Genomic DNA, 72,089 nt, shown 5'->3' with positions numbered 1-72,089 from the left:
GTTTTGGAGCGGAGCTGTCTGAGCCTCCTAGAGAAGGAGCTCTGCTGTTTGTCCAGAAGAGGGTGAAGAGGACGGTCTGGGTTGTCCATGATGGATAAGAGCTTGTTCAGTGACCTCCTCTCCATCACTGCTTCAAATGATTCCTGTTTGCAGCCAATGACAGAACCCGCCTTCCTGATCAGCTTGTTCAGTCTGTTGGTGTCACTGACTGCAATACTGCTTCCCCAGCAGACCACAGAGGAGAACAAGGTGCTGGCCCCCACAGACTGGTAGAAGATCCCCAGCATCTTGCTGCACACATTGAAGGACCTCAGCTTCCTTAGGAACACCGTAAACCCGAATAAGTTCAGTGAACCCAAAATTTTAGAGGAAACAGATTACATAATAATTTTTAAATTGACTTACTTAAAAAGTATAAGTTAAACAATTTAACCAAAATTAAACTATAACTTTTTATTTAACTAACTTAAAGATTCTTACTTTACTGAACTAGAATATTTTGTTTTTATTGAACCTTAGTACATTAGTTAATTAGCTAAAAAACTTTAATATAGCTCAACTCAAAATTAATCATTTGAAGTCTAAACTAGTCTTTTTTATCCTTCTTAGTCAGGGCCATTCTTACAAAAGAAAAACTGAGGCAGAATTGTAAATGCAAGTTTATTTTTAAACCACCTTACACAAGTACATTTGAACAACTTGTGGTACTAGAAAATGTAAAACACTGCACAATTTGTGTTAAGAAAAAGTGCACAAGCCATAAAAAACAAAAAACAAAATCAGTCTTCAAGAAAAGCAAAAAATGAGCACCAATCTTTTTTACACCATTTCCTTATACAACTTTATAAAAAAGAACATTCTTACATTTCAAGAAAAGCAAAAATTGTTTATCAGCCTTTTTTTTTTTTTTTTACACTTTTCCCACATAAAACTGTATTTTCTTAGGCTGCCCTTTCCCTACAAACATTAGCGCTCAAAAAAATACCCATTTGGGAATGTCACCTACCACAAGCTCATCTTCCACTACAACTGCAGTACTGAGCGGACAGAAATGCACTGAACTGTATTGTTGTTGCTGACGGTCAGAGTCCCAACAGAGGTGCTGCTGATGTCTGGCTCTGGTGACTCTTTAATCTGCAAAGGAAAAAAAACAGTGTAGTATTAAAGAAAGAATTGATCATTTGAGGGAAGAAAACTTTACGCAAGAAATACAACCTGAAAATTACATTTTAAGAGAAGGTCAGAAATGACACATCAAGAAAATTATTAAAGTTGATTTAAATGAATGATTTCAAAGCAATAAATAATTTACACATATTTATGAAACTCCTTACAGAAATGATGAAATGTATAGATTAAAAAGACAGAAAATAAAACAAAAACGTCACTTAAATCACATTTGCTTAATTCAATACAGTGATCTTTAACTAAAGTCATGTAGAGCTTGATTTATTGCTTGAAAAGGATCTGGAAGAACAGGGCTTATATAATACGAAATCAAATGAAATCAAAATAATACAAAATCAAATGAAATCAAAATAAGACTACTGTAAGAGTCCTCATGATTCCATAAGCCACTGTACACAAAAAAATAAACAAAAGCTTTTGTCACATGACAATCTGAAAACAGGATCACATTTATTCACCCAAACCCCACCCCTCCCTCCACCTAACCAGTTTCACCAACATAACTCTCAGCTTGTGCGGGATGGTCAGTACCTTTCAGGACACGTCCAGGAATTCCATCCGACCCAGCTGCTTACCTAGCATTCACCCTCTGGAACTCTTTCCTGATGTCATGCTCTCAGTTAGCACTCGTTACTCTCCACCAGGTTGTGTCTTTGTTATGGGGCAGTTTTTCAACTACAGCACAGAACATCTCCATAAAAATGACACAAACTGCTGGAAAGAATGTCACCTTCTTGCCAATGCAACTTAAGAGCAAAGATTCAGTTCAATTTAGTTTATATAGTCCTATGTCACAACAAAAGTCGTCTCCATGGGCTTCATACCGGCAATTGTACAAGAACATGAAATCATACTACATTAGGTATTGGCTAAACTAAACTAAACTAAACAGACTAAACTAAACTGGGCATCCCTGCCATTAGACCCTCTTACACAGTAAGGAAAACTCCTTTATAAAAAATAAAACAAAGACTCCTCCCCCAGGACGGACAGGCGATGTACCAGAACTCTTAGAGAAGAATTACATTTTCTAGTTCAACAACTGCATTTTTAAAGTCCAGCAGATTGGCGTCATCCAGATGAAATAGAGGACGCCTGTGGGCCAGAGACGAGCCAGAGGCGAGGTCCACGGTCAGGTACAGGAGCACAGATGAGCTGAAGTACAATATTTTAGGAGACCATGTGCTTTGCCACATAACATTGCTTTGGCATGACTTTCTGATTAAGTTGTATTACCCACACAGCTGGAGTATTAACCAGCACACTGTCACTGGTACTATTTAGTGAATAAAACATTATCCGTCATAAAGTACATTCACTTTATTAGAAAAGCTCAGTGATTAATATGAACCGATCCAAGTCAGCCCCTTCTTTTAGCTATACTAATGCATAATGTTGATCATGCCATGCAGTTACACCTCACCTGTTTATCATAGAGGTGCAGAATGTCGCACAGAGCCTTCCGGTTCGTGCTGCCTTCTGTCTCAAAAAGATCAGCATCCGTGGCGTCTGTCTGTCCAGGTCAAAATAAAACTGTTTTCGCAGGTTGACATTTTTGATGCAATGAAACTCAGCTCACATCTACAAAAAAAAAAAAATTAAAATGTTAAACACAATTTAAAGCTTTTTCAAGCTACTGGTAGCTTGGAAAAACTGCTGCATTTTACAATAGCCTCAATACTCTGTCCACAATATGTAATCTAGGATGCATATTAATATTTTTTTAATATTTGTGCATTAGCTAGAATGACATATTTCAGAGGATGTTTTAGGAAGAGACAAAACAGTTATATTAAAATATTTGACATTGTGAAACACAAATCACAACCCAACCATGGGCCAAAAAACCGTTTTTTGAGTCTTAAGCAAACTATATGATACATTTAGTATTTTAACTCGAGCCCAATTCAGGACAAAGTTATAACTGCTACATAACATTAAGGTAGCTTGGACATTTTTACTTATGTATAATTAATTTAATTTGTCAATAAGGTCAAATGTTCTCCATAGCCGGAGGATTCGTGGGACTGGGAGCTGCTCGTGTCTTAAATATTGCAGCCATGTTATTTACAATCAAAACTTACCTCCACTCTTATTTCAATCGCACCGCCGGTTCACTAAAGAAGATACGAGAACATGTTAGCGTAAGGCAGCTAGCTTAGCCCACATTTGCATTTATTAGGTTACTACGTGAAATACAAGTTACACAAAAACATAACGATTACCAAATCACAGAGCCTGTGGTAAAAAGTAGTAGAAAAAAAAGGCAATTCCCACTGACTCGTATATCATATGTGGCTGTGGCAGCCGCTCTGCCAGAGCTAGCGGTTAGCTAGTACTAACGGTTAGCTAGTAACGGTTAGATCATTTAAAATGTGCGCCAACCAACTCGGTAAACGTAAAACTTGTAACTTTGCCCCAACAACTTCTTTTAACCACAAGCAATAATTCTCTGATGACATGATACTGCAAAACATACATAATTGTTTAATTCAGAACAAATATTATTCGAAGATACATACAAACTCGTGGAGCACGTCATGAATACAAAGGATATATAAGAAGGAACATCAAAAGAAACAACAAATATATAATACAGAGGCGAAAGTCATAAAATATGATAAAAAATAAAATAATACGACTTACCTAGACGTATGTGCGTTATCAACTTGGGCCAGCTGACACTCGCATCAGACCTCTGCCATCTTGAAGATTCTGTGGCTGAGTTCACGTTCATGGGCGTACGTTATGACGTCATCACGTCTCATTACTCATAAGTTTTGACTCCAAGGTTTCATTTACTCAAAATGTTTTAGTCCAATAAAGATATAACTGTGGCAAAAGTTTAATCGGCTTATAGGTTTTAAGCTGACTCAACTTGTTTGTTACTTTTGAGTTCAGTGATTATAAAACTTTTGAGCTCATTGGACTATCCGGGTTTACAGTGCAGGTATTTATACTCCTCCACCACTTCCACATCCTTGCCCAGGATGCAGAGGGGTTGTAAGACTGTTCCTTTCCCCTGGAAGTCGATCACCATTTCTAAAGCCGGAAAATTGACCAAAGGTTTTGATCAGGTCAAGAAGAGGAGGAATATATTCTTTCATATCAGACAGTGTAAGGACAACATCATCTGCGTAGAGGCCAATTGTGCTCTCAGACGTTCCATGCTTTATCCCAACAATGTCCTGATTTGCTCTAATAGCGATAGCGAGAGACAGCAACCCTGCCTGGTGCCGCGGTGTAATTGGAAGGGGGTAGACCTATTGGTATTAGTTATCACACAGGATTTGGGGCGAGCATAAAGCATTTTTATCATGGTCATAAATCTGTCCCCAAAACCGAACTTCTGAAGTGCACAAAATATATAATTCCATTCTATTTTATCAAAGGCCTGCTGGGCATCCAGTGAGAGAACAGAGGCACGTGGGAGTTTCGTGGTGTACAGAACATTTAGAAGCCGTCGAGTGTTTGAAAATGCATACCGTTCTGATCACTATTTAACAGACTTAACGGACGAAATGATGCTGCATTACCAGCATCTCTCCCCTTTTTCAACAAAAGACAGTTATCAGCATCATATAATGTGTCTGGGAAGCAGCCTCGAGTTATGGAATCATTAATCATTCGAAGCAACAGAGGTGCCACAATATTGGTATGTGCCTTGTAAAACTCTATCCCGAATCCGTCAGGTCCGCAAGCCTTGCCGTTTGGAAATGAGCGGATGGCAGACTTACCTTCATCTAACGTGAAGTTGGCTTCCAACTGTTGTCTTGCTGTATCACTCAGAGTAGGAATGTCCAGGCTGTTAAGAAAACCGAATAGCTCCTCCTTGGAGGACCAAGCTTTGGAAGTGTACAAGTTTTTGTAGAAATCATGAAATATTTTATTGATTCTAAGTGGATCTAACAATTCGCCATTAGAGGGTTTAAGTTTAAGAATTGCTCTTTCAGCCTGAACACCCTTGAGTTGTCTGGCAAGGACACAATCAGCTTTATCACCGAGCTCAAACTGCTTTTGTTTAAGTTTGCGTATATAATCACAAACCCGTTCACCGAGAATATGGCCATATTCAAGTTTAGCCTTCAACATATTGTTTAAGACTGTCGCAGATTTAGAGTTACGGTATGATTCTTCCAGCAAGGGAAGTTGCGACTCAATTTCCCACAATCCCTTTTGTCTAGCTTTTTTATTAAATGATTGATATTAAATAATGTTACCTCTAATTACAACTTTAAATGATTCCCACAACGTAGAATCCGACACCATGCCATTGTCGTTAAATTTTAGGAAATCTGAAAACTTGGTGGAAATGTATTCCAAGAAGGATTGGTCCAGGTTTCACGCAGGGTTAAACTTCCAGTTATACGATTGTTTGTCTAACTTGAAATCAATTTTTATACTAAGAGGGGAATGATCAGAAATTAATATAGGATTGTACACTGAAAAGACAATGTTAGAAATTAACCTAGCGTCAACCAAAAAGTAATCAATCCTAGAGAAACTGCCATGTACCTGGGAGAAGAATGAGTACTGCTTGTCTACTGGATGTTGGTGCCTCCAGATGTCAACTAAGTTAAAGGATTTGATTAGATTATTCAAAATTGGGATGGATTTGAGAGTAGGGGCAGTGGCTGAAGAGGATCTATCCAATCGCCTGTCAAGAAAACAGTTAAAGTCACCTCCAATTATAATGTGATGATTAGGCTGGTCCGCTGCAAGACGAAAAACCTTGCAAAAAAAATCAGGACAATCGAAATTTGGAGCATATATGTTTAAAAGTGCCAGCGGAACAGAGTTAATGGTTCCTGTAACCAAAACATACCTCCCACCTGGATCAGCAACCATAGATTTGTAAACAAAAGGAATGGTCCTACGGATTAGTATGGCAACTCCTCTTGCCCTTGAGGAAAAAGGGGATTGGTAAACTTGTGATACCCATTGAGCCTTCAGGCGCGTTTGTACAGTAGGATGAATATGGGTTTCCTGAAGGAAAATTATATATGACGACAAAGATTTTAGATGCATAAAGACTTTACCCCTCTTGAGAGCTTTTACCAGACCCCTACAATTCCATGATGTAAATGTGACCAGAAGGTATATGGGGCGAGAATGCAAAAAAAGAATACATACTGGCAGGCAAACAGCATAAAAATAAAAAAGAGAGAAACAACAACAACAAAACAGGAAAAAAAAAAAAATCCCCGTAAGCCGCGAAAAAACCCAAACAAAGCGGCAAGTCCCACTCACGGAAAGGGGGCTGCTGGATGACAGAGCACGTTGGCGTCCAAGCATGAAGAAAAAGAGAGAGAAAAAAAAGAAAAAAAACACCCTGTGTGGACTTCTGTCAATGAAACTAGATGTACAATAACAATATGTAAACCTACATTTTAAACATATACATCTAGAAAAAACGCGTATAAAACCTATACAAAGAAGAATCAAGCTATGCAAAGTAATATTCCAAATCTTCTATAAGAAGAAATAAAACGTCTCATCAGTCTTTAGGGATTGTTCTTTAGGGAGGTAACAAACCGTACAGCATCTGCTGGAGAGGTGAACACTTTCACCTTGTTGTTGTAGACCGTATGAAGTTTGGCTGGAAATCTTAAGGAGCATTTTGCACCAGCTTCAATCAGCTTCTTCTTCACGGTGTTGAAAGTTTGACGTTGAGATGCAACCAGACTTAACTTCCCTGGTAATGGAGAGGAGCCTGTTGTCTGCTGAGTCGAAGGATTTTAGCCATGTCGCGGTCGTGATGAATTTTGATGATGAAGGCCCGGGGAGGCTTGCTGTCCTGCGGCTTCGGCTTCAGGTTACGGTGAGCACGGTCGACTTTAACGGGCTTGGCAAAGTTATTCTGGCCGAGTAGCTCGGGTACCAGCCATGTCACAAACTCAGTAGGATTAGCCTTCTCCTCGCCCTCTCTTATGCCAACAATCCGGATATTATGCCTTCGAGAGCTGCTCTCCAGGTCATTTATTTTAGTCTTCAGGTGACTTTTAGCCGTCTGTAGCTCAGCACATGTAGCTTCCAGTGCGGTGATGCGAACATCCGTCTGGGACATAGTTTCCTCCAGGTCGTCCAGCCGTCGCTGTACTTGGTCGTTCTGTAAAGTTGAAAGATGGGCTTCGATAGTGTCCAAACGGCCCTCCATAGACTTCTTCATCTCATCCATTTGCAGCGAAACTTTAGCTATGTCAGCGCCATATTTGTTGATAGCAGCCAATATAGCATCGTTGCTAACGCTAGCGGCCGAGGACGACATTGTTTGGCCGCGCGCATCATCTTTCTTGGGTCCCATAATCTTCAAAAACGATGCTGAAGAATCTTACAACAGCTTAGGCTTTAGTTTGGCAAGAAACTTAATTGTAGATGTAGGAAAAAAAAGCGTAAATAGAAGACCAATGCAGAGCCTCGGGAAAACACGTCTACTCCATCACTGCACACGAGCGCCCCCCATTATGCACTTTTAATAGTTACTTTCATTCTATTTTAGATTAAGTCTGTCCCATTAAAACGAGACTGGCCCGTGTCACTAAGGTTTCCCCTTGGATAAATGACAGCATTTGCTGTCTGAAACAATCTTGCAGAAAAACCGAACGTTTATGGAAAAGAACTCATTTACATGTCCATTTACTTCATCTTAAGGATCTTTTAGTTTCTTTTAACAGTGCTGTCAGAGATGCGAGGGCTGCTTATTTCACCAATCTCATTTCTAGAAGCAGAGGTAATGCTAAGGTGCTATTCAACACCATTAGTGATATTGTGATGCCCAGTCTACCTGCCGTTCCCATCTATTCAAATGATGATTGTGATATGTTTTCATTATCTTTTATTGACAAAGTCAGATCTGTGAGAAGCTCTCTGTGTCACACAGCTGGTCCTGGTTCGGGTTCTGTTCCTAGTCCTACACGCCCTGTATATTTTAGACACATTTTCACCTGTTTCTCTCCCTGAGCTAGTCAGAGTAGTTGGCACAATGAAGTCGTCCTCTTGCTCTCTCGACGTGCTCCCAACATCTCTGCTCAAAGATGTCTTCCTGTCCATCGGTCCCTGTGTCCTGTTAATAATTAACTCGTCCTTGCTGTCTGGTCAAGTCCCTCAGCATTTTAAGAATGCCGTTGTTCTTCCTCTCCTTAAAAAACCCGGGCTTGACTCCTCCCTCTTGAGCAGTTTTAGACCTATTTCTAATCTCCCATTCATGTCCAAAATTTTAGAAAAGGTTGTTGCTAAACAACTTACAACTGCTTTCTACAGTCATGGCATTTTAGATCCGTTTCAGTCAGGTTTTCGCAGCGCTCACTCCACTGAAACAGCCCTACTCAAACTCACTAATGACATCCTGATGCAGAGTGATGCAGGAAAATGCTCTATGCTACTGCTACTGGACGTGACAGCAGCCTTTGACACCATCGACCTCTTTATCCTCCTGGACAGGCTAAAATATTGGGTTGGGGTATCTGGTTCCGCGTTAAATTGGTTTTGCTCTTATCTGACGGGTAGATCTTTCTCTGTTGTTTTTTCAAAGTTCAAATCCTCTTCTGCATGCCTCACTTCTGGTGTGCCACAAGGCTCAGTTTTGGGACCTTTACTGTTCATTTTATATCTATTGCCTTTGCAGCACATTTTAATTTCTTTTAACGATATTTCTTATCATTTTTATGCTGATGATATTCAGCTTTATGTGTCTTTCAAACCGCAGGATGTTTTTAAAATACAGACTTTACATAGGTGTCTGGACTTAGTCAAGTGTTGGATGAATGATAATTTTCTCCAACTAAATGAAGCTAAAACTGAGGTTCTGGTCTGTGCTCCTGACAGCTGCCTCCCCCAGATAGTCCAGTGGTTCGGTCCACTTGCTTCCTCTATCAAGCCATCTGTCAGGAACCTCGGGTCACTCTGGACCCGGTTTTATCCCTTGACTCTCATGTCGGGTCACTTGTACGTTCTTGTTTTTATCATTTAAAAAACATTGCAAAGCTGAGTCCAATTGTGTCACGTTCTGAGATGGAGATGCTGATCCACGCTTTTATTTCATCTCGTCTTGATTATTGCAACTCCTTCTTCATATGCTTGAGCAAAAAATATTTAGCAAGGCTTCAGGTTGTCCAGAATGCTGCTGCAAGGCTTTTAACTAATTCATCCAAGCTTTCACACGTCACCCCGCTGTTAATCCGGCTGCACTGGCTCCCCATCCGCTACCGAGTGCAATTTAAAATCCTGGTTAAACATACACAGCACTCAATAGCCAAGCACCGGTCTACTTAAAAGACCTTTTGCAGTCGTACAGTCCCAGCAGGTCCCTGAGGTCATGTGACCAGGGTCTGCTGTTGTTAAGAGAACTCGGTTAAAAACTAAAGGTGACAGAGCCTTTCTAGCAGTGGCCCCATCCCTCTGGAACTCCTTTCCTCTCAGCCTCAGATCTGTGGACTCAGTGTTTTCTTTTAAAAAGCAGCTAAAAACCTATCTTTTTAAAATAGCATTTTCTTAATTTTCTCTCTATTCTGTGTTTTATTGTGTTTTACTGTGTTTTATTGTGTTTTACCATGTTTTACTGTGAAGCACTTTGTGATTTTTATCTCGAAAGGTGCTATACAAATAAAGATTATTATTATTATTATTATTATTATTAAACTTTTTTGTATGTATCTATTTTTGAAGGAGTGATTTTTATTTCCTTCATTAAATACTTTTATAATGTTTGTTTATCCATCTCTGTTTGTTATCTTTTAATATCTTATTTATTTATGACATACTTTTATTTTAGTTTAGTTTTTTTGTCTTTTTCGTTTATTGTTATGTATTTTTGCTACTTTTTTTAAGTGTTTGGCAGCGGAGCCGACCAAATGTGTGAATGTGTGAATGGGACTGTGACTGTAAAGCACTTTGTGAGTTGAGTATATCAGGACGTCGTCCAAATAAATGAAGATGAAATGGTTTAGGAAGTCTCTGAGAACGTCGTTGACCAGTCTTTGAAATACGGCTGGAGCATTGGTTAATCCAAATGGCATGACCAGGTATTCATAGTGTCCTAGAGGAGTATTGAAGACCGTTTTTCACTCGTCCCCTTCTTCAACACGAACGAGGTGGTAGGCATTACGTAAATCTAATTTAGAGAAGATATGGGCTTCTTGAAGAGAGTCAAAAACAGAGGTTATGAGCGGGAGTGAGTACTTATCTTTGATCGTGATTTGATTAAAATCGCGGTAATTGATGCATGGGCGTAGCGATTTATCTTTTTTCTTTTTTTTTTTTTTTTTCTAACTTGTCCTGTCCAACAGCTGGGCAGACAGATGAGAGCTGAGGGCCTCTTGTGTTGGACAGATTTTACTTTAACAAGAGGGGTTATTAATCTTCAGACAAGCCAAAGGTATGTCTAAAATATGATAACATCCATCAAAAGTCAAGATATTGGTATTTCTGCTTTATGTATCCACTTTATTCTACTTGATAATTTTGACAATTAGTAGTATTGTATCGAGAAAGAAGAGAACTACCGTGCAGCGCATGTCATCCTCTATTGGGACTCGGAGCAAGATGTCCAGTAATACTAAGTTAGCTGCTGAAATTGCAGAAATGAAGGAATCTCTGAACTTCTTGTCAAGGGACATCAGTGAAGTGGTAAAAAATCAGAAAACACTGACAGGTCTCATGGAAAAAGAGATCCAGGAGCTAAAGGCTATCATCAAACAAAAGGATCTAAGGATTGAAATCCTGGAGCAAAAGGTGGATGACTTGGAGCAGAATTCCAGAGCAGATGACCTTCTGCTCACAGGGCTAGAGACTAGACATCAAAGTTATGCCCGGGCTGCTGGCCCAAAAAGTGATCAAGAAGGTGAAGATGCACCATCTGAGGAGCAGCACACCCTGGAGCAACAAGTGATCCACTATATGAGAAGTAAAGACATTCATCTGGATAGTCGACACATCTCAGCATGCCACACTCTGCCAAGTAAGGATAAAAAAAAGAAGCCTGCGATCATTATAAGATTTGTAAGCAGAAAGCACAAAGTGGAAATCCTAAAGGAGGCAAAGAAACTGAAGGGCACTGGAGTTTATTTAAATGAGCACCTGACCAAGAAAAACTCAGAAATTGCTTGGACATGCCGTTTACTGAAAAAGCAACACAAAATACAAGCCACCTGGACCAGGAATGGAAAAGTGTTCATAAAACTGAATGGATCACCAGAGCAAGCTAAAGTGGTAGCAGTGAGACAAGTGAAAGACCTGGATCAGAACAAATGACAAACTCTAAAGTTCTATTTTGTTTAGAGTCTACTGACAGAATCAGACTGTGGACTATTCTGTAGAGAGCAGGACTTCATTTTCAGCACAAATGACTGACTCAGTGGTGAGTGAAAACACTTCTAAGTTTGATTATACAGAGCATGGACTTTATGATTTTGATAATGATGTGGATCCAGAGACTCATGTGTTTAATAAGTTCAAGGATACCTGCAGATATTACTGCGAGGAACAACTCAGTGAAGTTAAAACTGAGGGAACATTTTCTGTTATTCATTTCAATTGTAGAAGTCTACCAATAAATTTTGATAAAATTAAATTTTTTTTGGACACATTTAAAGGAAAATTTAAAGTAATTGCTCTGTCAGAGACATGGATAATTAAAGGGAAGGAAAATAATTTGAAAGTTGAAGGTTATGATTTGTATTTCAATAGCAGAACAAATAGGATTGGAGGGGGAGTTGCCCTTTATATTGATAACGGTTTAAAATGGAAACCGGTAAAATGCATGACATCTACTATTGATGATTTAATGGAAAGTGTTGCTGTGGAAATAGATACAAAAAAACAAAAATATGACTGTTGGATGTGTATATAGGAAACCAGGATCAAAAATTGAAACTTTTAAGGAAAATTTAGAAAATATGTTAAGTAATCTAAACCATCATAAACAATTAATAATTTGTGGAGACTTCAATATAGATCTCATAAAGCTAGATTCACATTTACAGACATCTGATTTTTTTGATTCATTATATAGTAAAGGACTGTATCCTTTGATTACAAAGCCTAGCAGAATAACAACAACTAGTGCAACTTTAATAGACAACATTTTTACTAATAATTTGGAAACTCAAAGAAATTGTGGGTTAGTAATTAATGACATAAGCGATCACTTGCCTGTATTTGCTATATTTGACTTCAGGTTGCAAAAAAAGTCAGCAGAAATTCACCAAATATACAAAAGAATAAGGAATGATGAAACTGTGAACGCGTTCAGAAATGATCTCATAAATCAAGACTGGAATGAAATTTATACAGATGATGTAAATGGTGCATATGAGGCTTTTCTGAAATGTTATTTAGATCTTTACAATAGACACTGTCCAGAAGTTCTAAGTAGACCTAAATCTAAAAATAAAAGAAAACCCTGGATAACAAAGAAAAACAAACTCTATAAGGACTTCTTAAACTTAAGAACAGCAGCAGCTGAAAAACGTTATAAGGTTTACAAAAACAAGTTAACAAATGTATTGAGACAAGCTGAAAATAAATATTATCATAGGATTCTGCATGAAAATAAACATAACTTAAAGGCTACGTGGAATATTCTGAATAAGGTCATAGGAAATAAGTCAGGATCAATGGAACGACCTCACTTCTTCCTTAAAGACAATGTGGTCATTAAAAAGCAAGAGGACATGGCAAATGAATTCAATTCATTTTTTGTAAATATAGGACCCAATTTAGCAGAAAATATTACATGTAATTTACAATCAAAAGATATTATTAAAAATAAAAATTGGATTTCTCAATCTATGTATTTATCTGATGAGACTGATAATGATATTTTGACTACAGTATACAAACTAAAAAACAAGACCTCAAAGGACAGTGACGGGATTGACATGAAATTAATCAAAATGACCATAGATTGTGTTGTTAAACCACTACATCATATCTTTAATCTTTCACTTAGATTAGGAATTTTACCTGAGAAGATGAAAATACCTAAAGTTATTCCTTTTTTTAAAAATGGAGACAGACATACTTTTAATAATTACAGACCAGTATCATTACTTTCTCAATTTTCTAAAGTTTTAGAAAAGTTGTTTGTTAACAAACTAGACAGCTTTATTGAAAAAAATAAATTGTTAAGTGAGAATCAGTTTGGGTTTCGTTCTAATAGGTCTACAGATTTGGCTATAATGAAAATAGTTGAAGAAATTTCAACAGCAATTGACAAAAAGAAATACACAATAGGAGTTTTCATGGATTTAAAGAAGGCTTTTGACACCATAGATCATTCTATCCTGATGTCTAAATGATATGCATCTGGGGTTAGAGGAATCGCCCTGAACTGATCACCAGTTATTTAAAAAACCGACAACAATATGTACAGTTTGGAGGTAAGAAGTCTGATCTCATGAATATTATTTGTGGACTCCCACAAGGCTCAATTGTAGGACCTAAACTTTTTATTTTATATATAAATGATATTTGTGATATTTCTAAGTTGTTACAATTTGTTTTATTTGCTGATGATACTAATTTTTTTTGTTCTGGGGATAATCTGAAAACCTTAGCTAAAAGTATTGAAATGGAAATGATAAAACTCAAAATGTGGTTTGACTACAATAAACTATCTTTGAATCTAACTAAAACAAAGTTTATGGTATTTGGTAATAAAAACAGAACAGAAGTGACTTTGTCCATTGACAACATAAATATAGAACAGGTGTCTGAATTTAAATTTTTAGGGGTTATGTTGGACGACAAATTAACATGGAAATCTCATATATTTTATGTAAAAAATAAAGTAGCCAAGAGCCTTTTTGTTCTGAACAAATCTAAATATATTTTACCATGTCATATTATGCACATGTTATATTGCTCTTTGGTTTTACCTTATTTTACGTATTGTATTGAAGTGTGGGGAAATACATATGAAACAAATATAAGGCCCTTAATTCTATTACAGAAGAGAGCTATTCGAATTATTCACAAAGCTAATTTTAGAGATCACACAAATGAACTTTTTATTAAGTCAGGTTTATTAAAACTCAAAAATTTAATTGAATTGCAGACCTTATTAGTTATGTTTAAAGCCAGAAACAGAGATTTACCAGAAGACCTACAAAAGCTTTTTATTTTTACCACAGGAGATGAAAATCATAGGAGAAAATTTAATTTCAAACAACAGATTGCTCGAACAACATTAAAGCTAAAGTGTTTGTCTATAGCAGGGGTAAAAATGTGGAATTCCCAGGAGAATCAGTTAAAAAGTTGTCAAAGTATTATTCAATTTAAACGGATGTATAAAGCTAAACAAATTAGTTTGTACAAACTTGACTGTTGAATGGAATTTTTGGAATGTATGTAATAAATGAATGGAATGTATTTACTGTGTAGTGGAACTGTACATTGTGAAATCTGAGCACAGGTGATGGTGTGAGAAATGTAAATGTAATGTTTAAAAGGGAGCAGATAATTATAAGAATTGTGTTCTTCAATTCTGCTCCTTTCCAATCATGAAAATGTTCAATATGTAAGAGAAACATGTAAATATTTGAACATCAATTTTCATGAAAGGAACAAATAAATAAATGAATGAATGAATGAATGAATGAATGAATGAATGAATGAATGGATAAGCGCCTTTTGTAATTGAGGCCAAACTTTATTAATTTCAATCATGTCTGAAAATCTTTGGTGTTGGACCGGACGGAAAAGGAAAGAGGGGAAGAAGAGAGAGGGACGCTAGAGAGAGGGGGGGTAGGGGGTGATAATAGGAGGGGAAGGGGGATAAGACCATGAAGCAGCATAGAGCAGACAGGCTTACTGGTTGTTTATCGTTACGGTACGGTTCAAATGTAGTACAATAAGGGCGGAGCCTGTCCACACACACACTCAAATGTTATAAACACACCTGCTAGCTGCAAAAAATGTCCACCTGTCGACATGTACACGAAACAGATAGTGTTCACGAACGCATACCTATGCCTTAAAACCAACTAGTGTGAAATATTTCAGTCATTCAGTCATGCAAGCTATTAGTGCAAAGGTGAGCTAACACCTGTGCTCAGGTGAGTGTTTATGTTCTTCTAAAATGGATGGTGGAACGTGGAAAGAAGGAGGGAGAGTGCCCAGCCATCCCCACCCCAAGACCCCCACCGCAGCAGCAGCGGCAGCCGGAATCCCCCCAACGCCACACGGGAACCGGGCGACAAAGCCCGCCACCCAGGCCAGGGCCAGCAGGACCGCCGCAAGGCCCCCAGAGCCAGAGAGCAGGGAGGCACGGAGGGAGAGAGAGCGCCGCCCCAGCCCAACCAGGAGAGCAGCCCCCCCGCCGCGCCGGGAGAACCCAACGCAGGGCCCCACCGGAGAAGGACGCCCACAGCCCCAGACGAGCACCCCACCACCACCCAGGAGTTCCGGGCATCCCCCCGCCCCAACCCCAGGTACGAGCCAGGACCCCCCAAGGGAGACCCGCTCCGCACTCCAGGCAGCCATCCGCCCGGCCCACGGTTGGTCCAGGGAGGAGCGAGGCAGGGGCCCGCCGCCCCCGCCCAAGAGGGGGGAACCCCGGGGAAAAAAGAGGGCCCACAAGGGGTGTTGTAAATATGGCCCGACCAGGCTCGGCCACAGTTGGAAATTTGGTGGGGCCCAGCGCTCAGGAGCAAGGACCAGAACCCACCCCCAGGGACACGAACACTCCCGGCTCAGATGTAATGTGAACCCCGAAGCGATTTATCTTTTTTCTCTACAAAGAAAAACCCTGCATCCACAGGAGATGAGGACGGCCTGATGTGCCCAAGAGACAGAGCTTCTTGAATGTAGCTTTCCATAGCCAATTTTTCTGGGCCCGATAGATTGAATAACCGACCCCAGGGAAGGGTGGCGCCAGGTAACAGATTGATAGAGCAGTCATACTGGCACTGAGGTGGTAGGGCGCTAGCCTTGGTTTTACAAAAAATGGCTTTTAAGTCATGATAGCAGGAAGGGATTTTTGAGAGATCCACCTCACTGGATGCATCATGGTTGGAAAATGATACAATTGGGATGGCAGACTGGAGGCAGTTGCCCATGCAGTAAGCACTCCAATTAACAATAGTACGTAGAGACCAATTAAACTGAGGGTTGTGTAGCTTTAACCAGGAGAACCCCATCATGATGGAGGTATGAGTGGATGGAGTAAGGAGGAACTGAATAGATTCTCTGTGGTTACCGGATGAGATTAGAAGGAGGGGTTTGGTGCGATGGGTGATTCGAGAGAGGTGTTGACCCCCTAATCCAGAGGCTTCGATGGGCACTTCCAGGGGTTCTGTGGGCAGAGACTATTTAGAAACAAGTTGCTGATCGATAAGACTTTGCTTGGCACCGGAGTCAATGAGGGCTCGTAAATCATGAACTTTCAACTGAAAGGAAATTTTGACAGGAATAAATAAGAAATTATTCTCTGTATTATTTACAGAGTGTCCCGCCCGCGGCCTGTCTTTAAGCGGGGGAGCGCTGGTGTTTAAATGAAGGGGACATTGTATTACAAGGTGTTCTTTGTTTCCACAGTGAAAGCAGGAACCTTATTCACGGCGTCTGCGACATTCTTCTTCAGTTAACTTTGAATGTCCAATTTGCATAGGTTCTTCAGGAGTTTTGTGAGTAGAAACAGATGAATTAGCAATAGGTATAGAGAAGGTATTGTTAGTGGATGTCTTGAGAATTGATTCTTTTCGTTTTGGCGTTCTCAAAGGCAGATATCTGAACGGAGAGCCACAGAGACAAGTTCTTCGAAAGTTTGAGTTTCTGGCTGTGAGCAGAGATGGTCTTTGATGTTTTCATTAAGGGATTCATAGAAAATGCCTTTTAAGGCAAGATCGGGCCATCCTGCTTCCACCGCTAAAATTCAAAAATCGATCACATGACCACTGACCGATCGATTACGTTGTTTTAAGTTCAGCAATCGTCGCCTGGCTTCTTCCTGTTTATGAGGTTGGTCAAAAATGAGTCGGAATTCTTTGATGAAACGATCATATGATAAATGGGACATGGGATTGGATGCTATGAATGCTTGGGCCCATCGCAGAGCTTTGTTTCTAAGGGAGTTTATTATTAAAGTGATTTTGCAGTGATCGGACTGGTAGTACCTGGGTGATTGCTGGTAGATCAGTTGACATTGTAAAATAAAACCTCCACAGGCTTCGACTTCTCCAAGGAATGGTTCAGGTTGTAGACAGAAGTTTTCCGGAGGGTCGTCGGAACCGGAAGTGGAGATGTTGCCGGAATATGGGAGATGAACAGGAACTGTGGAGTTAGATGATGGACTCATATTATTATTTAGAGTTCGTGAGATAACGTGAATACATGAAAGTAGATCCTCCTGAATAGTAGTAATCCGAGAGATGGGGTCGGAGTGAAGTTCCAGAAAAGCTCCTTGTTGTAAAATAATATGGCGGAGTCCTTCCAGGTCAGCTGTATCTGGAGTTTGGCCAGTTCGTTCTGTCATGGCAAGCTTGACGAGTCAGACCCAGACGCTGGAACCCGGAAGGAAAACACAGGTGAGTTAGTGGGTGAGTAATAATGTTTTATTTTCTTGGTCTGGTGATAGTTGCCGTTGCGGGAGGTCAGATGATGGCTCATGGCGTAACTGGAGGTTTGTGGATGGAGATTCAGCAGAGGCTTGTGGCGAGACTGGAGGATTCGCTGAGGCTCGGATCCATGAGATATGAGGACACAGGTGACTACTCGTGGGAATGACGTCCTGGGCATGAGACAGAGAGCGAGACTTAGGCAACAGCAAGAGTACATGAACTACGGAAATAGTGACCAAACTATGCACCATCAGGGGCAAAAACTGGCGATGAATGCTGGTCAAGGATCTTCTTATGTAGGCAGGCAGGTAATGAGGTGAGTGGAAGCAAATGTGTCGCATCAGGAGACAAGCAGAGAGGGGAGGGGGAGGAGAGCTAACAGAGGCACCATGACACTTTGGGCCTTGAAGAAGGTACAAAAGTGCTATAGAAGTATACGCCATTCACCATTCACACAAGAAGATCTTTGTCCTCCAGAGAAAATTTATGACAGGATAAGAACAACTGTAGGCTTTTTCTTTGGAATGCTTAACGTTGTCCATCGCACCCTCCCCCCCCCCCCCCCCCCACACACACACTCATACACTCTTGGTACAAAAAAGAAGGATCCACAACAGGACTTGGCCAACTATAGACCGATATCAAACCTGCCCTTTATTTCTAAAGTCCTAGAAAGAGTTGTAGTTAAGCAGCTTTACTGCCACCTACATGACAACAGCCACTTTGAAGACTTTCAGTCGGGGTTTAGACCCCACCACAGTACAGAAACTGCACTAGTTAGAGTCTCTAATGACTTGTTATTGGCCTCAGAAAAGGGACTACTTTCTATTCTGGTCCTGTTGGACCTCAGCGCAGCCTTTGACACTATCGACCACAGTATTTTACTCCATAGACTAGAGCAGGACATAGGGATCAGAGGATCTGCTCTCCAGTGGTTTAAATCCTATTTATGCGACAGGTACCAGTTCGTTAATGTAAATGGACATTCCTCTCATTGCACTCGAGTTCACTACGGAGTCCCACAGGGCTCAGTCTTGGGACCCATCCTGTTTACGCTTTATATGTTACCCCTAGGAAACATAATAAGGAAACACAGCATTAATTTTCATTGTTATGCCTACGATACGCAGTTGTATTTATCCATGAAGCCTGACCAGAATGACGATATAGAGAAACTGAACGCCTGCATCAGAGACATCAAGACCTGGATGACAATTAATTACCTCCTCTTGAACCCAGAAAAAACTGAGGTCATTATACTTGGTCCTAAAAACCTCAGAGATACTCTGTCTGCTCAGATAGTCTCCCTGGATGGCATAAGTATAGCCCCCAATTCCACAGTTAGAAACCTTGGGGTTTTACTTGACCAGGATTTATCATTTAAGGCTCACATATCTCAGGCGTGTAGAACTGCCTTTTTTCACCTGCGGAATATTGCTAAGATCAGAAATCTACTTTCTAAGAGTGATGCTAAAAACTCATCCATGCATTTGTTACGTCGAGGCTGGATTACTGTAAGTCCTTGTTAGCAGCGTGTCCTAAGAGTTCCTTAAGAAGTCTCCAGCTTGTTCAGAACGCAGCTGCTAGATTGTTAGCAGGAACTAGCAGAAGAGATCACATCACTCCTGTGTTAGTTTCACTTCACTGGATCCCAGTTGATTCCAGAATCAAGTTCAAGATCCTCCTGTTAACCTATAAGGCCTTACATGGACTGGCCCCGTCCTATATTAAGGACCTCATAGTCCCTTACCATCCAATGAGAACACTTCAGTCACTAAATGCAGGACTGCTTGTGGTTCCTAGAATTAGTAAAAGTACGGTTGGAGGTAGAGCGTTTAGCCACCAAGCCCCTGTCTTATGGAATAAACTACCAGCTCATGGAAGAGAGGCCGACTCAGTTTCTACATTCAAAGTTAGACTGAAAACATTCCTCTTTGGACAGGATTATTGTCAAACTAGTTAGTATTCAGAGATTATTTAACTTAATGTTAATTTGTTTAAATTAAACTTAATAACAATAACTATTAGTTGTTAGTAGCTGCTAGAAGTTGAAGCTGGGGTAACTATGGTGCACTGGGGTTCTGTCCTCTACTCTCATCTACTTCTCTTCTGCTCACCTCTATTCTTGATCATCATTCATCATTTAGTTCTCCATGCCTCTGTTTGGTGCAGTGATTCATGTATTGTCCCTCTTTCACTCCTCCCTCCTCGGGAGTGGGACTGCTTCCAGATTCCAGTTGTTTCATCTGTGCTCCTGTTCCTGACCGTTTACCTCGTCTCTGCTGCTGCTCCTACACCTGGCTGTGGACCCCCCCCTCTCTGCCTCAACTCGTGCCCTTGACTGTCCCAGCAACTCCATCTGGATGAAGCTCGTCTGCTGGACTTTATATATGGAGTTGTAGAGTTAGATAAGTTAATTCTTCTCTAAGAGTTCTGGTAAATCGCCTGTCCGTCCTGGGGGAGGATCCCTCCTTCATGTGGACACCCCTGAGGTTTCTTTGTTTTTTCCAGAATCCATTCATTTTAGGAGTTTTTCCTTATAGAAGGGGGGTCTAAGGGCAGGGAAGTGCAGTTTAGTTTAGTCAGTTTGTTAGTTCAATTCAATATTTTCCTATTGAATTCTATGTGTTCATGATCCTTTGATTTTGTTTAACTTTTTCAATTGCCTATACGAAAGCCCATTGAGACGACTGTTGTTGTGAATTTGGGCTACAAATAAATAAAATTGAATTGAATTGATGAAATGATGAAGGGTGAAACAACATAAAACAGCCAGATGAAAGGACACATAAGCATGAGAAAAACCCCTGTTCAACCTCAACTCAAACAAGAGAACAAGATGGCCGCAGGTGTTGCAGGTGTGCTTACAGCTCTCCTTCTTTACACCTTGCTTATTGAGTTTATACCATCTACCGCCGATCTAGACCTTAAAAATGCTTACAACAAGATTCAGCAACAACTTTCCATTCATGGAAAGATGCATTTCAGCAGAATGGACAAAGGAGACACAAACAACTATGTCAAGCCAAGCATTGGCTATGGGAAGCATCTGCTAGCTATGACTCTTGTTTATCCACCCATCTACCATAAAAAACGAAGAAACATCAAGACAACTTCAAGTCTACAATGGACTAATGCTCTTATCATCACGATCTGTTTGACATTATCTGGAGACATACATCCATGCCCGGGACCGCACCAGGTCACACCCAGGGAAGGCCCCGCGGAGAAGCGCGCAACTACGGCCCTACTACCTGGTGTTGCTGCGGATGGGGCGCTGGGGAGCCTTGCTGGTACCGTGTTGGATCAGCACACACTGGGTGCACATGACGGCGCGGGTGTGCGGTGCGCCCTAGCTGGATGCCCTCGATTGAGCCGGCGGAGAGGCGTCTTCGTGGGACCATCGACTGGAACCGGAGTTTCGGCGGGGACTGGGGTGTATGCAAGATCAACGGAGCCCCAGACTTAGACCACGTTAAAGGAGCACGCTTCCAGCACCTCAACAGCGATGCAGAATGTAGACAGAAAACAGCTGAACCCAGGGATTACAAAGAACAAGAAGTGGGCGGTGTTTCAAACTGTCAATCATTCGCAGACAGTGTGGGACCCTAAAGCCAAACCAAAGGGGATTCTAGGTAGACACCTGAAACTAACCACTACTAGAACTAACAAACAATGCTCAAGTCATAGCAGAGGCATTTAACCATTATTTCATTGATTCTGTGGTCAACATAGCGAGCTGTTTCACACCTGTGGAAACCTACAAACTTTCAATAGACGCAAGCCAACCAACATTTAGTTTCACAAACATCACAGAATCCGATGTATCACAGACCATCAATTTACTCAAACCATCCAGATGTAAAGACATTTTTGGCTTGGACACAGTGATGCTCAAGGACCTCTGTTCATCACTGACATGTCCCATCACCAAGATCATCAATCTATCCCTCTCACAAAAAACATTCCAGAGCACTTGGAAACCAGCCATTGTCTCTCCCATTTTTTTTTTAACTTTCTTTTTATTGCTTTTTAAACACAGTTGAACATACAAAAAAAAGCAGATAAGTTTACAAAGCAAAACAACAACAAAAACAAGTAATGCCTTGGGTTGCCTTGACTCTATAGGTTTCTAACAGCACTGTCCATGTATAAGTCCTTATAATGTCGCTTTGTAGTTAGTCCATTTCTCCCATCTTTTTTGACAAAGATCTTCTTGAGTCCTTATCGTATGGTTCAACAATTCCATCACATATATTTCTTCCACAATGTTTTCCCATTTCTGCTGTGTTGGTGAATCTGTTGTGTACCATTGTCTCTTGATTGTTTTCTTGCCTGCAGCTAGAAAAATTTTGACTAAATATCTGTCATTTTTTAGAACATTTTCTGATATATTGCCCGGATACAAAAATAAACATGTTTTTGGTATATTGTAGCCCAGGACCTTGGTTATAATCTGGTGAATATTCTTCCAAAAGGGACTATCTTTGGGACTAGACCAAAAAATGTGGGAATGATCTACATTTATGTCTCCACATTGTCTCCAACATGGCTGTGTGCTTGTTTGTGATTTTTGGTGTTATAAAATATCTAATTGTTTTTTCCAACAATGCAGTCTCCATGTCCGTGATGAAGTGGATGTATTCTGTGTTTGCCAAATTTGGAGCCAATCATCATCTGATATTTTTATTCCCAGTTCCCTTTCCCATTTATTTTTAATATACGTGGTGTTTGTCCTTTTTTTCCCCATTAGATTTTTATAGAGCGTTGACATAATTCTGTGTTTTTTGGAATTGTAGGTTTCAACAATAGTTCTAATTATTCCATCTTCATCTAAATTTATATTATTTCTAATTTCTTTGTCAAAGTAATCTTTTATCAGTAAAAATCTGAAATGTTCATGATTAGTCAAGTTAAATTTTTGATTCAAAGTTTCAAAATTTTGGAAATTTTTATTTTTTAGCAATGTGCACATCACTGTTATGCCCTTTCGGTTCCATTCTAAAAAAATGTTGTCGTGAGAGCCTGGAATGAAGTCCTTATCGTAGGTTATCCACCGGAGAATCCTAAACTCTTTCTCTAGTTTGTATTTTCTCACAACCTTGTACCATAATTTTATAGTAAATTCTGTAACCGTTCCCATTTGGCTAATTATATTCAGGGCTTCTTGTCTATCTCCAATAAAACTATGAATGTTCCTGTCCTGTATGAATTGCTCCACATTTTTCCATTTCATTTTATGGAGCAGCTGGGGATCTTGTGTGGCTTTATGTTGTTGTTCAATTTCTAATAATTTATTTTTCTCCTCTTTATATTTTTCTTCTTTAGCTTTTTTAATTGGCCGACATTTTTGTTATAAGTTTTCCTCTCATTACTGCTTTGAGTGCATCCCACAGAATGACAGGTGTGACTTCTCCATTGTCATTATCTTCTAAATGGAGGGTTATGTCTTTCTTCAACTCCTCAACTGTGTTTTTGTTATTCAATATTCCCGTGTTCAGTCTCCATTGTGTTTTCTTTGTTTGTCTTTTCATCTGTACTTCCAGATATATTGCAGCATGGTCTGAAAATTCTGCTCCTTGAATTTCACATTTCTTTACCCGATATGCTTCTTCACTGTTAATAAAGAAATAATCGATCCTTGAATAAGTGTTATGAGGAGCAGAGAAGTATGTGTAGTCTCTTTTGAGTGGATGTAGTGACCTCCATATATCAACAAACCCCAATTCTCTAAGTGTTTTTTTAACAGTTTTAATGCGATGGTCAGTGTGTTTCTTTCTATTTGTTGTGTCTAATTAACTATCCAAGACAATATTAAAATCACCACCACATATTAGTACACCTTCTATTTCCTGGGTTATAGTGTCAAACAGAGATTTAAAGAATTGTTTTCCACTATTGGGAGGAACATAGACATTAACCATCGTAACCATTTCGTTTTCCAGCCTTCCTTTTACAAGAATAAATCTCCCTTCTTTATCCGAGATGTGGTTGAAATATTCAAACTTTATCATATTGGGGATAAGTATAGCCACCCCTCTTCTGCACCCATGTTGAAATGAACTATAAAAAGATTCAGTATATCCAAATTTCTTTAGTTCCTTATTTTTTGTCTTGATAGGTGGGTTTCCTGAAGGTATAACATTTGTGTTTTATCCTTCCTCAAAGCAGTCATCATTTTTTTCTGTTTTATTGGGTTATTCAGACCATTAACATTTAACGACAGTATCTTAATTCCTTCCATTACCATGGATATTGAGATGTTTGAAAGGCAATCCAATACAGAACATAAACCTGAACTATTTTACAACAAACAAACACTGAACTATCTGGCTTCCACACAAAGGATATACATATCCATCTTTTTGGGTTCCTGTGGGTGGGTAGAGGGTAAAGTGCCAATTTCTGTTTGGGCCCCTCCCTAGTGAAACCTACACTAGAATTGTCCAACATTTCGTGTCTTAATGTGGATCACTCCGTATACCCGGCCTGAACAAAAAACGAGAGGTGTTGAGCCAGAAAAATAATAACAATGAAATACTAAAGAAAATAAATAAATGAAATAAAAAAAGGGAAAGCAGATCCCTATTTTTTCTCCTACCCTCTCTTTTCTTCAGTTAAAGAACGTTATCTATTCATAAGAAATTAAAAGACCACTCATCTCTGTGCCTTTACTCTGAAGCTCTTCTGAACTTTGTTAGCTTCTCCTTAGCGCGGTGTATTGTGTTGACCCGTCTCCATGGTGACGCAGCTTCCAGCCGCTCCGCCGCTGTCACGCTGGTGTTAGCGCTTGCCGCCACTGCTGCTTGAATTCCCCGCCGTTTCAGATCCTCCATTGCCTCCTCCACTGTTTCGTAGATCCACAGACCCGTTTCCCAGTGCACTCGCATCTTCGTGTACGGCGTTTGGAACCGAATTCCTTTTCCTTTCAGCGCCGCTTTGACAGGACCATACGCCTTACGTTTCTCCATGATTTCAGTCGCATAGTCATTGTCAAAATAGAGTCGTCTGCCGTTTATTTGGATCTTCTGCTGCCAGGCTTTGCGAAGAACCAGCTCTTTGACGTGGAACTGTAGAAAGTTCACTATTATTGATCTTGGAGTGGCCGTAGCGGTGGGTTTGGGGAGCAGCGCCCTGTGCCCGTTGAATTTGCAGTTCCGTTTCCTCCGGCAGGGACAAGTGTTTCTTAAAAAGTTCTTTCACAAAGTCGATGACAGACCCCCCTTCTTTGTCTTCAGGAACACCGTAAATCCGAATGTTATTTCTTCTGGAGCGACTCTCCAAATCAACGATTTTGTCGCGCATTTTGGCATTTTCTTTCACCACCGTCAAAAGTGTCTCTTTCATCTCCGAGCAGACTGACTCCAGATCAGTTATCCGCGTTTGTGCCTCTGCTATCTCCGTGTTTTGATTTTGCAGTTTTTGAAGAATATCTTCTTTAAAATCCGCAAGGTCGTCTTTCAAATTCTTCATGACTTCGTTCTTGAATTCGGCAAGCTCTTGTTTGATGTCATGTTTGAAGTCCTTCAGGTCTTTCTAGAGTGAGGTTAGCGCTTGGAACAGGACCTGTTGATCAGGGCTAGCTGCTGCATTTTCTGCTAACATGGCTTCTTCTCCGTGGTCTTCCTCGTTTTCGCAGTTTTGGTGTGTTTTGCCTGTATTTTTCCGACTCCTTGAGGTTTTGCCTCCTGACATATTCGGTTTAAAGGAGTTTTGTATTATAATTACTGAGTAGGAAGCCCTTTCTCTCCTCCGAGTAATCGGAGCTCACCACTATGCGTCCATCTTATTTCGTTGCCCCCGTAAGTCCCCCGTCTCTCCCATTTTTAAGAGTGGAGACCTTCATTCCATGTCCAACTACAGACCCATTAGTATTCTTCCAACAGTGTCAAAGATTGCAAAAGAAACTGGTAGGTAAACAAATTATAAACCACCTCGACACCACACTCTATTCTCTTCATCCTATGCAGTTTGGATTTTGAGCCAATTACTCCACGGAGACCGCTACCTGTTTTCTCACTGAAAATATCAGGAATTTGCTGGACCAAGGGGGGGTTGTAGGTGCTGTTTTCCTGGATCTGAAAAAGGCTTATGACACTGTTAATCACAAAATCTTACTGTCAAAATTATGCAATTTTAACTTTTCTTCTGATGCACTGCAATGGATTGACTCTTACCTCACTGACCACTCCCAACTTGTCAAAGTCCAGTCATTGAAATCTGCAGCTCTCAGTCTGCCAACTGGTATTCCACAAGGATCAATTTTGGGTCCTTTGCTATTTTCACTGTACATTAATGACCTTCCATCCAGTTGTCCTGATGTTTCTGTGCAGATGTATGCTGATGACACTGTAGTATATGCTCAAGGCAGTAATTCCTTTTAGGTGGCTGAGAAGCTCACCAATGCCATGGTTAACATCACAGCTTGGTTGAAATATTCTTGTTTGCAGCTAAACACATCTAAAACTGTTGCAATGTTTTTCACCAAGTCCAATAATAATCTCACTCCTGAACCAGATGTTTTTGTGTCAGGAGAAAGGCTACAGATTGTATCAGAATATAAATATCTGGGTGTCATTCTGGATTCAAAGCTGTCTTTCAAATCACACATCAAAAGAGTCTACAACAGAATCAAATTCAACCTCAGTAATTTTAGACACATTCGCCACCAGATGTCCACACAGTCAGCAAAAATGTACATGCACTCTATGATCTTCTCTCATATCACTTACTGTTTGCCTGTCTGGTCACAGGCTTGCAATACATCTTTAAAACCTGTCCAAACATTATACAAACAAACTGTTAAAACTTTGGATAAAAACCCAACATATTTCACCATTGTCCAATATTACAAAAACATGGTTTACTGAGTTGGGACAACATGGTCAAATATTCAAATCTCTGTCTCATGTACAAACTCCTTCATGGCTCTTCATCCCCTCCTCTTCACCAGTTTATTAACATCCGGACAGCAGATCACAGCAGAACTCGGAGTGCAGTCAGAGGAGACTGGATCATTCCCTTCAGAAAAAGCGTTTTTGGTCAGATTGCTTTTTCTGTTAGAGCTGCTACTGAGTGGAACTTCACACCTGTTAGTATCAGAAATCAAAACACATATCATTTATTCAAGACACAATTAAAGAAACGGCTCATTGACAATCAGAGCTGTCAACACTGAGTACATTTCCTCTCGCTGATCCTCGCTACTGTCATGTCTTTTATGTGCGCGTATGTTCTCTCTTTTGTCTGATTTTGGATTGTTTTATCACTAATTTGTTTTTAAGTTAACTGCTAATTTTATTGAATGCATTGTTTAATATATATATGTAATATTATGTAAATATGTAATTTTACTTTGATCTTTTAGGGTGATTTTAACATCTACCCAGGGACTGCAGATGAAAAATAGCCCTTTGGCTAACTTTGGCATATTGACAGGAATGTTTATTAATATGCGCTGTCCCCTATATTAAATAAATAAAATAGAAGAAAAAAAAAGAAAAATTTCACCAAAAGGGATTATATCCCACAATTCCTGCGCTGCCATTTCCAACAGCAGACCCAACGTGCACGTCAGCAGACCCAACGTGCACGTGACCGCCACTACAGTATGTTTTTTGTTTTTTTCATGCACAGAATGACCTCTCCACTGATGCTGTTGTAGCTGGTAGAGTGAGAGGCAGCTGGAGTAACTGTGTTGCCTCTGGAACCATCTGGATTAGCTTCCAGCAGCAGGAACTGCATCTGGTAGCGCCCCAGTGTAGCTACAAAGCAGCTGTCAGCTCACGTCTGCCCCCTGCTGGCTAGGCTCGTCTCACCAGCAGCCTTTTCTCCGCCCTTACAGCGGCGCTCTGTCAGCACGTCACTGATCCACCTGCAGCCCGTCTGCTCTGCTAAGCCTGCCCCTTTATGTAGTCTGTCCCCCCAGGTCAGACTACATGAAATATGTAAATGTGGGGGGGAAATATGGAAATATGGTAAAAAGTGTATTTTTCCAGTTCTGTAAATATTGAAAAAAAACTGATGGAGGTGTAACAGAATAAAGGGGAATCCACTTGCCACATGAGTTGTCATTATTTATTCATTATTTTTCATAGGCTGCCCTATCAGTTTGTGTCTGTATTCTATGTGTAGAGACCAAAACTTTATTAGTTGTGACACAGACGTGTCCGAGGTAGGTCGCATTGGCCAGCACTCCACATTATTATTTATTTCAATTTGTAATTAATGTCTCCTTGTGATATTCTTCAGTAATGTGTTTCTTTGTTTGGTTAATTTATTTTACGTTAGCTAATGTGTGAATGCTAAATGGACTTTATACTTTTAGTAGCGTGCTGCATGTGCGGGAACCTTCCATGTCTGACCATCACCTTTCATGTTGTCCCGAGAATAAAACACAGAATTAAAGACAAGCTGGTCGTCCGGTTGTTCCAAAAACCAAAAGAAGCCAACATTAATATGAAAGACCACGGGATTGAGGATAAATGTTATGATGGCTGATCACTGAAGTCTAAACTTTATCTCACTTTGCTTGGTTATTATTCAACAAACTGAACTTACAACTTCATGAATGTGAGCTGCTGCAACGCCAAAAACATGACAAAAAAGCAGCTGTGCAGTCAGAGCTTGGTGCTGTTCCACCTCACGTTCACTTTCCATCCACAGACATGCGTACAAGTTACCCCCCTGAGCCTGCATCTCACCCTAACCCAAACCACAGGGTCAGGCTGACATGGAAAAGCAGCAGTATTTATACAGATGGGCGGAGTCACCGTAACAAGGCTGCACGATTGGACTCTTAACTTATGAACCTATAGGAAAGATTTTAAACCTGCGTGTCCTAGCTAGCCGACCTCATTACCATGAAACTGTAATGAACACGTTCCAGTGTTTGAACAGGTTTAGCCAAAGAGAAGCTTTGTTCAAAGTTTCAGCGTCTTCAGTGACGATCTGTAGATTCATTTGTCCTTCACGCATCTTCATTATATGCTCATCCATCCATCGTTATCCAACCATCTACATCCATCCATCTTTATCCAACCATCTACATCCATCCATCTTTATCCAGCCATGTTCATCCATCCATCAACCATGTTCATCCATCCATCGTTATCCAACCACGTTCATCTTTCCATCTTTATCCAACCATCTACATCCATCCATCTTTATCCAACCACGTTCATCCATCCATCGTTATCCAACCATCTACATCCATCCATCTTTATCCAACCATCTACATCCATCCATCTTTATCCAACCATCTTCATCCATCCATCAACCACGTTCATCCATCCATCTTTATCCAACCACGTTAATCCATCCATCTTGATCCAACCACGTTCATCCATCCATCTTTATCCAACCATCTACATCCATCCATCGTTATCCAACCATCTTCATCCATCCATCTTTATCCAACCACGTTCATCCATCCATCTTCATCCATCCATCTTCATCTACCCATCTTCATCCAACCACGTTCATCCATCCATCTTTATCCAACCACGTTCATCCATCCATCTTTATCCAACCACATTCATCCATCCATCTTTATCCAACCACGTTCATCCATCCATCTTTATCCAACCATCTACATCCATCCATCTTTATCCAACCACGTTCCTCCATCCATCGTTATCCAACCACGTTCATCCATCCATCTTTATCCATCCATCTTCATCCATCCATCTTTATCCAACCACGTTCATCCATCCATCTTTATCCAACCATCTACATCCATCCATCTTTATCCAACCACGTTCATCCATCCATCTTTATCCAACCATGTTCATCCATCCATCTTTATCCAACCACGTTCATCCATCCATCTTTATCCAACCACATTCATCCATCCATCTTTATCCAACCACGTTCATCCATCCATCTTTATCCAATCATCTTCATCCATCCATCAACCATGTTCATCCATCCATCTTTATCCAACCACGTTCATCCATCCATCTTCATCCATCCATCTTCATCCATCCATCTTTATCCAACCACGTTCATCCATCCATCTTCATCCAACCACGTTCATCCATCCATCTTTATCCAACCACGTTCATCCATCCATCTTCATCCAACCACGTTCATCCATCCATCTTTATCCAGCCATTTTCATCCATCCATCAACCATGTTCATCCATCCATCTTTATCCAACCACGTTCATCCATCCATCTTTATCCAACCACGTTCATCCATCCATCTTCATCCAACCACGTTCATCCATCCATCTTCATCCAACCACGTTCATCCATCCATCTTTATCCAACCACATTCATCCATCCATCTTCATCCAACCAAGTTCATCCATCCATCTTTATCCAGCCATTTTCATCCATCCATCAACCATGTTCATCCATCCATCTTTATCCAACCACGTTCATCCATCCATCTTTATCCATCAACCACATTCATCCATCCATCTTTATCCAACCAAGTTCATCCATCCATTTTCATCCAACCACGTTCATCCATCCATCTTTATCCAGCCATTTTCATCCATCCATCAACCATGTTCATCCATCCATCTTTATCCAACCACGTTCATCCATCCATTTTTATCCAACCACGTTCATCCATCCATCTTTATCCAACCACGTTCATCCATCCATCTTCATCCAACCACGTTCATCCATCCATCAACCATGTTCATCCATCCATCTTTATCCAACCACATTCATCCATCCATTTTTATCCAACCACGTTCATCCATCCATCTTTATCCAACCACGTTCATGCATCCATCTTCATCCAACCACGTTCATCCATCCATTTTTATCCAACCACGTTCATCCATCCATCTTTATCCAACCACGTTCATCCATCCATCTTTATCCAACCACGTTCATCCATCCATCTTCATCCAACCACGTTCATCCATCCATCTTTATCCAACCACGTTCATCCATCCATCTTCATCCAACCACGTTCATCCATCCATCTTTATCCAACCACGTTCATCCATCCATCTTTATCCAACCACGTTCATCCATCCATCTTTATCCAACCATCTTCATCTATCCATCAACCATGTTCATCCATCCATCTTTATCCAACCACGTTCATCCATCCATCTTCATCCAACCACGTTCATCCATCCATCTTCATCCAACCACGTTCATCCATCCATTTTTATCCAACCACGTTCATCCATCCATCTTTATCCAACCACGTTCATCCATCCATTTTTATCCAACCACGTTCATCCATCCATCTTTATCCAACCACGTTCATCCATCCATCTTCATCCAACCACGTTCATCCATCCATCTTTATCCAGCCATTTTCATCCATCCATCAACCATGTTCATCCATCCATCTTTATCCAACCACGTTCATCCATCCATCTTTATCCAACCACGTTCATCCATCCATCTTTATCCAACCACGTTCATCCATCCATCTTTATCCAACCATCTTCATCTATCCATCAACCATGTTCATCCATCCATCTTTATCCAACCACGTTCATCCATCCATCTTCATCCAACCACGTTCATCCATCCATCTTTATCCAGCCATTTTCATCCATCCATCAACCATGTTCATCCATCCATCTTTATCCAACCACATTCATCCATCCATTTTTATCCAACCACGTTCATTCATCCATCTTTATCCAACCACGTTCATCCATCCATCTTCATCCAACCACGTTCATCCATCCATTTTTATCCAACCACGTTCATCCATCCATCTTTATCCAACCACGTTCATCCATCCATCTTTATCCAACCACGTTCATCCATCCATCTTCATCCAACCACATTCATCCATCCATTTTTATCCAACCATGATCATCCATCCATCTTTATCCAACCACGTTCATCCATCCATCTTCATCCAACCACGTTCATCCATCCATCTTTATCCAGCCATTTTCATCCATCCATCAACCATGTTCATCCATCCATCTTTATCCAACCACGTTCATCCATCCATCTTTATCCAACCACGTTCATCCATCCATCTTTATCCAACCATCTTCATCTATCCATCAACCATGTTCATCCATCCATCTTTATCCATCAACCACATTCATCCATCAATCTTTATCCAACCACGTTCATCCATCCATCTTCATCCAACCACGTTCATCCATCCATCTTTATCCAGCCATTTTCATCCATCCATCAACCATGTTCATCCATCCATCTTTATCCAACCACGTTCATCCATCCATCTTTATCCAACCATCTTCATCTATCCATCAACCACGTTCATCCATCCATCTTTATCCATCAACCACATTCATCCATCCATCTTTATCCAACCACGTTCATCCATCCATCAACCATGTTCATCCATCCATCTTTATCCAACCACGTTCATCCATCCATCTTTTTCCAACCACGTTCATCCATCCATCTTTATCCAACCATCTTCATCTATCCATCAACCACGTTCATCCATCCATCTTTATCCATCAACCACATTCATCCATCCATCTTTATCCAACCACGTTCATCCATCCATCAACCATGTTCATCCATCCATCTTTATCCAACCACGTTCATCCATCCATCTTTTTCCAACCACGTTCATCCATCCATCTTTATCCAACCATCTTCATCTATCCATCGTTTCTTGACTGCGGGAGTAACATGGAGAAAACCCCCACACCGCTATGCAGCCCACCTCCAACCATGGGAAGAAATCTAATGAGTACTTCTGGGAGGGTGTAATGGCCACATGCAGCCAGTAGATGGTACTGTTGCACCTCTTCAATTCTCTCTGCAGCTCATCACCAGACCTGCAGCCGACTTGCCAGCTCCTCCATTCTTCCAGACTTCAGGCTGCAGGACCTTTCCCAGGTGAGTGTTTGGGTGTTTCCCCTTGCCAGAGGCGGACTCTGACCCCCAACCAACCTCCTAGTCTCTGTTCACACCCCAGCAGAAAACCACCAGAATCCAAAGAACATACCAGACCAATATGGGTCACCAAGACCAGGGGCCTCATTTATAAACATTGCGTACGCACAAAAGAAGGCGTACGCCACTCTCTACGCAATAGTTGAGATTTATAAAAAGCAAACTTGACGGGAAAATGTGCGGTCCTTCACGCAAGCTCTGACCCAGGCGTACGCACAAAAATGTGTGAAATGAGAAACGGCGACACCGTCGGCAGATGGAAGAAACATGCGGGGTTTGGGGGGGATGGGGTGGGGGGTCTTGTCGGCCCTGACCTGTGGGGGGGCATTCTGGGGGAGGGGGGGGGTCCGCTATTGGTACGGGGCAGGGGGGGTTGACGGGTCGGGGTCTCCGCTGAGGCCATCGGCGGTTTCCCCGGCCGGTTGGCTGCCTCGGTCCCGTCGAGGCCTGACCAGAGCTCTTCTAGGGCCGGCGTTTGGGGGTGGGGGCCTGGGCTTGCTCCGGGGGGGGCCGGCGCTTTCTGGCTCCTCTCTCTCTGTGTGTGGGGGGGGGGTGCTGGGCCTGGGGTGTCGGCGCCTTCGGGGGTGGGGCCCCTGGGCTGGGTGGGCCTGGCCCCCTTGCTGGGGGGGGGGGGCGGGGGACAGCTGTTTGACCACCGGGGGACAGTCTATCAGCTGTCCCCAACTTACCCCCTTCCTCATATAACCTCATAATAGGGTGAGGGGGTGGGGGGCTTAGCCTGCGATGAGCCTTGGGGGGGGGTTTACTAGGCAGTGTCCCCCCCTCCTGCACCCCCCTTAGTACACACACCCCTCCCCCCTCAATATATACATTCCAACATAAACACACACACATGCAGACACACACCATCTCAAACACACATTTTGCAAGGAAGGTGGGACCTGGGTCCATCTGTCCCCTGCCTCTTCCCTGGTGGGGGGTGCAGGCCCCCCTTTGCAACGGCGGCCGTGTCCCCGGGGTGCCGGCTTCCTGGGCCCGGCGGTGCTCTCTCCGCGCGGTGGGGGAGTTTACATTACATCTGAGCCGGGGGTTTCTGGTCCTTGCTCCTGAGTGCTGGGCCCCGCCAAATTTCCAACTGTGGCCGAGCCTGGTCGGGCCATATTTATAACACCCCTTGTGGGCCCTCTTTTTTTCCCCGGGGATCCCCCCTCCTGGGCGGGGGCGGCGGGCCCCCTGCCTCGCTCCTCCCTGGACCAACCGTGGGCCGGGCGGATGGCTGCCTGGAGTGCGGAGCGGGTCTCCCTTGGGGGGTCCTGGCTCGTACCTGGGGTTTGGGCGGGGGGATGCCCGGAACTCCTGGGCGGTGGTGGGGTGCTCGTTTGGGGCTGTGGGCGTCCTTCTCCGGTGGGGCTCTGCGTTGGGTTCTCCCGGCGCGGCGGGGGGGCTGCTCTCCTGGTTGGGCTGGGGCGGCGCTCTCTTTCCCTCCGTGCCTCCCTGGCCTCTGGCTCTGGGGGCCTTGCGGCGGCCCTGCTGGCCCTGGCCTGGGTGGCGGGCTTGGTCGCCCGGGCGGCGGTTGTTCCCTGCCGGTTGTGGCGTTGGGGGGATTCCGGCTGCCGCTGCTGCTGCGGTGGGGGTCTTGGGGTGGGGATGGCTGGGCACTCTCCTTCCTTCTTTTCACGTTCCACCATCCATTTTAGAAGAACATAAAACCTCACCTGAGCACTGGTGTTAGCTCACCTTTGCACTAATAGCTTGCATGACTGAATGACTGAAATATTTCACACTAGTTGGTTTTAAGGCATAAGTATGCGTGTGTGAACACTATCTGTTTTGTGTACATGTCGACAGGTGGACATTTTTGCAGCTAGCAGGTGTGTTTATAACATTTGAGTGTGTGTGTGGACGGGCCCCGCCCTTTTTGTACTGCATTTGAACCTTACCATAATGATTAACAACCAGTAAACTTGTTGCTGTATGCTGCTTCATGGTCTTATCCCCCTTCCCCTCCTATTATCACCCCCTACCCCCCCCTCTCTCTAGCGTCCCTCTCTCTTCTTCCCCTCTTTCCTTTTCCGTCCGGTCCAACACCAAAGATTTTCAGACATGATTGAAATGAATAAAGTTTGGCCTCAATTACAAAAGGGGTTTATTCAGACATACCTCTGGTTTGTCTGAAGATTAATAACCCCTCTTGTTAAAGCAAAATATGTCCAACACAAGAGGCCCTCAGCTCTCGTCTGTCTGCCCAGCTGTTGGACAGGACAAGTTAAAAAAAAAAAAAAAAAAAAAAAAAAAAAAAGATGGAAGAAACACGTGAAAGTGACAGTGTGTGCCAAATCGTGCTGGCATGTGCTGTGCTACACAATGTGGCACAGCTTAAAAACGTGCCTCTACCCCCTGGGGCCGATTGCTGTGTTGGCCCCGACCCTGAACCCCATCCCCACGCATTTGAGCCAAATGCTGCTGCTGTGCGCCAGCGTTTGGAAGTGATGCATCGCTTGTAAAGAACAACAAGAGGTGTGGAAAATATTATTTATTCAAGAATTCCCTCATCGTGCAGTTTATTTCAGTCAGTCTTGATTTCGCCCAACTCCTTGGCCACCTCTCTGATTGAACTACTGACTTCCCTCTGCATTTAAAGGACTGCATCGGTGAGGACACGTCCACTGCTGGAGGTTGAGAGCCGTTGCCGTGGAGACGCTGGGTCCAGACGGCTGCTCAGCTGCAGCATCCACTGGCCCCGCTGGAAAACCCAGCAGCTAAAATAAAATTGTTCTATATTAATAAACTGTAATTGTGTGGACTGCATACATGTGACTTGACTGCATTCATTTGAATTATTTCTTTTACCCGTGTCAGCCGGTGCGTCTGGCACGTCTGTCCCCCTCCGCCTCGGTCACCACTCCACTAAAGGGATTCCCCAAATAGTAGTCGCCAGTCTCTCAACAAGAGGGGTCAGCTCCAGTGTCCCCTGTCCCCCACCAGTGGCAGACACACTCTGGCGATGTGGCACTAGACGTCTTTTCGCCTCGACTTTGATGTCCGACCATTTCTTTCATTTCTTTTTTATTTCGGCCACGGTCCGAGGATGTGAGGCTACAGGCAGCATTTACGGCATCTGCCTTTTTGGCACTAAAAAATACAGAAGAGCACTCGGAGGAACCACGCGTGTCACCCGGTGCATCTGGCGCTCCGGTCCCCCCCGGAGCCGCCGCGCCCGCCCCCAATGGAGCGCTAGACGTTTTTTTGCCTCGACTTTGATGTCCGACCATTTCTTTTTTATTTCGGCCACGGTCCGAGGTTGTGAGGCTACAGCATTTACGGCGTCTGCCACCGTTTGCCACTCGCGTGCCTTTTTGGCATTATTAATGCCCACACTGTGCCCCAAACAACACTTTTCTCCTCTTTTCCACCTCGCCAACGATAACTTCTACTTCACATTGAGTGAAGTTACGTTTTTTTGATTTCCTCTCTGTGTTTGCCATGATTTCCCAATCAATGAATATTCATTTGTGGGCGTTTCACGGACTTTTTATGGGCAACTATGGGCGTGTCATGAGGCCGCAAAAGCTGCGCTGCATTTAGAATTGGTTGTGATTTATTAAGGGAAAGATGCGTAGGATGTGCGTGCGCACGGTTTTAGAAATCCGAATATTTCTGTGCGTACGCACGTCCTATGTTTCATCCGTACGCCACTTCTGACGCAAATCCTACGCAAGGTTTTAGAAATGAGGCCCCAGAAGAGGTGCGTCTGTGATCTGTCTGCAGTGTAAAAACGGTTTAGTGTGCGATGCATGCAGTGCTCATACCCCACCCTGCAAAAGGCAGCAGTGGCTCAGACAGTTGAGCAGGTCGGCCAATGATCAAAGGGTCAGCGGTTCGATTCCTAGTAAACTGTCGTTGCGTGATATGTATGAATGTCCCTGAATATTATGAATGATGGTCAGATAGACAATAGGTGTGAACTGGCAGCCCGCCTCTGTCGTCACTTAGTATGAAAGAGGAGTGAATAAATAATGGACACACTGTAAGAAATATGAGCGTCTAAAAGGAGCAGATAAATCTAATCCATCATGATTATTTCCTATGGCTACCCTCTGGGCTCCCTGGTTAGTGTGGTGATGCTGTCTTCCTGTAAACCGGTTTTGGGTTTCTGAGTGAGTTGTGTTCATTTTTGAAAAAGAACACTCGCCCAAGCAAGTTTAAGGTTTGATTGATTGATTTCAAATATTGTAGTCAAAGTGTAGCATATCTATCGTGGACTAGAGTCAGAAGAACAGGGACGGCTCAGGGAGAGAGGAGGCAGAGACTGGAGACTGTAGGTTTGCTATGAATGGTACCATGTATTTTTAGACACACACATAAACATACACCATACACCAATATTACAAAAGAATATTTCAAATTATTCCAGGATATCCTTTACAAAGATTATGTACAGATGGACGGTTCAATGAGTGATCCGTCGTATCCGACTCAATATCTTCAGCTCATGTATTGTCCATGCGACCCAGACAGAAATAGTTGAATCCGGAGGTTAGTGTTCAGTGATGGGAAGTGATTGAAAGTCTTTGTGTCTCTGGGTTGTAGGACGAATGCAGTTGCATTGATTAAATGAGTCATTAGGCTACAGGAGCCTCCTACCAGCCTGGGCTGAACGACAGGGAGGAGGTGATTCCTTCAGAGAGCTCCAGCGCTTGATCAGGTTCGGGCTTAGCTCGCCATCAATCCCTATGGCCTGGATAAAGAACATGACCCATAGGGTTCTAACATTAAACTGTGTGTACACACAAACTCCAAGTTAAATACCAAACTATCAATAGAACCATAATTGTATTGCAGTTTGGTAAATGAATCTCATTTTAAAGTACCAACATCGTACAATTCATAATACAGTTCATCATCATACGTCAATTCATGAATTTCAATCTAAAGTGCATTTAAGTGCATAATACACCAAAGAAGAAAAATAAAGAAAAACAATAACAAAAGAGCCCCCACGCTGATTAATAATCAGTGTGGTTATGTTAACAAAAAACAAAACAGAACTTTGGCATAGATAGCAGCTGCTAATCAGTTCACCTCATTCATTGAGGGAGGCAATCGTAACCAACAAACAACTAAAAGGAGTATAAACTCACCGATTGCGACTAAGTGCACCAAATATGCTGCTTATTCGCGGCGTGTTATACTGGCAGTTGGCTCCTACAAATCAATTGATCATATCCAAAGATTAGAACATAACCGAACGACGTTAAAAAGTGAAACCGAAACTAAACATACCCGTAGCGTCTCAATCCAGCTCTGTCATGGAATGTGATAGCTTCCGGGGTAGCGGCTTATAAAGTTTACTGATTGGGTGGTCGCGGTCACATGACCCAAGGCACGCAAGGCACGTCGTACACACGTAACAGGTGAGGAAGGAAAGGAAAAAAAAAGGAAAAAAATACAATGGCCTGAATTGGCAACCGTGTTACAAAAGCAATAAAGAATGTACAGATGTATCAAACTCATAACAGAAATGATGAAATGCATAGATTAAAAAAACAAACAGAAACAAAGACACTTAAATCCCATTTGCTTAATTAAAAACAGTGATCATTAACTAAAATCAAGAGCTTGATTTATTGCTCTACTTGAAGAAGGGAGTTTATATAATCTGCCCCCTCCTGAGTTCATTCATTTGATAGTTTTAGTTTTTGTAATCTGGTTCTGATCCAACAGTTACTAAATCCAGTGACTAGTAATGATTGATTATCTTCAGAAAACATTCATTCATGATTTCAGTAAACAGTAACTGTACCGTTATGCAATAATCATTGATTGTTATTAGAACACATGATCACATTAAACCAGTAATTATTACACATTGCAGATCAAGTAAAGAAAATCAGAAGTTATTGATTGTCTTTAACCCTTGTGCTATCTTAGATGACCCCCCCTTCCATTGACATGTTCTCCCTACCATGACAAAGGTGGATAAAGGTGGAAAGATTTCATGTAATCCATGGACACCAGTGAAGATCACAAATCATTGAAGAAAAAAGGTTCAGAGCACTGTCTAGTGGGTCTAGATGACCCAACTCCCAACGTTAAAGTGCCTAGGATAGCACAAGGGTTACACACTTCAGTAATCATTATGGCACATGTTCTTAAAAATATTGATGGTATTTTGTTCTGATGCATCCTCTATGAAAACCTAAATCCTGAAATCCTAAAACATGTTTTTGTTGACCCAGAAGGATCACAACACAACACATTAACTCACAACACACCACATTAACTCACAACACACCACATTAACTCACAACACAACACAATAACTCACAACACATTAACTCAGAACACAACACAATAACTCACAACACAATAAATCACAACACAACACATTAACTTACAACACAATAACTCACAACACATTAACTCACAACACAACACAATAACTCACAACACAACAACTCACAACACATTAACTCACAACACATTAACTCACAACACAACACACACTTACTTTAGCTGGTAGCTCCGCCCACATGCAGCCGCGGTATCAAGCTTTAAAGAACACCATTTCTAGCAGGCGGTTTGACCATTTTTACCAAATTTAGACCCAAAACCACCTAATGTGGCTACACTGCTGCTAGCTTGTCTTGTAGAAAATATGTGCTCCCTCCACAGCTCACTGTGACGTCACCTTCTGTTAGGTAGTTAGCCGCTCAGCCCAGTGGAAATTTCAGAATAAAAGCACTTCCATTGCAGCTTTACTTCCGTTGTGAGGCATTGTGTTGTGAGGCATTGTGTTGTGATGTAAGTTATTGTGATTCTGCTGTGATCGGACTGGTAGTACCTGGGTGATTAATGGTAGATCAGTTGACATTGTAAAATAAAACCTCCACAGGCTTCGACTTCTACAAGGAATGGTTCAGGTTGTAGACGAAAGTTTTCCGGAGGGTCGTCGTAACCGGAAGTGGAGATGTTGCTGGAATATGGGAGATGAACAGGAACTGTGGAGTTAGATGATGGACTCATATTATTATTTAGAGTTTGTGAGATACTGTGTGCTGTGAGTTAATGTGTTTTGTGTTAAGTTAATGTGTTGTGACCCGTATGTTTTAAAAGGTATTTGACCTGCTGTTAGTGGATGAAAGAAGTTCAGATCTATTGGAAATGTTTCTATATTTCTCTTTGAGTTCATTCTAGTTGGTGATGACACAATTATTACAGAACATTTAGAACACTTGACACTTTATTTCCTAAACTTTACTGCTTTACACTGACAAGAAAAAGACAGATCCAGAAAATGAAGTGACAGATTGTGGTTCCATAATTCTATTCATGACTCCTCCTACTGTCATGGTTCTGTTCCTGTCTATTTACGTTTTTATTGACGAGCTTTTCTCTGATCGTAAAAAAACAGGTTCTGTTCAATTTTTCTCATATTGGTTTTCATTCATTGATGTCTACTGTTTCTTTTTGGATGACTGCCAACAATGACAATAAAAATCTTTGACTCTAGACAGACAGACAGATTTTTTTTTTAATTGAAATATAATCATTACAAAACTCTCGCAGACACAACACACAAAGATGCAAGGCACAGCTCTTCTCAAAAACAAAGATAAAAAAAATAAATAAAAAACACAAAGTTTCATGTATTAAAGATATTTTTAAAAAATCAGCACAAATTAAAATACAAGGCAAACAGCAATCTGGACCCTACATTTGTAAGCATTCTGTAGCAGATTTAGAAATGTCATCAATGAAAGGATTTGAGTTGTGAATACATTTCAATGAGGATAAAAACAATCTGACTTCATTGTTAAAACACAGGAAATACGGCCGATCTTTTTTCCACTTTCTCTTATGAATATGATTATTTTCCCAAAAGAAGGAGGATGTTCACTAAGTTTGTTCTCTTTTGGTAACTTACTGTTATAAAACAAAATATCTTTTTCTGTGAATTGTATGAAGTTCATTCTTTGACTAAGCCAGTTATGAAAATCTTTCCAGAATCTTTGGATCACTGGACATGAAAAAAACAGCTGTCTGGTTGTTTCTGCATGACAGAAATCACATGGATCAACCTCAAAGCCAAATCTACTCCTCGATGTCTCTGCTGAAGGGTAATAATTGTTTATCATTTTAACTGCATTTCTTTCATTTTGGGGACCACTGGCCATTTCCTGAATTCCCATAGTTGAGCACCTGATGTGACTGACAGGTGTCTCAGTTATTTTATATTTCACTTTTCTATTGAAGTCATGATATAATTTACCTTTAAAGGATTTGTTTAGCTATTTATTATCACATTTTTTCATAAAGTTTTATTTCTCCTTCTACTAAATTTGGTATTTTAATTTGAACATAGGAAGACAATATTGTATTTTTTATTAAATGTATTAAAGCAATTGGAATTTCTCTGCAGGTTTTTTGTGGAATTCCTTGGTTGAACATTCAATATCATATTTACTATTGAAGTCTCTTAACTGAAGAATTTCTCCATTTGAATCAAGAATATCACTTAAAAAAGAATCTTGTGGTCAAACCAATTCTGATGAAAAATGGTCTTCCTGTTTGTGGTCATTACTCTGTTGATCCACAGGGTGGCGCAGTGAGGGGTGAAATTGTGGCTAAATATCATTTTCCAGTGGAAAAGTACTTGTTTGTGAAATTCTGAAATCTTTATAGGAAGTTTGGAAATGTCAAAGTCACATCTCAGCAAAAAATCTAATCCACCTACTTTATTGAAGATGTTTTTGGGAATATGAAACCATATTGAGTCAGGGTTAGCCATAAAATCTTTTAACCATTTTATTCTAAAGGTTCCAATCATTGATTCAAAATCTGTCGTCCTTATACCTCCTAAATTATATTCCTTATAAGATGAGATTTTCTGATGTAATGGGTCTTATTTCTTCAAATAAATTTATAAATAACTGAGTAATTTTAAAAAAAAAAATTTGGGTTAATGTAGAGAGATTGGCATGGATACATTAATTTTGAAATTCCTTCTGATTTGGACAACAGATTTCTTCCAAGAATGGTTAGATCTCTGATTAACCAGAGATTGAATGATTTCTGCATTTGGTTAATTTTTTCCACTATGTTTATTTCTTCCCTTTCTTTTTCATCTCTAATTAATTTAATTCCTAAATATTTCACTTTGTGTTTTATTGGGATTGAAAACACTTCTTTTTCCAGACAAGAGTACAGGGGGAGTAATTCACATTTTTGTAAGTTTAATTGAAGACCAGAAGCTTTTGAGAAAATGTAAATAATTTGCAGGGCTTTCATTACCATGTTTTTGTCTTTTAGAAAAAAGACTGTGTCATCTGCAAACTGGCTAAGGCGGAATTCAAAATCAAAAACCTTAATGCCTTGAAAATTAGGGTTGTTTAGAATTAAGTATGCTAAGAGTTGAGTCCATAGAATGAAAATTGTTGGTGATATTGGACATCCTTGTCTTATTCCACATGTTACATTTATTCTGGGTGTCAGTTCTGAGTTGACAGTGATGTAACTGTAGATTTCAGTATAGAACATTCTTATAATTGAGCAAAGATTTTTTCCAAATCCAAAATGTTCCAGCGTTTGAAATAAAAAGTTGTGTTCTACAGAATCAAAGGCTTTGAAATAGTCAATAAATAAAATGAGACTTTCTGTTTCTATCATAGATTGATAATCTAGCATATCCAGAATTAATCTAACATTATTATGTATGTTTCTTCCTTTTATAAAGGCAGATTGAAAACTATCCACTACTTTGTCTAGAACCATTTTAATCCTGTTTGCATAAACTAGTGCCAATAATTTGTAATCATTACACAGCAGGGTGATGGGCCTCCAATTATCTAACTTATTTGGTTTAGGGAGTCCGGTTATCAGTCCAGTTTTCATAGATGGAGTTGGGCAACCTTCATGGATACCATCATTGAAAGCATTAATCATTAAATCTTTAATGTCCTGCCAGAAACACTTTAAAGATTCTGCAGTCAGTCCATCTATTCCTGGTGATTTGCCATTGCTCATATTTTTCAATGCAATTTCAATTTCTGATATAGTTACATCTTCTTCTAAACTAATTCTATCAACGTCTTCTATCTTTTGGATGTGTTCTTCAATTTGGGTAAAAAAATATGTCACAATTCTCTTGGCAAAAATTTGAGCTATATAAAGTTGAGTAAAATGAAAATATTTGAGATTTCCTTTGCTCTGGGTCTTCAATTAATCTTCCATTTGTTTGTCTACATTTTTCTAATCCATAGAAGTATGTTGTGTTTTTCTCTCCCTCTTCAATCCATTTAGCTCTGGATCGTATAAACGCACCGTTTGCTTCTTCTGATTAAATCTCATCAAGTTGTTTTTGGAGCTTGTTTAACTCGGCCAGATCTTCCTCTGAAGGATCAGCCTTGTTGCATAAAATATTCATCTTTCTGACCATTTCCTTTTGCTTTATTTTCCTATTTTTTACAACATGTTTACCAGTTTCACCTGCTATACATTTACTTTCAAAATTAAGCCCCTCCCACTTCCCTTTGTTAGTCATTTCCATTCCCTTGACTTTCAAACATAGAGATTTGATCTCCTTAATAAATATATAATTTAGTAAAAGTTTATTGTTAAATTTCACGTGATGTGAGATGGGTGTGTATTTTCGCACAATTTTAGGGAAAGGCTGATTAAACAATGGTCAGTAAGTGGAGACGGTTCTATTTGACAGTTTCCTACATGAGCAGATAAAGGTTGAGAAATAAGCCAATAATCTATTCTTGATCGCTGGTAAAGGTTTGATGCACTAATCCATGTATAGTTTATAGACGTGGGGTTTTTTAATCTCCAGTAATCAACTGTGTTTGTTGACAAACAGAAGTTTCTGATGACATCATTGTGTTCTGGTTGTTGTCCATCTATCAAGCCAAGAGTTTGAAGCAATGTTAAAGTCTCCTCCAATAATTATTTTATCTGTTGCATGAGAAATCTTCCATTCCACCAGAACCTTAGCAAGTTTTTCCAACATATTCTTATTTTGTACTTTGTTATTGTACCCATATAAAGTCAGCACAATGATGACTTGCTCATTCATTTCAATAGCTGCTAACAACCAGAGGCCTTCTCCATCTCCAAGATGCCTCATTAACTTCCCTAAAACCTGTTCAACAGAATCCTGACTCCTGCTGAGCGGCTCGTGCCGTGTGAGGAAAGGACCGGATCTCCCCATTGTTGTTTCCAAAAGACTTCATCTGCTGGACCTGAGTGGGTTTCCTGCAGTAAAATTAGATTCGCCTTAAGTTCTTTACAAAATAAAAAGAGGGCCTTGTGTTTTGTAATATTTTTCAAACCTCTGGTATTTAAAGAAACAAATAAAATAGACATGAACACTGAACAGAATCCTTGGTGTCTAAATAAACGCTGAGATTTCCTGCAGATGCAGGAATGAACAGAATGTCTGTCCAAAACCATAAAGCAACATAAATGGACCAACTTCCCCAATAATAGTAGTTATATGTTTTTTTTCTTATTTTATAAACCTTGTTGTTATCAACTTTGAAATTACAACCTTCTAAAGCTCAACAAAAACAGACCTTTAAACTCTGTCTCTGGTCGTCATGGCACCACTTTCCTCCCTTCATCAGCATGTATCCCTCCTTCAGAAAGGCTCTCTTCCCGCTCCGTCTGGCTCGTTCCACCATCGGCCAGAGTTTGGTTCTTTCTTCCCGAACTTCTTTGGAAAAGTCCTCCCTGAAGTAGATCTTCATCTCTTTGCAGACTCTGTCTTCCTTGGATTTTCTCCACACTTCGTCTCTCACCGTGCGCATTGCAAACTGGGTGATTATGGCTCTTGGCATGTTGTTTTCCCCAGCCGATGAACGGTGTCGACGGTGTCCCGGAGCTTCTCCACAGACATCGGAACCACTCTGGTGAGGATACCGAGGACGACCTCTCTGGTGTTTTCCTTGTCTTTCTCAGGCCCCCCCATCAGCAGCAGGTCCCATCTCCTCTTGTATCTCTCACTCTCCAGACATTTCTCTCTCAACTCTTTGTTTTCTAATGAGAGATGCTCCACACGTTCTTGCAGCTTCACAATATTTTCTGTGTTCTCTTTTGTAGATTTTCCAATCCCATCCATCCGACTCTCTATGCCTTCCAATTTCTTTTCCAAGTCGTCAAATCTTTTCAGAGCTGTTTGGATTTCATCCATACGTGAATCAAGGCCATCAAATCTGGTTAGAATAGCCTGCTTGGCATGAGTGAGGCTAGCATTACCAGCGCCATCTTGTTTTTTCGTGGCTCCTCGTTTCTTCATTCTTTTTGGGTTTGGGCTGTTTAAGCAGATCGGGTCATTCACATCCTCAGCAACTGCTTGCTCCATTTGCACTGTTTTCACTGTTTTCAACTGTTTTCAAGAGCCCGGAGGTCATAATCATGGTCGCTAACGTTAGCTTGCCTTGGGTTAGCCATTCTTCAAGCAGTAGAGAAAAAACGTGAAAAATATCTCTAGAAGTTATCCGTAGTTTTTTTCCTTCCTATTATTGATTTTCTGACACTTCCGGGGTTGGTCTCACCAAAATTCCTTATTGGACACAAAAATTAGTTTCTCTTCCAGACCCTGCCTCAAACACCGCCACTCACTCCGCCATCTCCCGGAACTCTCCGACAGACAGACAGACAGATGTCATGTTGTCTCCCCAAAACTCTGCAAGTGACGTCAGAGTTTCCCCATTCAGTGTCAGACCGCTGCTTTATGACTCTGCCATCGGACCAATCACATCTGGTTAGAATAAACCCCGCCCTAGCAGCCAGCGTCGCCCCGCCCCCCTCCGTGCAAAAAACTTCGGAGGCGTTCCAAGGGGGCGTGGCCGAGTTCTCCCCTGTTTGAAAGTGCATCAACGGCTGCGGTCCCAGATTCAGAAACATCAACAAAAACCCGAATCCGGACTCCGCGGTCCCCCCAGCCCTTCTTACAGTGAGTACTGCCGTGAACCCAACCGGACCTGCATGACCGTCCAGGCGGATTTTCTGCTGAGATGTATCCGTAGTAAAATCCTCAAAAACGGTTAAAATGGCCGCTGTGGGGGTCTAGCAGTAACGGGGGGGGGCATGTTCGTCCTCCGGGCGCAGCGCCGGTGATTTAATGTGCGCGGGGGTCGTTCACGCCGTGCGGGTGTGAAAGTCCCCACCAAAGTCTTGCTTGCAGACTCAAATTCCAGTAAATAGTCGGGTCCCGGTGGTCCAGCCTGACCTCGCCGTGCTATAGCCGGGGCCCTCGGTTGGAAATTTGCAGCGGGAGAAACTGTCTAAACTCCAATGAAACAGGTCGAACAAGACCGAACCGCAGGGGGAGGTACCGGGCCCCCGCCACTGATGCCGCGGCTCGGCGGGGCCTCGGTGCCTGCTCTGCCGCTGCTCTGCTGCGGGGGATGGCCGCTCCGCTTAGGGCGGGAAACAAATGGTGGCCTATTGTTCTACAAGCTAGCTACTAGCCCCGGAGGCTAGCTGCTGGCACAGGAGGCTAGATGCTGGCCCCGGAGATTAGTTGCTAGCACCGGAGATTAGCTGCTGGCCCCGGAGGCTAGCTGCTGGCCCCGGAGATTAGCTGCTGGCCCCGGAGGCTAGCTGCTGGCCCCGGAGGCTAGCTGCTGGCCCCGGAGGCTAGCTGCTGGCCCCGGAGGCTAGCTGCTGGCCCCGGAGGCTAGCTGCTGGCCCCGGAGGCTAGCTGCTGGCCCCGGAGGCTAGCTGCTGGCGCCGGAGGCTAGCTGCTGGCGCCGGAGGCTAGCTGCTGGCCCCGGAGATTAGCTGCTGGCACCGGAGGCTAGCTCCGGCCGCAGCTCTGACCGGACCCGTCAACCGCAGACCCGCGGCGGAGAAAATCTGGTCTCTCCACTGAGAAACCGGGGCCCGGAGGATCTACCGACACTCCCGGATAGCGGAGAAGGCGGATCTCTTGGTCTTTGTTCGGGAGTCAGATTGTATTGAGGAACCCTTGAGTACCAGCACAGAAACCGGGGTCCTCCTGGATCTGGACGTAATGAAGCTCCGCTGAGATCCGGTTCTGGTTCATCCTTCTGGATGTCACCAGGTGGAAACAGGTCCAGGATGGAGACCTGCTGGTTTCTGGTTTGGCGGTCAGTCCTCCATCCCATAATGACCAAGAGAAATCAAGGTCGTTCCTGGTCCAGGTTCCTTAAACCCCAGGTGTCTGCTGGGCTGAAAAGGGGGTGGTGCTTAAAGGGGGAGGGTGGGACAAACACACCTACCTTTACCTTCTCAACTGCAGCTGTTGGATCCCCAGAACCAAAATCCAGTTCTTAACAGATATTAAGATGATAAAGTGCAATAATAATGATAGAATAATATCAGTTCTATGGTCCATCTTTCCTCCAGTCCTGGTTCAGGTGGGCAAAGAACCAGGACCAGATTCTGGCCGAGGACTCCAGCTGATCTTCCTTCTCTGGTGGTTCCAGGTCTCCAGGATGATGCGTAAAGACGTGAACAAGCCGAAGGGGAAGACGTCGGCGTACGCCTTCTTTGTGCAGACGTGTCGGGAGGAGCACCGGAAGAAGAACCCGGAGCAGTCGGTGAACTTCGCCGAGTTCTCCAAGAAGTGCTCTGAGCGGTGGAAGGTGGGTGTGGCCTCACAGCTCTGATGGTCATCCTGACCCGGTGAGTCGGGTTGAGTCCCATCTGAACGTTGGTCTGGTTCTTCCAGAAGAATGTCTGAATTCTCAGCATCGATTCTGACCTCTTTGACCCGGTTACCATATTTCACGGATCCAAATAAGGAGAGTTTCAGACAGAAAAAGAGGCTCCGCCTTCAATGCAGGCCGTTAGATGACATCACCATAACAAGGTCACTTCCTGCTGCATCACGCTAAACGTAAACGAGGAGGTCCAGTCGGTTCAGGTTTGATTCATAAACTCTGTAGGATCCATCTGTGATAGAAGTTTTCCTCTGGGTTCCCACGAATACCTTTCACAATAAGAGATTTTGAATAATAAACAGAAATGCTTTTTCTACAGCACATTACAGTAACTTTTATTTTGAAGGTCACACAGTAAAAAAGCCCTGCACTTCTGAACATTTTATTGTGAAAATACAGGTTTTATGAAGACTGCTGTTCTGGGTCGGACAGGCAGAACCAGTCTGCCATTTCTGTGTTAACAAAGAAATAACATCTCTCTTTCAAAATAAAGCTGACATTGCCTTTCAAAATAAAGGTTTTCCCTATTTTGATGATGGTCTCCTCTGATCCAGGCTCTGTCTCCCAGCGATAAGAAATGCTTTGAGGACATGGCCAAGGCAGACAAAGTCCGCTACAACCGGGAGATGTGCGACTACGTCCCCCCCAAGGGTTTCGGCAAGAGGGGCCGCAAGAGGAAAGACCCCAACGCCCCCAAGAGGCCGCCGTAGGTTCCTCAGAGGACTGAGGTCTTCGTATTCCTGGGGTTTCTTCGGGGGCATGGTCAGCTCTATTTTTTGGGGAAAATCAACCTTTTAAGTAATTTGAAGATAGTTGTATTCGCAGAGAGGTACGCCACGCGTCCTGCTGTATAACCCGGAACCGGAAAAAAAAAACTAAGACTGCTTTATGGCTTTGGTTCTGTGCTGGTGTGAATGTTCAGTCGGCTTTGAACCTGTGACCTCTCAAGTGTCAGACGCTGTACCACCCAGCCCCCCCAAAATGCTGAATGTAGTTTTGCAGAACCGGGCCCTCAGCTCCACATCAGTACTGTATGAACAGGCTACACGGTGGTGGAGTGGTCAGCACTCTCACCTCACAGTGAGAACGTTGGTTCAAATCCCAGCTGGGTTCTGTCTGTGTGCAGTTTGCATGTTCTCCTTGTTTGGGTTTTCTCCAGGTTCTTCCCACAGTCCAGAACCATGACCCAAAGGTTCTTTGGTGATTCTGATGGACCAATGACCTCACAGGTTAACCCCGACTTCACCAAGCTGGGACTGGGATAAGATGTAGTAACCATGAGACGCTGAAAGAGATGAAGCAGGAGGACAGACGGGTGGTTGGATGGATGCACCAGCACTGGACCCGCCCCTCTGAGAGCCCTGTGCCCTCTGACCCCTGTCTGCTCGTGTGTGCGTGCAGGTCGGCGTTCTTCGTGTTCTGCAGTGAGTACCGGCCCAGCGTGAAGCAGCAGTACCCGGGTCTGTCCATCGGGGACTGCGCTAAGAAGCTGGGGGAGATGTGGAGCAAGCTGTCGCAGTCGGAGAAGCAGCCGTACGAGGAGAAGGCTCAGAAACTGCGGGAAAAGTACGACCGTGTGAGTGTCCCGCCGCTCAGGCCACACCCACATTTACATGACGTGGTGGAAATGCCACTGCTCTTGTTTTCCACGACCTCCAGCGTACCTGTGACCCCACCCACTTTGTTTCTGCATGACTGAGAACTTGTTGTGGTTTCAGGACATGGTGGCGTACCGCGGCGGCGGCACCTACGCCAGGAACCCTCCTGGCTCTTCAGCGCAGGGGGCGGAAGAGGAGGAGGAAGAGGATGGAGAGGAGGAGGAGGAAGAGGAAGAAGACGAGTAAAAGACATGAGCTGCGGCAGAGAGGGAGGGGGTGTTTCAGAGCGCCGTAGGTGAAGGGCGGGGCCTCACTGCAGCGCGGGAAGCCTTTGTTTCCATAGTAACAGACAGGTGTCCGGTCAGTCGTCTGACCCGGGGTCACTGTAGGTCACACCAGGATAATGACAGAACAGCTGATCCATCGGACGCCGACCTTCATCTTTATTTGACCAAAACTCCCAAGCAAGGGGGAGGAGCTATGAGAATGTCTGCATGCAGGTCACATGTCCTGTAACCCCTCACTCTGACTCCTCCCACTCTGACGATAAGGGGCAAACATTTACAGGTAAACCTGGTTTGTGGGGGAGGAGCTTGGGTTGGGGGGGGATCACTGTTATCTGCAGAGGCTCCGCCTTTGATCACATGATCAGCTGATGTCATGACCAGCGTCTCTGAAACACAGACCACCTCAGAGTGCACGTGTGTGTATGTGAGAGTGCATGTGATAGAGGTGGTCCAGGGTTAGTCTTGGTCACCTGAGGATAGAGTAACCCCGCCCCCACTGTAACTATGACCCAACCCCCAAGTGTTTCCATGGAGACCGTGGTCTTCTTCATGTTGTTTTTATTTTCTTACTGGAGTGTTTGTTGTTCACTGTCAGAGTAGAAACTTCAGCTTTTATAATAAACACCTGAAAGAACTCACCTGTCCTCGTCTCTGACCACTGGAGAACCTCTGACCCAACAGAACCAGAACAAATACCTGAAAGAACTCACCTGTCCTCATCTCTGACCACTGGAGAACCTCTGACCCAACAGAACCGGAACTGGTTCCGAACTGGAACCGACACCTGAAAGAACCTCGAGCCTCTTCACTAGGCCCGTTTTATGACTTCCCTGCGACCCAGTAAGCAGCTTGTTCTTCTCATGAAATGTTCAAAAGTAACAATAAATTAAAATTTATTGAAAGTTAAATAATCCAAATCAGCCATTACTTTAGAGTTGTTGATTAACAGAATTATTTAAAAAACAAACTAATGAAATAGGGCTGGACAACAATGATGGTACCCATAACTTCACATAATGTTGCTCAACCCTTTGAGTCAATCACTGTAATGAAACGGTTTCTGTATTTGTCAATGAGCCTTCTGCACCTGTCCACAGGTATTCTGGCCCCCTCCTCATGAGCAAACTGCTCCAGTTGTCTCAGGTTTGACGGTGTCTTCTCCAAATGTTTCAGCTCCTTCCACAGATGTTCAATGGGATTCAGATCTGGGCTCATAGAATCCACTTCAGAATAGTCCAAGGCTTTTCTCTCAGCCATTCTTGGGGGTTTCTGGCTGTGTGTTTTGGATGGTTGTCCTGTTGGAAGACCCATGACCCAAGACTGAGACCAAGCCTTCTGACACTAGGCAGCAGATTTCTACCCAGAATGCCTTGATAATCCAGAAATTTCATTTTACTTTGCACAACTTCCAGACCCCCTGTGGCAGATGCAGCAAAGCAGCCCCAAAACAGAACTGATCCTCCTCCATGTTTCACAGTAGGGACAGTGTTCTTTTGGTTCATTTTTGAGTCTTCCAACATAGAGCTGATGTTTCTTACCAAAAAGCTCCAGTTTGGTCTCATCTGATCCCAGAAGCTTTGTGGCTTGTCAACATGCATGTTTGCAAATTCCAGTCTTGCTTTTTTCTGATTTCTCGTGGTTCTTAAACTTCTGAATAATATGTGTCACTGTGGTCACAGGAACTTCAAGCTGCTTAGAGATGGTTTCATAGCCGTTACCTTTACCATGTTTGTCAATAATTGTGTTTCTAATGTCCTGGGACAATTCTCTCTTTCACTTTCTGTTGTCCATGTTCAGTGTGGTTCACACCTTTTCACCAAACAGCAACGTGACTATTTGTCTCCCTTTAAATAGGCAGACTGACTGATTATGGGTTTGAAAACAGCTGTGATGTCCATTAACGCAGTGGTCCCCAACCACCGGGCGACACTTGGCACCGGGCCGCAGACCGGTACCGGGCCGTGGGAAATTTTGGCACTGGGACGCACAGAAAGAAAAACTAATTTCCATTTTATAGTTTTTTTTCGAAAAAAACGTTTTATTTTGAAAAGTCACCGGATTCTCTCTGTTACATCCGTCACACTTAACACACGTCAAAGTCGCGACCAATGAGTTATATCACTAGAGGAGACACGCCCGCTTTAGAAGCCTGGCCGACGGTGGCGGAGCGCGACGCCATCTTCGTGAGGTCGACGACGCCCACATGACATTGATTTCTATTGATTTTAGTGGTGTCTAAGTAGCTTTTTTTATAAACTGTATATATTTTTAGATTTAAATATATTTATACATATATATAAATATATTATGAGGGGGGAGCCAGTTTAGCTCGTGCTGGTTTGCGGCACCTTCCGTCCGTGAAACCCGGGCTCGACTCCGGGCTGCTCCCTGTTCCCCTCTCTACCCCTGTGCCAGTTCCAAGACCGGTTTGAGAAGGTTGCGTCAGGAAGGGCATCCGGCGTAAAACATTGCCAAATTTACCATGCGACTTGTTCGCTGTGGCGACCCCTGATGGGAGAAGCCGAAAGTGGAAGAAGATATATAAATATATTATATTTTATGTATATAATATATATATATATATATATATATATATATACACACATCATTTGTTGTTGTTAAAGAAGAGAAACAGTCAGCCTTAAAAGCTCAAACTTGAATGAAAATGCATTGTTGCAGGACTTCTTACAAATAAAAAAATTATTAGAAAGAATTTTTTAAATTAATTTCTAAACATTTAGAAGTTTTTGACATGTAATTTAAATTATTTAGAAAAACCCAACAATAAGTCAATAATAATAATAATAAATCAATAGTAAGTCAATACAAACAATAAATAACAATAAATAAATAATAAGTCAATAAATGATAATAAAAATCATGATATTATTACTATTGTTATTATTATTATTAATAATAATAATAATAATCAAAAGAAGCCCAAAAGTGAACAGATTTACCCTTAAAAAAACAGTCTGGCCTCTCATCAAAATCTGTTTCCACAAATGTTTTGAACAGCCAGACTGTGTTGCTAGTTGGTACCACAGTGATCCATCTGGATTAACTCTTTTGATAGCTAAGGCCCACTTTTTCCCCTAAGTCTGAATCTATTGGAAACCTGCAAGAAAAGTTCAGTCACTGAGTCAGAAATGTATAAATCTATATTACTATAATAGCCTACTATGCTGTATACAGGTTTAGAAAAATAAAATGTACATTTATGTCAACAGTAAATTATCGGTACATCATGCAGCATGTTGATAATAGCCCTGCAGCATCATGCATGTCAACATGTGTTCTATTAATGAAGCCCCTGCAGCCTTAAAAGAAAAAAAAATTAAAATACTTACCTGTGAAATGATATACCTACCTCCTTATTGGACTCAGTTCTCTGATTTTGGCAGTTGAAACCCAAACAATGAACTGGTATTTTGCAAAGAATGTGTTCAAATGCATGCACTGCAGCAGTAACTTGACCTCACCAAGATGGCAGTGCTCTCCTCCCATGAGGAACCACGTGATGTCTCCTCTAGTGATATAACTCATTGGTCGCGACACTAAACATCACGTGATACACCCCGCTAAAATTAAACCCAAACAACCAAAATGAGCAAAAAACAAACTTTTTTAGAAAGTTCCTTTGACGAGGGGAAACGGTCCAATGAAGGGACAGAAGAGGAACCTGCACCCGCTAAAAAAGGGAAATCTGCCTTTAACAGGCAGTATCAAGAAACCTTTTTACCGGTCCGCGGCAAACGTCCCCCCCCCCCGGTCCGCGGTAAACGTGCCTTGCGTTGCACCGGTCTGCGGTGACAATAAGGTTGGGGACCACTGCATTAAAGGACATACCTGAGGTCATCATGACCCCCTGGACAATCAGTTCTCAGTCTTTTATGGAGATACCATCATTTTTGTCCAGCCCTATTTCATTAGTTTTTGTTTTTTTTAAATAATTCTGTTAATCAACAACAACTCAAAAGTAATGGCTGGTTTTGATTATATAATTTTCAATAAATGTTAATTTATTGTTACTTTTGAACGTTTCAAGTCAGTTCAGTGAACATTGTGGACTTTCTTTCTTTAACTGAGGGGTACCAACTATTTTGTCCACCACTGTATGAGCCAACTCGGAATATTAGAACAAAGCGAATACAGCGGGGAAAATAAGTATTGAACACGTCAACATTTCTCTCAAAAAACATATTTCTAATCGAGCTACTGACATGAAATTTTCACCAGATGTCGGCATCAACCCAAGTAATGCACACATAGAAAGAAATCCAAACATTTATGTCCATAAATGAAGTTATGTGTAATAAAGTGAAATGGCACAGGGAATAAGTATTAAACACGCTTACTGAAATTTATTTAATACTAAGTGCAAAAACCTTTGTTGGTGATTCCAGCCTCAAGACGCCTCCTGTATGGAGAAACCAGTGGAATCCATTGCTCAGGTGGGATTTTGGCCCATTCATCCACACAAACTGCCTTCAAATCTTCAAGCTTCCGGGGGTCTCTTCTGTGAACCCGGCTCTTCAGTTCTTTCCAAAGAGTTTCAATTGGATTCAAGTCTGGTGATTGACTGGGCCATTCTAGCAGCTTCATTTTCTTTTTCTTCAACCAGTTGAGTGTTACCTTGGCTGTGTGCTTGGGATGGTTGTCTTGCTGAAAGATCCACCCTCTTTTCATCTTCAGCAGCCTGGCAGATGACAGCAGATTCTGATCAAGAATGTCTCCATACTTTTCTCCAGTCATTATTCCTTCAATGATATGAAGTCTACCAGTACCACATGCTGAAAAACAGCCCCACGCCATGATGCTCCCACCTCCAGACTTGACTGTGGGTATGGTGTTTTGGGCGTGATGTGCGGCGCCATTTTTCCTCCAAACACGTTGTGTCTTATGACATCCGAAGAGTTCAATTTTGGTCTCATCTGACCAGAGTATCTTCTCCCAGAATGTCATGGGTTTATCCAAATGTTGTGTGGCAAACTCCAAACGAGCTTCAACATGCTTCTTCTTCAAAAATGGAGTCTTGCGTGGTGTGCGTGCATGGAAGCCATGGCGGTTGAGTGCATTATGGGGCAATTGGGGCGACAGTGGCTCAGGTGGTTGAGCGGGTCGTCCAATGATCGAAGGGTTGGCGGTTCGATCCCCGCTCCCACCAGCCAAAAATGTCGTTGTGTCCTTGTGCAAGACACCTCACCCTCCTTGCCTCCAGTGTGGCTCCACTGGTGTGTGAATGTGTATGAATGCTCCCGGTGATGGTCAGAGGGGCCGTAGGCGCGAACCGGCAGCCACGCCTCTGTCAGTCTGCCCCAGGGCAGCTGTGGCTACAACCATAGCTACCATCACCAAGAATGAATGAGTAGGGAATGAATAATGGACACAATGTAAGTGCTTTGAGTGTCTTGAAAAGCGCAGATAAATCTAATCCATTATTATTACTTATTGTTTTCTTTGTAACAACGGTACCTGCTGATTCCAGGTCTTTCTGAAGCTCTCCACGAGTGGTCCTGGGCTGTTGGAGAACCCTTCTGATGATTGTTCTGACTCCTCTGTCTGAAATCTTGCGAGGAGCACCTGGCCGTGGCAGGTTTATGGTAATGCCGTGTTCTTTCCACTTCCGGATGATGGCCCCAATGGTACTCACTGGAACTTTCAGAAGTTTACAAATGTGCCTGTAACCAATGCCTTCAGTGTGTTTTGCAACAATAAGGTTGCGTAGGTCTTTGGACAGCTCTTTGCTTTTACCCATCATGCAATGCTTCTTGTCTAACACCTTGCTGGTGAGAAACCTTTTTAAAAGGCATCAATCAGGACTATACCAGCTGATATTACTTTGCACTAATAGGGGGCAGGTTAACCTTCTGAATACTGACAAACTCCAGCTGCTTTCTTGGCTTGCCAGACCTTTTTACCCCTCCTTTTCTTCATGTGTTCAATACTTATTCCCTGTGCCATTTCACTTTATTACACATAACTTCATTTATGTACATAAATGTTTGGATTTCTTTTTATGTGTGCATTACTTGGGTTGATGCCAACATCTGGTGAAAATTTCATGTCAATAGCTCGATTAGAAATGTGTTTTTTGAGAGAAATGTTGACTCAAGACTCATTTTCCCCGCTGTATGTCTAATTAACTTAAGTCTGATTCGTCATTGTATGAAGGTATAACTGATGATTGTATTGCTTTTGTGTATTCTTATTTGATTGCTTGAAATAAACCATTTCAAATCAAAAATCAAGGTCTTGATGGATGTTCTTATAGAGATCTTGATGGAAGTCCTGATGAAGATCTTGATGGAGGTCGCAATGGAGGTCTTGATGAAGGTCTTGATGGAGGTCCTGATGGAGGTCTTGATGAAGGTCTTGATGGAGGTCCTGATGAAGGTCTTGATGGGGATCCTGATGGAGGTCTTGCTGAAGGTCCTGATGGAGGTATTGATGGAGGTCCTGATGAAGTTCCTGATGAAGGTCTTGATGGGGATCCTGAGGGAGGTCTTGCTGAAGGTCCTGATGGATGTCTTGATGGAGGTCCTGATGGATGTCTTGATGAAGGTCTTGATGGAGCTCTTGATGGAGGTCCTGATGGATGTTTTGATGGATGTCCTTATAGAGATCTTGATGGAGGTCGCAATGGAGATCTTGATGAAGGTCTTGATGGAGGTGCTGATGAAGTTCCTGATGGAGGTTTTGATGGATGTCTTGATGAAGGTCTTGATGGGGATCCTGATGGAGGTCTTGATGAAGGTCTTGATGAAGTTCCTGATGGAGGTCTTGATGGGGATCCTGATGGAGGTCTTGCTGAAGGTCTTGATGGGGGTCCTGATGGAGGTCTTGATGAAGGTCTTGATGGGGGTCCTGATGGAGGTCTTGATCGATCTCTGAATGAAGGTCTTGATGGAAGTTCTGATGGAGGTCCCAATGGAGGTCTTGCTGAAGGTCATGATGGAGCACACAGATTACCATTCAGTTTGTTTCTTCTTTAATCTCGTTTTTTTTTTAGTTTAGGGACATTTTAGGCAATAAGAGTCGACCAATCACAAACAGGAACAGGATTTGACATCTTACAACATGACTGCCTGATTGGCTGTGTACTTTTTTATAGGAAGACATTTGGTGTGGAGTAGGTTGATGGGCGTGGCATCTCCAGGTGAGCTCACAGAGTGATTGACAGATGTTTATGTCTTTCCAGCCAGTGTTGACAACAGATAAAAAGCCATCATGTAAACCAGGGGTCGGGAACCTTTTTGGCCAATAGAGCCATAAATGCCAAATATTTTTAAATGTCATTTCCAAAGAGCCATACAATAATGTAGCGTCCCTTTTCCACACTGAGGCACGGAGACTTAACCTCTGTTAAGGTTCTTTATTCTGGTTACTGCAGGCCGTAACCAACGCCATACAACTTCTTCAGCAGCTCCTGAATCTCTCCCGCAGAGAGCGCTACCCCCAACTTTTTATTCCCCTGCTCCCGCAACAGCCCTCCCGTGTTCTACGTTTTGACAATCTGCGCGTTTTAACTTGCTGCCTGCGCCCACTACCCCTCCCCTTGTTCCTCCTCACACATCCCGTCCCTGCAGCTGCTCCTCCTTCCCAGAGACAGGAGCAGCTGCAGGGACGGTAGGTCACAGGTTCCCGGCTGTTACAAACTCTGTGATATAACAGATAATAGTAAACTTATGATGTCGCAGATTTTTTCCCTCCAAGCACCGCTACTACTGCGCGCCTCTCTGGCATTGCATCACGCCTGAGAAGGACAGGTCTAATGAGAAAAAAAGTTAATAATTAAAGATTTGTCTGCGAGCCAGATGTGGCCACCAAAAGAGACATATATGGCTCTCAAGCCATAGGTTCCCGACCCCTGATGTAAACAAAAACAGACACTGAGACTAATTTTCTCAATAATTCTAGCTCCTTGACTAACTCCATATTTAGAATAAATCATCAAATGATCAACTAATCAATTCTCAATGGAACCTAAGAATCAATCAGAGAGAAAACTGAAGATAAACAACAGAAACTGCATAAACTAAGACAGTCGTGGATTCTAAAGCTATTGCCTGTGATTGGCTTCGTTTCCATGACAATGAAAACTATGGAATGATTAGAGCGAATTTGGTTCTGTTTCTAGTTAGAGGTCAGACTGATGGACTCAACTGAAAGACCGGTTTGTGTTCAGATGGGTCGATTAATAAATCAGTCCATTTAGATGTTCTCTGATAAAGAAAGTGTCCTTTGGACCAGATTTGGGTTTCTCAGCTGGTTCCTGTTTATACTGATCAGCTGGTTCTGCTCTCAGTCCAGATGGAGTCCATGTCCTGGTTTGTTCTGAAGGTCCTGAACTTTCACGAGTTTCCGGTTTGGACCACTTTTCAGATTTAACATCTGATGAGACAAACACAAAGGGCGGAGACTGAAGGGGCGCATTCATTATTTGGTCTTTGAGCCATTCAGATAGATGGGGTGGAGAGCGCCGTCTGATCAGTTTGAATGTGGCAGTGACATCATAGTGAAGGTGCGTGCTGATTGGTCACTTAAAGACTGAGCCAGTTTAAGTTTCACAAAAGAACAACAGACAAACAAGTGGAATAAAAACATAAGGGATGTCAGTGAATGCATCATAGAGCTGGAAAATGAACTAGCTTCTAAGTGTGAGGTGTTCAGGGAGCACAGGAAACACGGCAGCTTTAAGATGAACATCCAAGTGGGTCTATTTGTCGTTGATGCGCAGCTTGAAGGAAACCCGTCCAGCAAACTTGTCGCGCTCGCTGCCAGCAATTAGAGTGTTGGAGACGACCTTACACTCCACATCGATGTCCGTGTTCAGAGAGGCGTTCAGGAACTTCACAGCCACCAGAGGCTGAGTGTAGTTCACCTGGAACAGTAAAGGCACCACAGTCAGAATGGAGGAAAGACTGAGCATGCTCAGTGTGGGTTCTGTGCAGTTACCTGGGCTCTCCTGCCGTAGTACGGGTAGTACATAAGGTTGAAACTGCCGTTGGTGGGAAAGTACGCCAGAGGTCCAATCTTCTCACTGTCCTCCCTCTGCACAACAAGACACTGATCATATCAACAATCAGGTCATCCAATCAAGAAATGATCAATAACTTTAATGGCGAACTATGATCTGTAACTGATCAATAACTCTAAAGGCTATCTCTGATCAATACCTCTGATATAAAAAACTGATCAATAAATGATCAATAACTAACTCAATAACTCTAAACAATCCATCCATCTTTTTCCGCTTATCCGGAAATGGGTCGCGGGGGCAGCAGTCTTAGCAGAGATGCCCAGACTTCCTTCGACCGGGCCATTTCCTCCAGCTCCTTTTGGGGGGACCCCGAGGCGTTCCCAGGCCAGCCGAGAGACGTAGTCTCCCCAGCGTGTCCTGGGTCTTCCACGGGGCCTCCCCCCAGTGGGACATGCCGGAAAACCTCCCCAGAGAGGCGTCCAGGAGGCCTCCAGACTAGATGCCCGAGCCACCTCAATGGCTCCTTTTGATGTGGAGGAGAAGTTGTTTTACTCGAAGCTCTCCGCGGGTGACCGAGCTTCTCACCCTATTTCTAAGGAGCGCCCAGCCCCCCATGGAGGAAGCTCATTTTAGCCGTTTGTATTCTGGACCTTATTCTTTGGGTCATGACCCAGAACTCATGACCATAGGTGAGTATTGGAACGAAGATCAACCGGTAAATTGAGAACTTTGCCTTTTGGCTCAGCTCTCTCTTCACCACGACGGACCAGTACAATGCCCACATAACGGTGGACGTTGCTCCAATCCACCTGTCAATCTCACGCTCCGGTCCTCCTTCACTCGTGAGCAAGACCCCAAGATATTTAAACACCTCCACCTGGGGCAGGGACACTCCACTCACCCAGAGAGATGGCAAACTACCTTTTTCCGGTAGAGAACCAAGGCCTCAGATTTAGTAGTGCTGACCCTCATCCCAGCCACTTCACACTCGGCTGCAAACCGCCCCAATGCACGCTGGAGGTCCTGATTCAATGAAGCCAACAGGACAACATCATCTGCAAAGAGCAGAGAGGAAATCCTGTGGTCCCCAAACCAGACCCCTCTGGCCCCTGGCTGTACCGAGAAATTCTGTCCATAAAAACTATAAACAGAACCGGTGATAAAAGGCAGCCCTGCCCGAGTCCAACATGCACCGGAAACAAGTCTGACTTACTGCTGGCTATGCGAACTAAGCTCTGCTCCGGTCATACAAAGACCAGACAGCACCTTGGTAAGGCTCCCCGGACCCCATACTCCCAGAGCACCCCCCACAGTTTACCACAGGGGACACGGTTGAACGCCTTCTCCAAATCCACAAAACACATATGGACTGGATGAGCGAACTCCCACAAACCCTCTAGCACCCTAGATAGGTTGTAGAGCTGGTCCACTGTTCCACGACCAGGATCTGGATCTGAGGTTTGACTATCGGACGGACTCTCCTCCTCTCCAGTACCCTGGTATAGACTTTCCCAGGGAGGCTGAGGAGTGTAATTCCCCTGTAGTTGGAACACACCCTCCGGCCCCCCTTCTTAAAAAGGGGAACCACCACCCCTGTCTGCCAGTCCAGTGGTACAGTTCCCGACTGCCATGCGATGCTGCAGAGACGTGTCAGCCAAGACACTCCCACAGCATCCAGAGACATGAGGTGCTCAGGGCGGACTTCATCCACTCCCGAGACTTTGCCACTGAGGAGCTCGTTGACTACCTCAGTGACTTCAGCTTCGGTGATAGACAGCCTCACCCAAAAGTCCTCGTTCTCTGCTTCTTCAAAAGAAGGCGTGTCAGTGGGATTGAGGAGATCCTCAAAGTATTCCTTCCACCGCCCAGCAATGTCCCCAGTCGAAGTCAACAGCTCTCCACCTGCACTGAAAACAGTGCCTGTAGAGAACTTTTTTCCCCTCCTGAGGCACCGAATGATTTGCCAGAATCTTTTCGAGGCCAACCGAGAGTCCTTCTCCATAGCCTCACCAAACTCCTCCCAGGCCCAAGTTTTTGCCTCGGCAACAGTCCGCGCCGCAGCTTGCTTAGACTGCTGATAACTGTCAGCTGCTTTTGGAGTCCCACAGGCCAGCCAGGCCTGGTAGGAGTCTTTCATCAGCTTGACGGCATCCCTTACTTCTGGTGTCCACCACCGGGTTCTGGGGTTACCAGCACCAGAGACCTTGCGACCACAGATCTAAGCAGCGGCAGAGACAATGGAAGTGGAAAATATGGTCCACTCTGACTCAATGTCCCCAACCTCCCTCAGTACCAGTATGAAGTTGTCCCAGATGTGGGAGTTAAAGACTTCTCTAACAGTGCTTAGCCAGACGTTCCCAGCAGACCCTCACAGTGCGTTTGGGTCTTTGAGTCTTTCCAGCCTCCTTCCCTGCCAGCGAATCCAACTCACAACAGGTAGTAATCGGTGGACAGCTCTGGCCCTCTCTTTACCCGAGTGTCCAAGACACAAGGCCGAAGGTAGCCTGAAACAACTACAAAGTCAATCATTGACCTCCTGCCTAGGGTGTCCTGATGCCAGGTGTATTGATGGACACCCTTGTGCTCGAACAGGGTGTTCGTTATGGCCAAACTATTACGAGCGCAGAAATCCAAAAACAAAACACCGCTCGGGTTCAGATCAGGGAGGCCATTCCTCCCAATCACGCCCCTCCAGGTCACACTGTCCCAGGAGAGACACGCAGAGGGCCAGGTATTCCAAAAGGCGTTCAGCCCGTAAGCCAAAACCACAGTCAGAGACCTGTCCCCCAATCGTAGGCAGAGGGACATGACCCTCTCGTCCAGCAGGGTGAACTCCAACACTTGGTGGCTAAGATGGGGGCTCACGAGTAAGCCCACACCAGCCCGCCGCCTCTCACCATGAGCAACTCCAGAGTGGTAGAGAGTCCAACCCCTCTCTAAGGACTGACTCTAAACAATTAATGATCAATAACTAACTCGGTAACTCTAAAGGCAAACTATGATCAATACCTCTAATATCAACAAATTATCAATAAATGACATAAATGAAATCAATAACTGATCAATAAATTACGATAACCAACTCTGATCAATAATTAATCAGTCCAAATGGAAACAAATCTCGGACAGAATGACCCCCCCCCCCAAAGGATACTGCCCCCCCCCCCCCCCCCGAGAAAAGTGGGGCTTTATATTTTAGTTTTCATTAGTTTAACACATATTCGGATGATTGACAGCTCCTCAAAGCCTTTATTGCCAGTAGAATAATGAGCTGTGTGGCCTTGTCCATTTTGACCAAATGGAGGCGGAGCTTAAGAGCTCAGAGAAACAAGAATTCGTCTAACGGTCAACATTGATGTCTGGTTTATGTTGTTTTATCATGAGGTGTCACATAAACCACGTTAGAACTCTGGAGAATCAGAACTTTTTGTGATGACAAAGATCCAAAAGGCTGTAGGCTTTGATAAAAGGCTTTCAATAATAACATTAGACTGAAGGTGAACGGTCTTCCAGGTCACTGGAGGATAAAACCAAAGTTCTTAGGATAGCCTCTACTGACTACTGTTCTACCACTGTTCTTACCCACTCATCCTCCCCAACTTTGTAAGACTGATGACGACAGACAGGTGAGACCAAAACAGACAGGTGAGATCAATACAGAAAGGTCATATCAGGACAGACAGGTGAGATCAACACAGGCAGGTGAGATCAACACAGGCAGGTGAGATCAACACAGGCAGGTGAGACGAATACAGACAGGTGAGATCAGGACAGACAGTTGAGTTTAGGGCCTAGAGACACTGAGGAAGACAGGAAGCAGAGCGTCAGGTGGCAGGGATGAAGATGCTGAGGTTAAGGATGGATCAGAGGGACAGCACATGTTAGAGGTTCTGGAGATTCAGTCAGACTGAAATGGTTGGGACATGTCCAGAGGAGAGACTGAAGAATGCTGAGTCTAGAGGAAGACCAGAGAGGAGGATTCTGGATGCAGAGAAGGAAGCCATGAAGGTAGCTGCTGGTAGATGATGATGAAGACATGAAGGTAGCTGCTGGTAGATGAAGAAGACATGAAGGTAGCTACTGGTAGATGAAGAAGACATGAAGGTAGCTGCTGGTAGAGGATGAAGAAGACATGAAGGTAGCTGCTGGTAGAGGATGAAGAAGACATGAAGGTAGCTGCTGGTAGAGGATGAAGACATGAAGGTAGCTGCTGGTAGAGGATGAAGAAGACATGAAGGTAGCTGCTGGTAGAGGATGAAGAAGACATGAAGGTAGCTGCTGGTAGAGGATGAAGACATGAAGGTAGCTGCTGGTAGAGGATGAAAAAGACATGAAGGTAGCTGCTGGTAGATGATGAAGAAGACATGAAGGTAGCTGCTGGTAGAGGATGATGAAAACATGAAGGTAGCTGCTGGTAGAGGATGATGAAGAAGACATGAAGGTAGCTGCTGGTAGAGGATGATGAAGACATGAAGGTAGCTGCTGGTAGAGGATGATGAAGACATGAAGGTAGCTGCTGGTAGAGGATGATGAAGACATGAAGGTAGCTGCTGGTAGAGGATGAAGAAGACATGAAGGTAGCTGCTGGTAGAGGATGAAGAAGACATGAAGGTAGCTGCTGGTAGATGAGGATGAAGACATGAAGGTAGCTGCTGGTAGAAGATGATGAAGACATGAAGGTAGCTACTGGTAGATGAAGAAGACATGAAGGTAGCTGCTGGTAGAGGATGAAGAAGACATGAAGGTAGCTGCTGGTAGAGGATGATGAAGACATGAAGGTAGCTGCTGCTGGTAGAGGATGAAGAAGACATGAAGGTAGCTGCTGGTAGAGGATGATGAAGACATGAAAGTAGCTGCCAGTAGAGGATGAAGAAGACATGAAGGTAGCTACTGGTAGAAGATGAAGAAGACATGAAGGTAGCTGCTGGTAGAGGATGAAGAAGACATGAAGGTAGATGAAGACATGAAGGTAGCTGCTGGTAGAGGATGATGAAGACATGAAGGTAGCTGCTGGTAGAGGATGATGAAGACATGAAGGTAGCTGCTGGTAGAGGATGATGAAGACATGAAGGTAGCTGCTGGTAGAGGATGATGAAGACATGAAGGTAGCTGCTGGTAGATGATGATGAAGATATGAAGGTAGCTGCTGGTAGAGGATGATGAAGACATGAAGGTAGCTGCTGGTAGAGGATGAAGAAGACATGAAGGTAGCTGCTGGTAGAGGATGAAGACATGAAGGTAGCTGCTGGTAGAGGATGAAGAAGACATGAAGGTAGCTGCTGGTAGAGGATGAAGAAGACATGAAGGTAGCTGCTGGTAGAGGATGAAGACATGAAGGTAGCTGCTGGTAGAGGATGAAAAAGACATGAAGGTAGCTGCTGGTAGATGATGAAGAAGACATGAAGGTAGCTGCTGGTAGAGGATGATGAAGAAGACATGAAGGTAGCTGCTGGTAGAGGATGATGAAGACATGAAGGTAGCTGCTGGTAGAGGATGATGAAGACATGAAGGTAGCTGCTGGTAGAGGATGATGAAGACATGAAGGTAGCTGCTGGTAGAGGATGAAGAAGACACGAAGGTAGCTGCTGGTAGAGGATGATGAAGACATGAAGGTAGCTGCTGGTAGAGGATGATGAAGACATGAAGGTAGCTGCTGGTAGAGGATGAAGAAGACATGAAGGTAGCTGCTGGTAGAGGATGATGAAGACATGAAGGTAGCTGCTGGTAGAGGATGATGAAGACATGAAGGTAGCTACTGGTAGAGGATGATGAAGACATGAAGGTAGCTGCTGGTAGAGGATGAAGAAGACACGAAGGTAGCTGCTGGTAGAGGATGATGATGAAGACATGAAGGTAGCTGCTGGTAGAGGATGATGAAGACATGAAGGTAGCTGCTGGTAGATGATGATGAAGACATGAAGGTAGCTACTGGTAGAGGATGAAGACATGAAGGTAGCTGCTGGTAGATGATGATGAAGATATGAAGGTAGCTGCTGGTAGATGATGATGAAGACATGAAGGTAGCTACTGGTAGAGGATGATGAAGACATGAAGGTAGCTGCTGGTAGAGGATGAAGAAGACATGAAGGTAGCTGCTGGTAGAGGATGATGATGAAGACATGAAGGTAGCTGCTGGTAGATGATGAAGACATGAAGGTAGCTGCTGGTAGATGATGATGAAGACATGAAGGTAGCTGCTGGTAGATGATGATGAAGACATGAAGGTAGCTACTGGTAGAGGATGAAGACATGAAGGTAGCTGCTGGTAGATGATGATGAAGATATGAAGGTAGCTGCTGGTAGAGGATGATGAAGACATGAAGGTAGCTGCTGGTAGATGATGAAGAAGACATGAAGGTAGCTGCTGGTAGAGGATGAAGAAGACATGAAGGTAGATGAAGACATGAAGGTAGCTGCTGGTAGAGGATGAAGAAGACATGAAGGTAGATGAAGACATGAAGGTAGCTGCTGGTAGAGGATGAAGAAGACATGAAGGTAGATGCTGGTAGATGATGATGAAGACATGAAGGTAGCTGCTGGTAGAAGATGATGAAGACATGAAGGTAGCTGCTGGTAGAAGATGATGAAGACATGAAGGTAGCTGCTGGTAGAGGATGATGAAGACATGAAGGTAGCTGCTGGTAGAGGATGAAGAAGACATGAAGGTAGATGCTGGTAGAGGATGATGAAGACATGAAGGTAGCTGCTGGTAGAAGATGATGAAGACATGAAGGTAGCTGCTGGTAGAGGATGATGAAAACATGAAGGTAGCTGCTGGTAGATGATGAAGAAGACATGAAGGTAGCTACTGGTAGATGATGATGAAGACATGAAGGTAGCTGCTGGTAGATGATGAAGAAGACATGAAGGTAGCTACTGGTAGATGATGATGAAGACATGAAGGTAGCTGCTGGTAGAGAATGCAGGAGACAGACGGAGGAAGCTGATTGGCTGTGACGACCCCTGAAGGGAAACGCCCAATGGACAAGAACAAAGGATCTGGGAACAACTTAATCTGAATGTCTTTAGTGACTGAATTTTGCACTTTTAATGTATTTTTATAAAAGAAAATTCTTGTGCGATTGACCAGTTTTAAGGACCAGGAAGTTTTTTTCCCAGTGTCACGGCATGTCCCTTCAGGGGTCGCCACGGTCAATCAGCTTTCACTGAGTCACGCAGGTGGTTTGGAAAAATGTTTTTCTGCCGTATGTCCTTCCGGACACATCCCTGTATTTTATCCGGACCGGGGACCGGCACAGGGACCACACTTGCCCCCCCTGTGGCTACATAGTCAGGCACTAGCCTGAAGAGTCTTGATCAAGGACCCACACTGGATGAATCTCATTGCACCCCTGGGAATCAAATAAACTGATAAGAACCACCAAAAAAAGTTTCCGTGTGTCCCTGTGTGGCTCTAAACTCTGGAACGGGTTCAGTAATGAGCTCAGACAATGTTTCAAATATCCAAATATTCAACAAAAAGGAAGAAAGAAACTCTGATTCCAGGATATGAAGATAGGAGGATTTAAGGATCAACAGGTGATTGAATAATTCCAAATCCATGTGTGAACTAGATTGTGGTGAAATAATCAAAGATCTTTTAATTACAACCACTGAGTTTTACATTGTAATGTGCAATAATGATTACTGAAATGTTTGAATTACAATCAATAACTATTGATTTTCTTTTTCTTTCTTTAATAACTACTGGTTTAATGTTATCATGTGTTCTAATGATAATCAATGATTATTACATATCGGTATCGTTACTGTTTACTGAAATCATGAATGAATGTTTTCTACTGTATTTAATTAAGCAAATGTGGTTCAAGTGACATTTTTGTTTTGTTTAGTTTTACTTTCTGTCTTTTTAATCTACGCATTTCATAATTTCTGTTATGAGTTTGATAAATATGTGTAAATTCTTTATTGCTTTGACTACAATGCTTGAAATCAATCAAATCAAATCAATTGAAGCAGTGACAATGACAACAAGGATCTATCTAGAGACTGGCAGACCTTGGCTCCACAGGTGACATAAGGAGACTCCCCGTCCTTCCCAGGTAACATCCCGATCACCTGCAGACACAAACCGGACAGAGATCACCTATAAGGGAGGAGTTTCTCTGCAGACCTCTAGCGCCTCCTAGGACAAGCTGTACCTGATCCCAAAGGTTACCTACCCGGTTCAGTTTGATGAGGATGCAGGGCTGGCCTCTGCTGTAACCATAGAAACGGTCTGACATCCCAGAACAGTCTCCCAGCATGGTCCGGTTGAACTGACAGGAGCGTTTGGGATTGTTCCTCACCTGAAACCACAGGTACAGGTGGACAGACATGTGAGAATTCTTTGTTGTTCATACGCGACGGTTGTCGGTTCGGTTTCATCCGTTTTCCCCACGAAGAAAATTGGATGCTTTTATTAATAAATTCTTGGAACTCTCTTTCATCTTCATTTACTGTTCTTCTGGGTTCTCACCTGTGGTTCTGATCTTGACCCCTCCCCCACAGTCTGCTGCGTTCATCAAAGCGGTGCATTCTTTCCTGAAGTGATCTTTTGTTTCCTCACAGCTTCCTCACAAACCTGCCTCATCCAGAACATCCAGAATGACGTCATAGAAAGCTGAGATCCAGAAGGAGCTTCCTGCTGTGGTTCCTCTGGTTTCCAGGTGGATCCATGTTTAGGGGTGTGGCCTGTAAGTTTCTCTATTGACCCATAGCTCCTATAAGTAAACAGGTAGGGGTCAAACGACCCAAGAAGTCCCTGATGTGACCAGAACTTTGGTTTGGTCACATCAGGGACAGATGGGGGCTTTGGTTCATGGTGGGAGAACATGGAGATCTCAGTCTTTCTGGGTAATATCTCCCAGAACACCCAGTGTTAAAAGGGCTGCATTGGCATCAGAGCAGCAGTGTAAAACGCTCCTCTGAGCCTCCCTTAGGGTTAGTGCCGGTGCAAAACCCATGCAGGGAAAGTCAAGCAGGTCCGAGCTTTAGCTTATGTGCTGAAAGACAAATGAAACGAGCGCGTCATAGAAACTTAAAAGTGACAGACAGCAGTTCTCACAAGCAGAATTATGATGTCATTAAATGCGGTTTATTAAACATTCGATCCATTTCCTCCAAGTCCCTCTTAGTCAACGAGTTAATTACTGATAACAATCTTAGTCTTTTAGCCTTAACAGAAACTTGGCTCCATCAGGATGACTATGTTAGATTGAATGAAGCAACCCCCCCCCCACTTATGCTAACTATCAGAAATACAGGATTTCAGGGAAAGGAGGGGGTTTGGCAGTAATATCACAGTCTAGCTTACTTCTCAGCCCTAAAGTTAAAAATGCTTATAATTCATTTGAAAGCATCATATTGTCTTTAAGTCACCCAAACAGGAAAACTCGAAAACCTGTTTTACTCATAATTATTTATCGCCCCCCCGGCCCATATTCAGAATTTTTAACTGAGTTTTCCGACTTCCTATCGACTATTGTCTTAGATTCTGATCAAATTATAATATTAGGGGATTTTAATATTCATGTTGATGACCCCAGTGACTGCCTAGGAAAGGCTTTTGCAGCTTTATTAGATGATGTTGGTTTCACCCAAAGTGTGAATGAACCCACTCACTGTCATAAGCACACCCTGGACCTTGTTCTAACCCATGGGATAGAGATCAGCCAGCTGAGTGTCCTTCCTCTTAACCCCATCATTTCTGATCACTTTCTGATTACCTTCCAGCTTACACTGGAACATCCTTCTGCCCCAGTGAATAAGAAACAACTTAGAAGAATCTTAACTGACCGTTCTGTGTCTGAGTTTAAACACACAGTTCAGCCAGTACTTAGTGATATTCTGAGAAAATACTCTGAGACCAGCTCCCATAGTATCAGTCCTAGTATAAATGACCACTTTGTTAATGATGCCTTACAAGCCCTCAGGAGTACACTCCATGTTGTTGCCCCCTTGAAACCTAAGTTCGTCAGACAAAACCGAGTAGCACCGTGGTTTAACGCTGAAACTCGTTCTCTTAAACGAGAAACCCGTAAGTTGGAAAGGGAATGGCGCCGCTCTGGTTCAGAGCAGTCTCTGGATATCTGGAAACATAGCCTATTAAATTATAAAAAAGCTCTGCGTAGAGCTAGAAGCCAGTACTATTCAACCTTAATATCAGAGAATGGAAACAATCCAAGATTTCTTTTTAGCACTATTGCTAGATTAACTCGCAGTCAGAGCTCAGTAGAACCACATGTTCCTGTTTCTCTCAGCTCTGATGATTTTCTTACATTTTTCGATAGTAAAATCTCAAATATTAGACATAAGTTAAATCAAGTTATTCCTACTATCAGCCCAGAACAGGCTGAAGCGGTAGAAATGGAGGCATCCATAGAAACCTCTGTAACATTAGACTGCTTCACTGCTGTGGATCAAGCGGAAATAACATCAATTATTACGTCCTCCAAATCCTCAACGTGTCTGTTAGACCCAATTCCCACCAGACTTTTTAAAGAAACTTTTCCCCTAATTAATGATCCCATATTAACAATGATAAATGCCTCTCTGGAAACGGGTTACGTGCCACAGTCTTTTAAATATGCCGTTGTTAAACCTCTTCTGAAAAAGCCCAGTTTGGATCCTAGCATCTTGGCCAACTATAGACCGATATCAAACCTGCCCTTTATTTCTAAAATCCTAGAAAGAGTTGTAGTTAAGCAGCTTTACTGCCACCTACAGGACAACAGCCACTTTGAAGACTTTCAGTCGGGGTTTAGACCTCACCACAGTACGGAAACTGCACTAGTTAGAGTCTCTAATGACTTGTTATTGGCCTCAGAAAAGGGACTACTTTCTATTCTGGTCCTGTTGGACCTCAGTGCAGCCTTTGACACTATCGACCACGGTATTTTACTCCATAGATTAGAGCAGGACATAGGGATCAGAGGATCTGCTCTCCAGTGGTTTAAATCCTATCTGTCTGATAGGTATCAGTTCGTTAATGTAAATGGCCATTCCTCTCAGTGCACTCGGGTCAACTATGGAGTCCCACAGGGCTCAGTCTTGGGACCGATCCTGTTTACGCTTTATATGTTACCCCTAGGAAACATAATCAGGAAACACAGCATCAATTTTCATTGTTATGCCGACGATACGCAGTTGTATTTATCCATGAAGCCTGACCAGAATGACCAGATAGAGAAACTGAACGCCTGCATCAGTGACATCAAGACCTGGATGACAATTAATTACCTCCTCTTGAACCCAGAAAAAACTGAGGTCATTATACTTGGTCCTAAAAACCTCAGAGATGCTCTGTCTGCTCAGATAGTCTCCCTGGATGGCATAAGTATAGCCCCCAATTCCACAGTTAGAAACCTTGGGGTTTTACTTGACCAGGATTTATCATTTAAGGCTCACATATCTCAGGCGTGCAGAACTGCCTTTTTTCACCTGCGGAATATTGCTAAGATCAGAAATCTACTTTATATGAGTGATGCTTAAAAACTCATCCATGCATTTGTTACGTCGAGGCTGGATTACTGTAACTCCTTGTTAGCAGCGTGTCCTAAGAGTTCCTTAAGAAGTCTCCAGCTTGTTCAGAACGCAGCTGCTAGATTGTTAGCTGGAACCAGCAGAAGAGATCACATCACTCCTGTGTTAGTTTCGCTCCATTGGCTCCCAGTTGATTCTAGAATTAAGTTCAAGATCCTCCTGTTAACCTATAAGGCCTTACATGGAATGGCCCCGTCCTATATTAAGGACCTCATAGTCCCTTACCAACCAATCAGAACACTTCGCTCGCAAAATGCAGGACTGCTTGTGGTTCCTAGAATTGGTAAAAGTACGGTTGGAGGTAGAGCGTTTAGCCACCAAGCCCCTGTCTTATGGAATAAACTCCCAGCTCATGGAAGAGAGGCCGACTCAGTTTCTACATTCAAAGCTAGACTGAAAACATTCCTCTTTGGACAGGCTTATTGTCAGACTAGTTAGTATTCCGAGATTATTTAACTTAATGTTAGTTTGTTTAAATTAAACTTAATAATAACTATTTCTTTTAAAAGGCTGCTAGAAGTTGAAGCTGGGGTAACTATGGTGCTCTGGGGTTCTGTCCTCTTTCCTTTTTTACTTCTACCCTTCCTCTCCTCTATTCTTGATCATAATTTATCATTTAGTTCTCCATGCCTCTGTTTGGTACAGTGCGATTCATGTATTGTCCCTCTTTTCCTCTCCCCTCCTGGGGAGTGGGAGTGCTTCCAGACTCCAGTTGGTTCATCCGTGCTCCAGTTCCTGACCGTTTACCTCGCCTTTGCTCCCGCTCCTACACCTGGCTGTGGATCCTGCCTCTGGCTCATCTCTGGCTCGTCTCTGCTCTGTGCCTGACCGAGTACCTCGTCTCTGCTCCTGCTCCTACACCTGGCTGTGGTTCCTGTCTCCGGCTCGACTCGCGCCTTTGACTGTCCCCCCAACCACGGCTGGATGAAGCTCGTCTGCTGGACTTTTATATATGTAGTTGTAGATTTAGATAAGTTAATTCTTCTCTAAGAGTTCTGGTAAATCGCCTGTCCGTCCTGGGGGAGGATCCCTCCTTCATGTGGACACCCCTGAGGTTTCTTCGTTTTTTCCGGAATCCGGTTTTTTTGGGAGTTTTTCCTTACCGCGAAGGGGGGGTCTAAGGGCAGGGATGCCAGTATAGCTTAGTCAGTTTGTTAGTTCATTTTAGTATTTTTCTATTGAACTCTTTGTATTCGTGATCCTTTTGATTTTATGTTTTACTTCGAAGCCCATCGAGACGACTGTTGTTGTGATTTTGGGCTATACAAATAAAATTGAATTGAATTGAATTGAATTGATTAAGATTATTTAATGGTTTATAAATGTTTTCATGGTTTTGGGATTTCTTATTTAAGTATGGGTCTTTGAGGAGCCTGACGTCCTGTGGTTCTGGGGCCTCATTTCTAAAACTTTGCGTAGGATTTGCGTCAGAAGTGGTGTACGGGTGAAACATAGGACGTGCGTACGCACAGAAATATTCGGATTTATAAAACCGTGCGCACGCACATCCTATGGATCTTTCTCTTAATAAATCACAACCAATTCTAAATGCAGCGCAGCTTTTGCGGCTACATGACACGCCCATAGTTGCCCATAAATAGTCCGTGAAACGCCCACAAATGAATATTTATGGCTTGCTAAATCATGGCAAACACAGAGAGGAAATCAAAAAAACGTAACTTCACTCGATGTGAAGTAGAAGTTATCGTTGGCGAGGTGGAAAAGAGGAGAATAATGTTGTTTGGAGGGCACAGTGTGGGCATTACTAATGCCAAAAAGGCACGTGAGTGGCAGACGGTGGCAGACGCCGAAAATGCTGCAGCCTCACAACCTCGGACCGTGGCCGAAATAAAAAAGAAATGGTCGGACATAAAAGTGGAGGCAAAAAAACGTCTGGCGCTGCATCGCCAGAGTGTCTCTGCCACGGGGGGTGGGGTGGGGGGGGTGGGGGGGGACACCGGAGCTGACCCCTCTTGATGAGAGACAAGCGGCAAGAATTGGGGAATCCCTTAGTGGAGTGGTGACTGAGGCGGAGGGGGACACCGACGCGCCAGATGCACCGGGTGACACCCCCCCAAAAGCCCGCAGAGGTCCAACAGGACGGCTGGAGGAAGTCTGAACCGGCTCATAAGCCAGTCATCCACGTTTGCCAGCAAGTCTCCTTGCTGTCTAAAGATGCGTCACTCCAAATTCTTCCATTTGCCACATCTTCTAAGATCAGCCATTGTGCGTCATTACGCATTGTGATGGGGCATTTTATTTCCCTCCATTTAATTACATCTGACAAGCTACAGATGTTGGTAATAATCCACGTGGAAATGGGAAATTGTTCAGCGCAAATGTAATTTCTTGTTGCTTTCTGAATGGTTGAGACATACGCCATACATTGTTTTATCAAAAAT

At 43.0% G+C, this 72,089-nt stretch overlaps 2 protein-coding genes and 1 long non-coding RNA gene across 5 annotated transcripts in view; 1 reads left to right on the top strand and 2 right to left on the bottom strand.

The window, feature by feature from the left end:
* Window positions 1-35,203: 35,203 nt before the first annotated feature.
* Window positions 35,204-39,624, bottom strand: LOC111948242 (uncharacterized). Of its 2 annotated transcripts, XR_013651364.1 has the most exons (4): window positions 39,424-39,624; window positions 37,863-37,930; window positions 37,721-37,784; window positions 36,903-37,317 (listed from the first exon to the last, which is right to left on the bottom strand). It is a non-coding gene; the product is annotated as an uncharacterized LOC111948242 (long non-coding RNA). The 2 variants fall into 2 exon arrangements; XR_013651365.1 differs by lacking the exons at window positions 37,863-37,930; window positions 39,424-39,624 and adding an exon at window positions 35,204-35,338 and having other exon boundaries at window positions 37,224-37,317; window positions 37,721-37,858.
* Window positions 39,625-45,398: 5,774 nt separating this feature from the next.
* On the top strand, window positions 45,399-49,794 carry LOC144987473 (high mobility group protein B2-like). The gene is made up of 5 exons (XM_078936925.1): window positions 45,399-45,540; window positions 47,039-47,197; window positions 47,830-47,981; window positions 48,677-48,851; window positions 48,994-49,794. Exons 2-5 carry the CDS (start codon window positions 47,048-47,050, stop codon window positions 49,117-49,119), a joined length of 603 nt encoding a protein of 200 aa, XP_078793051.1. The 5' UTR covers window positions 45,399-45,540; window positions 47,039-47,047; the 3' UTR covers window positions 49,120-49,794.
* Window positions 49,795-56,134: 6,340 nt separating this feature from the next.
* The window catches only part of atp1b2a (ATPase Na+/K+ transporting subunit beta 2a), a 25,102-nt gene continuing 9,147 nt past the window's right edge, over window positions 56,135-72,089 (bottom strand). The window contains exons 5-9 of one of the 2 annotated variants that reach the window (XM_078936923.1): window positions 66,327-66,452; window positions 66,163-66,222; window positions 61,726-61,752; window positions 58,119-58,214; window positions 56,135-58,044 (exon numbers count right to left, since the gene is read on the bottom strand). In XM_078936923.1, the coding sequence (XP_078793049.1) occupies window positions 57,880-58,044; window positions 58,119-58,214; window positions 61,726-61,752; window positions 66,163-66,222; window positions 66,327-66,452 (474 nt within the window). In that variant the 3' untranslated portion in view covers window positions 56,135-57,879. The remainder of the gene's footprint in view (window positions 58,045-58,118; window positions 58,215-61,725; window positions 61,753-66,162; window positions 66,223-66,326; window positions 66,453-72,089) is intronic. The other variant, XM_078936924.1, reaches the window with a different exon arrangement.

The sequence above is a fragment of the Oryzias latipes genome, chromosome 18, assembly GCF_053564925.1.
Source record: "Oryzias latipes strain Hd-rR chromosome 18, Olatipes_Hd-rR_3.1".
Taxonomy (NCBI): Eukaryota; Metazoa; Chordata; class Actinopteri; order Beloniformes; family Adrianichthyidae; genus Oryzias; species Oryzias latipes.
This window is presented reverse-complemented; position numbering and strand designations above follow the sequence as displayed.

What these genes read in the sequence shown, in the direction of transcription:
- LOC144987473 (XM_078936925.1), top strand. Translation starts at nt 47,048, where the DNA reads ATGATGCGTAAAGACGTGAACAAGCCGAAGGGGAAGACGTCGGCGTAC. An exon ending in AGTGCTCTGAGCGGTGGAAG is followed by an intron (nt 47,198 to 47,829) that starts GTGGGTGTGGCC and finishes CCTCTGATCCAG; the next exon opens with GCTCTGTCTCCCAGCGATAA. An exon ending in AACGCCCCCAAGAGGCCGCC is followed by an intron (nt 47,982 to 48,676) that starts GTAGGTTCCTCA and finishes GTGTGCGTGCAG; the next exon opens with GTCGGCGTTCTTCGTGTTCT.